Source organism: Sander vitreus, chromosome 4, assembly GCF_031162955.1.
Source record: "Sander vitreus isolate 19-12246 chromosome 4, sanVit1, whole genome shotgun sequence".
Lineage (NCBI taxonomy): Eukaryota > Metazoa > Chordata > Actinopteri > Perciformes > Percidae > Sander > Sander vitreus.
Window position 1 is genome coordinate 32,014,241 of NC_135858.1, and position 72,089 is coordinate 32,086,329.

The 72,089-nt window shown below is 40.4% G+C and overlaps 3 protein-coding genes across 9 annotated transcripts in view; 2 read left to right on the top strand and 1 right to left on the bottom strand.

The window, feature by feature from the left end:
- Positions 1-8,408: 8,408 nt before the first annotated feature.
- Positions 8,409-39,242, top strand: serinc3 (serine incorporator 3). Of its 3 annotated transcripts, none has more exons than XM_078249356.1 (10): positions 8,409-8,741; positions 20,419-20,610; positions 23,459-23,652; positions 30,247-30,326; positions 30,418-30,555; positions 30,813-30,982; positions 33,956-34,046; positions 34,597-34,798; positions 35,841-36,068; positions 37,693-39,242. In XM_078249356.1, exons 1-10 carry the CDS (start codon positions 8,703-8,705, stop codon positions 37,826-37,828), a joined length of 1,470 nt encoding a protein of 489 aa, XP_078105482.1. In that variant the 5' UTR covers positions 8,409-8,702; the 3' UTR covers positions 37,829-39,242. The 3 variants fall into 3 exon arrangements, with proteins under 3 accessions (XP_078105482.1, XP_078105483.1, XP_078105484.1); XM_078249357.1 differs by having other exon boundaries at positions 35,841-36,062; XM_078249358.1 differs by having other exon boundaries at positions 8,410-8,741; positions 20,419-20,580.
- Positions 39,243-39,333: 91 nt separating this feature from the next.
- Positions 39,334-55,818, bottom strand: tp53rk (TP53 regulating kinase). 2 transcript variants are annotated; one of them, XM_078249354.1, is made up of 7 exons: positions 55,566-55,818; positions 49,462-49,800; positions 48,006-48,338; positions 47,801-47,920; positions 46,182-46,517; positions 42,367-42,684; positions 39,334-41,644 (listed from the first exon to the last, which is right to left on the bottom strand). In XM_078249354.1, the coding sequence occupies exons 1-7, from the start codon at positions 55,786-55,788 to the stop codon at positions 41,304-41,306; spliced, it is 2,010 nt and encodes a 669-aa protein (XP_078105480.1). In that variant the 5' UTR covers positions 55,789-55,818; the 3' UTR covers positions 39,334-41,303. The 2 variants fall into 2 exon arrangements, with proteins under 2 accessions (XP_078105480.1, XP_078105481.1); XM_078249355.1 differs by lacking the exons at positions 39,334-41,644; positions 42,367-42,684; positions 46,182-46,517; ... (1 more) ...; positions 48,006-48,338; positions 49,462-49,800 and adding an exon at positions 53,682-54,899.
- Positions 55,819-63,022: 7,204 nt separating this feature from the next.
- Positions 63,023-72,089, top strand: part of slc2a10 (solute carrier family 2 member 10) — a 10,931-nt gene continuing 1,864 nt past the window's right edge. The window contains exons 1-7 of one of the 4 annotated variants that reach the window (XR_013501916.1): positions 63,023-63,169; positions 65,979-66,054; positions 67,344-68,642; positions 68,901-69,023; positions 70,788-70,923; positions 71,018-71,167; positions 71,251-71,522. Coding sequence is in view for 2 of the 4 variants with exons in the window: in XM_078249360.1 (XP_078105486.1) it covers positions 66,051-66,054; positions 67,344-68,642; positions 68,901-69,023; positions 70,788-70,923; positions 71,018-71,114 (1,659 nt within the window). In the remaining 2 variants the exon portion in view is untranslated. Of the gene's footprint in view, positions 63,170-65,978; positions 66,055-67,343; positions 68,643-68,900; positions 69,024-70,787; positions 70,924-71,017; positions 71,523-72,089 lie in introns of those variants that run through there. The other 3 variants (XR_013501917.1, XM_078249360.1, XM_078249361.1) reach the window with 3 other exon arrangements.

Sequence of the window (72,089 nt, forward strand, 5' to 3'; positions counted from 1 at the left end):
CAGTCAAGCTAACTCAACCATGCTAGCTTACTTGAAGCAACAAGCTAGCAAATGTTAGGCCTACCTCACAATTGTCAGTACAGTAATGTTACCTCATCAGGGCAGTGTAAATTACATCAGTAGAATTAACATTAATAAAATACTCAATTAACCCAATACACATTACCCAATATGTTATTAGTCCACAATATCCCTAATAATAATGCCTTGATGATTTCCTAAAGTGAACAACAGGGTTAGCCTAATACAGCTAGTTAACAAGCTAATGCCAGATAATACCAATAAAATCATCTACTAAACAATAAACAACATAATACAGCAGGATAGTTAGTATTTAACTTATACAACAATAGTTAAGCCTACCTACTTGCCTTTGTTTTACTTGAACTTCCTGTGATCCTATTTAGTTTAATGACAACTCCTGTTTATGGTTAAATTGTTAATCTGCATAGTAACGGTTTATCTTCCACGGTTACGGAATGACAGCAGCAGCCTGCAGGTTCTGTCAGAGTCAAGTTTTACAGAGAGTGGACTAGTAATCCAAACTTCCAAACAACATGGTATAAACGCACTGTACTAATCACTGTCAACACTCTGAAACTCATGCATTGGTCTATTAGAAAGTGAATTTCATTTAAGAACACATTTTAGTTTTTAGAAATTAAATGTGCAATGTCTGATGAGTTGCACTTCATTAGCTGGTTTAGCAGAAGCCTCATAGCTTCAGCCTATTGCTTGGCAGTCATCATGTCACTCATGGCAACTAAGCATTGCACAACTATAACATGACACAGATGCATTGGAGAGGAACAAGAAGGTCAAAAGTTGCTCCGGCACACTGTTTTAAATGCAAAGAAAAATGTAATAGCTGGCAAAGTTTCAGTACTAGACCTTCATCAGACAAATGGTATTACGTACTCAGAAGCCATCTTTCATAGGATCACCCACAGTCAACTCCTAGTACTAGTCTAATACTGAAATGTTGCCAGCTATTACAGTAAATGTATCTTTGCAAGTTAGAGAGTGTGCAGGAGTTTTTTTGCAACTTTTAACAAAGCCAACCTTAAATATCAATCTCCACAAAAGAAAGCAGAGCAGAGCACGTTGGCTAATGGACATCTAACAGATGCCTCTCATTTAGGAAATGACAGGCCTATCAGACAGCGTGCAATTAGAGTTGTGCAAATGAGCTGAACCCTGAGTGGAGCCTGGCAGTGCCTTGGTCTGTTAGTTTAAACCTATTTTGGGTTCTAGTACATCGTGTCAGATCTGTGTGTGTGTGTGTGTGTGTGTGTGTGTGTGTGTGTGTGTGTGTGTGTGTGTGTGTGTGTGTGTGTGTGTGTGTGTGTCATTCATAGTTTTCATAAGTGTTGTGTTGGAGGGAATGCTGTTGTTGGCTTTTTAAGCAGTGTCAGGTGTATTCTTTTCACTGGAAAGTGTACCTGGCTGCTATATCTCCAACTAATGAACCAATGTTTGGGTTTTCTTTATTCAACTTCTAATACAAATGGCCAGCAGTCTGTACAGCCAGTGTAGAACAAAGTTTCCTTCTTCGATTGCCATGTCCAGCACTGATGTCTTGGCCACAGCTGCTCTATAGCTATTATATTGAATCATAAAATAATAAATGTCACTGGTAATGGGTGGTATGCACCTATGATTCCTTGAAGCATCCACCTGTGGCCTCTGTTTATTTGTGATTTATCATCAGTGACTGTAACTGAAAACCGAAAGAAAAATTGGTACACTTATATTTAGTTTGAATACATGGTTTTATTTTTTAGAGTTTTAGACCAAAACTTAAATTTTCAATTTCAAGCTTTAGTTTTTCAACTATATATATTTTTTTCAAATTAACAAAACATTTGGCCCTGATTTAGCTCCATACTTCCCGAGAGCTGTGTCCGGAGCTTAGCGCCACCCAAGATGATTGTGATTGGTTTAAAGAAATACAACCCGGAGCGTTCATTCTCCTATCCAGGAATGTTGTGTGGACTAGCCAGACCTTCCTTTGCAGCGCTGTTGAGATAGGTCTGGCAAGAGAAATGGCCTAACCTTGGAAATTTCCTTTAAATGATAAAAAGCTGTTTTTGTGACACCCCGCACATGAGCCTTAAAATTTAAATCAGTCAAAAATCACTCCTAGCTTTTTTTGCTTCTTGGCTTGGGTTGAGTCCTACCACATTTAGTTTTGAGGTCAATTTCTCTCTTTGAACCAATCATTAGCACCTCTGTTTTGTCCTGGTTGAGCTGTAAAAATTTCCATGACATCCAGGCCATATTTCTTGGCCTGGACCTGGCAGAAACTTTAACAGTGATTTGTTTCCACCTAGTGGTTATATCAGATTTACTACAGACAGACTGGTGAGAAACTTATCTTCTTTCACTTGATGTACGCCATGAGCGTCTACTTGAGCATGCTGTGCGCCCCATGTACAATGGATGAGTCCTTACTGCTGCAGCCGCATGGTTGATTCCAACCTGCAGCCATTTGCTGCATGTCATTCGCTCTCCTCCTTCCTGTCTTCAGCTGTCCTGTCAAATAAAGGCCTAAAAATCCCATAAAAAATTAAATAAATGCTATTCCTATCAGCCTCAGCTGTACTCTGTGTTTAGTGCTGATTCATTATACAACATTGGGCCCTTCTGTGTGGCATTTGCATGTTCTCCATGTTAGTGTGTTTTTTTTCTCCAGATTCTCCGGCTTCCTTCTATAGTCCAAAGACATGCAGGTTGGGTTAATTGTTGATTTTAAATTGCCCATAGGTGTGAATGGTTGTCAATGTGTCAGCCTTGATTGACTGGTGACCTGGTGGTGTACCCCACCTCTCGCCCAATGTCAGCTGGCATCGGCTCCAGCCCCCTGTGACCCTGTTAAGGATAAGCCGTTATGGATGGATGTTATGGATGACATGCACGTTTATGTCCCAGTGAAGAACTTTCATCAGTTATCATCTTGTCTGTCAGAAATAAACTGTCAGATGTCCACTTTCTCCAGCTAAATGACAAAAAATCTGAAATCATTATTCTTGGCCCTCCAAGTTCTTCAAAAATATATTGCCTTCCTGTTATATTTGACAGTGAACTTTTATTCAAACAAGCAGCAGCTCTGCTCTTAACAAACACTAGAAGAAAAGATCATATATCAGCCCTGTTTTAGCCTCTCTACACTGGATACTGGGACGTTTTATAATTAAATCACATTAAGTTTAACATCATAAGTGAATTCCATTTCCCCTCAAAGTTGACCTCACTCATTTCTCCACATCTGTCCACCAAAGACAGACCACCAGTGCTTTCATCTGGCTCTGCAAATAGTTGTTGCAGTGATTTATCTTGAAGTATGTAAACGGAAATGACTCATTCAGCCTAAAATACACTAAAGCATCTGCTGATACAATAACAACGGTTCATGGGGCGAGACGGTATCCATGAGCTGACTCTTTCTCACCACAGCTCACTTCATATCAGATATTCCTTATGCTGGGTTTTTCCACACACTCCGCAAACCTGGAGAACCAGGCAGAATGGATTTGGGCTGGTATGAGCCACTATAATTTGAATTGAAACTGTAACTGACTGTAAAAAAAAAAAACCTGAAACAAGAAATATAAGCAGGCTCTTAGCTTGCTACAGTTGATCCTGAAGACGGTCATGGGAAAGAACATGCAGTACTGTAAACTCCAACTGTGTATATTTAATAGGGTATTTTTTAAGTTCTTTTTAAACAAACTATTTCACATACAATTTTAGGTTCATTATGATGAAGTTGTTTCTTTGGTGCAATTCTTTTTAATGTAATATTTCAGCATTAGGGTTAAGTTTTGCTTCTAAGATATTACGATAGCTAAAACATAGATTAGATTATAGATTCTGCCATTATTTTTTGTCTGTTTCAATACATATATTTATTAACTGCCCAATGTGAATGTTGTCAGGTAAAAGGATAGATTACCAACTGGGCAAAGCGTGCACCTGCCCCAAGTACCCAGGTTCAATTTGTGTCAGTTGATTGCATATGATTTTGTTAAATGCACATTTATTTCTGCATTTTCACAGGACAATCATTTCAAACTTTTTTTAGATTCTAGTGGAGTGGAGAACATTCCCTAAGATACCAAATATATCAGGTAAAACATCTAAAATACCACAACATTTCACTCAGTGTAAACTTTACACAGCTTTGATCAAATACAGGATATATGTATATAAGATACCAGTCTCATATTATGAGATGCTATCAAACAGGATGGCATATGATGACTTTCGCAGCCTTCAAGCTGAAAATCCTATGTTTGCTGACCTCTGGTGGTTTAACTTCTCACCTTGTTTTAGTGACGTACAGGTAAACTCCAGTACACTGTAACACATGCATGTGCAGAGAGGCCTGCCCCTTTTGCCTACAAGTCCAAAGTGCCCTCTTTTTGTTAAGATTTTTTTTTCCTTTTCCTTTGATTTTGGCAATGGCCCGTCCATGGCCCTTCAAGAAAAACATTTATTAATTAATAATAATGTGTTAGAAATAAAATGACCTGCTGGACCTTCAGCCATTTTACGTCACATGATGACCAGACTTTTACATTTATCGCTTGACGTGTCCGCTTCCTGCCAGGCATTACATTAGGTCAGTCACAGTGATCCACTTCTTAGCAGTCATGGCAAGCTTTAACTCTCCCTCTTCCAGGTGGAATGGATGAAGGGATGAGGTTAGGAGGGAAGAGGGGATGAAGGGATGAGATAGGCGAGAAATCGAAGGACCAAAGGGGAAGGGAGGGTGGGTTGAGAATGCGAAGCCAAACAGCACTGAGTGGGTTGGCTTGGAATATAAAGGCTGGTCAGTGATTAGAGGTGTTGTTGAGGCGTGGCCCTGCTCCAAAACCTAAGTATACTATACTGTGTCTATATACAGTCCTAACGTCGGGTCTCATGTGCACCTTTTTAACTTTGAGCACCTGCCCCTTCAGAGGTGGAAGAAGTAGTCAGTTTATCACTTAAGTAAAAGTACTAATACCACACTATAAAAATACTCTGTTACAAGTAAAATTCCTGCATTGAAAATGTTACTTATTAAAAGTATGTTAGTATCATCAGGAAAATGTACTTAAAGTATTAAAAGTAGAAGTAGTCAATGCGGGAAAATCCTCACATTTTATAAACTGGAAACAATCAAAACAGTTAATAAATAATCCCGTTATTGCTATTCAACCAAGTTAAATTTCTTTCATACCCATACTGTCAAGATGAAGACAAAATATCTCTATTTATTAAAACAAAGGCACTTCGTGGTGTCAAAACAGTAATAAGGCTTCGGTAATACAACTGGAACACAGGTACACGCTCCACAAGCGAAAAAACAAAAACAAGAATAAAGTCCAAAATCCAAGGCAGAACAAAATAAGCACAGTTAACGCGCGATATAGGCACAAAGCTACGACAATGGTACCGAATATGCATACTACAAGCTCAAAAACGGAGCCACAAAACACAAGGGTATAAAACACATCACTGAATTATATTAAATCAAATCAAAGTGAAGCAAGCCAGTCTGCGGCTGCCCTGGTGCTGCTAGCTTACAAGATTAGCTCCCTTGTCGTCTGTTGCTAGCAGGGTCACTGTGGCAGTGACAGGTGTAGAGGGTGCTGCTGCAGTTTTCTGTATCCGGTCTTTTAGGCTTTTTAGCCTGTGGTTGATTTATAAAGAAATCCAAAATGCGCTTTTGTGCCATGGTTAGCTAACTTCTGTACTGTTGACCAGCTGGGAAAGTTTCCACAACTATCTTCACTCATGAATGAGCACACAGCACACCTCGCTCTTGGCAAAATCAGCAGATTCATTCTAATCAAATTATGTGTTTATCTCTTACTTACCAAATTTTAAAATGTATTACATTTAATTTGTAATGAAAGGAATTATATTTATATTAATAATGAATTTATTAAAAGTAAATGTTTTTTTATTTATTTTTCATTATGGTTGTAGTAGTTTGTCCTTTCACTAGGGGGTGCTGCAGCACCCTCCGCACCCCTAGTTCCCGTGGCCATGGATGAGGGTGGTGCACGATCACGGAAGGCTTGTATCATGTGGACGCACCGACAGTTTTGTTGTCATTACTTAGAATTCCTTATGGGGGCGACAGAAACTACGCACTATAGCTTTAATTTATAATAAAACATCATACTACATATGTTTTGTGTGAAAATCTTTATTTGTAATGTAACTAGTGACTAAAGCTGTCAGATTAATGTAGTGGAGTAAAAAGTACAATATTTCTCTCTGAAATGTAGCGGAGTAGAAGTAGAAAGTGGCATGAAAGGAAAAGACTCAAGTACACTTAGGTCAATATTTGTAGTTAAGTACAGGACTTGAGTAAATGTACTTAGTTACACTTAACCACTGCTGCTCTGACATCATCTGACGGTCACAGGTGCAACAAACACATCCAACCACACTCATCAGTGATGACACCCAGAGGACACTGCTTTGCTTTTTGCTTTTTTTGAACTTTTGAAAAAAGTAGGAAACCCTTTAATGCCTAACGCATGTATGTTTTAGTTGACAAAATATACCATTACATGGGCAACACTTTACTTTAAGTCCCTGTATTTAACATTCATAAGCGTTATATATAAACATGTATTAAATAGTTAAGTAAAAGACACTTTAATGTTCTACTGGTTTGTCAACTATAACACCTCACCCATAAGTGGAGGCTGCTGAATAAACAAATAATGAATGACAATAGTTACAATAATATTAAACATCATCTTCATGAGTGTTAGGAAACAATCCGATCACGATTGTTTTGTGGTTCATATGAAAACAGGAAAACAATTAATGATACAAATGTAATTAAAACAGATGAGAGAGGCTTTGTTCAGAGTTGTTATAGAATGGAGTGTAGCATATTCACAACAATGTGTGACAATATAATTGTTGAAATAATCTGTTCATTAATATTATTATTATTATTATTATTATTATTATTATTATTATTATAATAAGGGAAGAGGGCACGGAGGGATCTGTAAGTGAGTAGGATTTTGTATGACATACAGGACTTCACTGGGAGCCAGTGAAGGTGGATGAGGGTGGGGGTGATGTGCTGCCAGGGCTTGATGTGGGTGCGAAACCCTGGCAACTGAGTTCTGCACACACTAAAGCCTTACCAGGGCTTTGCTGGCACACCAGAGACTCCACTGCAATAATCCAGACAGGAGATGATGAAGGCATGGATGCCGCTCTCTGCCACAGAGTCTGTAAATGTAACTAGAAAATGCATTTCCTGCAGAAAATTGCTAAAGCTAAACTGGATGAATAGCTTAAATCAGTAAGAAGAAGTTAAAGTAGTGATAATAGTTGAAAATGTTAAAAAAAAATGTTAAAAAGCTTAATATTTAAAAAAGTATAAATAGTAGAAAAAAGGTTGAAGAAGTCCCATCATTAGCTGAAAGAGCTGAACATTTTAAAAGTTGAATGGTTTTAATAGCTGAAAGTATGCAGACGTTACAGAGAGCCAAAAAACGTACGGAATAAGAAAAATAAAAAAAATGACCAAAAAGAATAACAATAGTTGGAATGCTGCTGAATCAGCATTCCCACTAATGACTGGAGTCTGGAGATGTTTTGTTAACGCAAATTACTGAATGTTACACATATGGGCTACTTTGAAGTCAAGCTTTACATATGCAAACAAGAATCATAAACAACCCGTAAAAATAGGAATCAATAAAAAAAACAGCTTTACATCATATCCTACATAAAGTATAGAGCTGAAATAATTGATTGATAAACATCTACAATGCCTTACAACACATTTAATGTACATTTCATACACCCCTTTTTGTTCATGTTTGTCTACCTGCACAGTACTGTATTATTTATGTTATTGTAGTTTTATTTGAATAATAGGCTAGTTTTGGAGAAAAAAACAATTGGTTGATAAAATTGATTAGGTGAGTGATATAAAGTTAAAAAATAAATATTCATTTATTGAGTAAAGTCAGGTAACGTAAGGATGTTTTGCTTTTCTTAGTTTTATAATATTGTAAAATTTTAGATTTGGGACTATAGGATGGACAAAACAAAGATCTGTGAATTTGTGATTTATTTTTTCTATTTCCTGACATTATACAGACATTATACAGACTAAAAAATTACCGGTAATCAAAAATATAATCGATTGACATTTATTAATAATTAAAATAATTCAGCCTTATTACTATGTATGTACATACACTTTTTAATCTTAATGTTGAATAGCCTATTATGATTAAAAATTGAAAATATTTTTTTCATTATAAAGATTTATATTGATTATTAAGTCATACCCATAGACTGTAAAAGGTCCACATGGTGCACTGGTCGGGTTAGTGCACCGTTCACAACAGGTCAACGTCGTGACGTAACACAGCATTGGACTCACTGAGCGGAAAGAAATCATAACTGTAGCTTCTGAACCGTCTCTGCTGTAGCCAACCACACAAGCCAACCACATTGAGCACTTCTTCAGGATTCACATTGCACACTGAGCTCTTCTAACTAACTATACTGTCTATGGTTATAACAGTCTATGTTTTTTCCTGCCCCCCCACCCCCGCAGTTGCCTTTCGTTCCCGGGTTTGTGTTTAAATCTCCAGCCTGGAGGGACAGAGCAGAAGTAAAGGGAGGAAGAACACGGATTCACGGACTGAAACTGTGAAGACATGGGGGCTGTTCTGGGGGCCTTTTCCTTCGCAAGCTGGGTAAGTTCTGACATTGTCAATATGAATTATGTTATAAACCACACGGTTTTACATTAACGGGAAATGTAAGATGGCGTCATGCACAGTAATAAGCAACAGGTACTAGGTATTAATACAGTAATGTTAGCTTATGCCGCTCTCCTGTAACTTACGCCAAACTCAAATATCGCGACGGTTTGCTGATAAAACAGTACGAACAGAAAGCCGAACTGTATTCAAATATTTTAAATTGCGCTCGTAATGGTTGGAATTTTATTAAAGAATATGCATATGTCATAATACTTAAATGTTATAAGAATAAGAGACACAATCAGCATGCCATATCCTCTCGAAATGTAGGCTGTGTGTCATCAAGCACATACTTAAAGTGCGTTTATATTTCCATAAAGCCAAATGAAAAGTAATACTAGATCGAATCACAGTACGCTGTGTTCCAGAAACACCTGCTAAAGTTTTTTTTTAAAGCGTCTATTGTAAAGTTTTCTAACGTGAGGGACAGTAGACGAATTCGAAGCCCACAGCAAAGGGTTAAACATAACACACTTGATTATCTGCTTACACGTGATTAACTGGATTAACTGTGCTTTGTTGCCTTGTTGTACAACCACAACAAGCGCCACATTCATAAATATGGTCAACATATACAGTATGTTTGCAGACGAAGATAACAGCATGCATTTACGTAAGTTTAACAACGCCATGATTAATACAACAATGTAAAAAAGAAGGACATAACATCACAAGTCGTCCAATAATCAAATATTCCAGGTATTGGATTTATGGCGTATCAAAATCAAGAAAAGAAACAAATCCTCACATTTGCTTAAGCTGTGACCAAAACATATTTGGGATTTTTACTTGATAAATAAATGAAAAATACAAATGCCTGTTCTTTTCAGTAGAGGACTGTGAAAGCTCATGCTAAATGAAGACCATGTGGATTGTGCTCTCATAAACAAATTTCCCATGCCGATTTATTTTGGTGTAGGTCAGGAGGGAGCGTGCCTGGTTGGTCATGTGCTGCTGTGTGTTATCTGGCACACATGGCCTTGCCTGGGGTTTGGACTAAGCTGACCTTGTCTGGCTGGCAGAAGTATTAACTTGTTGACAGTCTTCCAGTCCTCCCTCACTCAGTATTTGGTGTAAGACAGAGAGAGAGAGAGAGAGAGAGAGAGAGAGAGAGAGCGAGAGAGCGAGAGAGAGAGAGAGAGAGACATCTAAAGCACTGTAGATACTGGTTTATTGTAAATGAAGGCACATGCTGTTTGAGCAGGGTCAATGAGCTTATATTGTTTCTGTGTCTTGTATATCTTCATGCCCATGTATATCTCGTGTAAAGCACTTAGAACTGCCTTGTTGTTGTTGCTGTTGTTGCTGTTGTTGTTGTTGTTGTTGTTAGGTGCTACAACTAAACTTTCTTTGCCATGAACACAGCCACTGTAGTTTATTTCAAGTCTATCAAGTCAAGTATTTTAGTCTGCTGCTTAAAATAGTCCCAAATAGAGATGGTCCGATACCATTTTTTGCTTCCCGATACCGATTCCGATACCGAGTGTGCGATCCGATACCAGTGTGTCATATATTTTATTATGTTTTAACAACTGTATACTACTATCTTTGTATGGATGTGATATTATTTCTATCTTTGTTGTCGGTCTGGTTCAGGTTAAACTCTTTGTGAAACATGATCAAACACAAACAATGAATGCCACAGAACTTCTTCTTTTATTCTCTAGTTTGACAGTCCGTTATAACGGAAAAATAACATAAATAAACTACTTAACATAGATTTTCTTTAGGGCTTTATTACGTGGTATCGGATCGGTGCATTAACTCCAGTACTTCCCGATACCAGCATTTTAGACAGTATCGGAGCCGATACCGATACTGGTATCGATATCGGAACATCTCTAGTCCCAAACAAATGCACCATTTCCTCCTGTTTGAGTGATGTTTTGGCCAGCTGTTGAAGGAAATTAGATTAGCCTTTTTTAATGAAACTTTGTGTGTTCTAAAACCAATTGGCTTGGTGCTGAGAGCCACAGACAGGGTCAGAAAGTACTGAGCAATGGACTAACACATTGTTGGTTTTTGGTCTTTTTTATTGGATTTGTTTACAATTAGAAAAATACTGAAAAATACATGAATGAAGCCTGATCCTTTAAACTGTCTGACCTGTTTCACAATAATCTCCCAAAATTACTTTCTGACTAAATCTGTTGAGAAGTGAAGCATGCAGTTACAGAATTATGCTTCATTATATTTTGTCCATCTTTTGATAGTGGAAATGAGACACATTGAACATTGTGTGATTGGTCCAGTCCACATCTGTCTAGGTTGAATTTAGGTGTATCTTTCCAAAAAAAAGTTCACAGGTGTCACAACCCTCATGGATTCCTGTACATGTAAATGGGTTTGACTGATTATACGGATACATTTGCAGGGCGTTGCCATGGCACCTTAGTTTATCACGGACGTTAAGTAGACTGCTTCCTGTAGACATTGGAGGCCTTTGCAAAGGCCCGTTTCAGAAAGCAGGTTTAGTGAAAACTCTGAGTTTGTTAACCCTGAGATGAGGGAAACTCTGGGTTTTCTGTTTCAGAAAGGGAGGCTAAGCCTGTGAACCTAACCCGGTCGGGAGCAGGTTTTCGTCAATAAACCTAGAGTTTCTCTCAGTCTCCTCCCTCTGACACAGTGCTCTTTCATTTCCTCATTCATTTATTCAGTCTGTATCAGGTGCATTTTAGCGCAGTTTGTTATCTGCATGAATAAAAAAACAGGGTTGGTTTATTACTGTAACTGTGTCTATAAAACGAGAGAGAGAGAGACTATAAAACGTTTTTTTTTTTCTCAAAACATGGCATTTCCTTTTGTTGATGATCCCATTGATGAAGAAGCTGTATTACTTCTCAGGGAGTTAAACATACATTGGGAGATGATATTGAGGCCTCGACGATGCATTTTCATTTCCAGATACCAGCCTACCTATTTGAGTGGTATCGTTTTTCTTCCCAGTCTATCAGTTATGTAGCTTACATAACCTTATCCGTCCTCATATCACTAACGTCACCCATCGTACATCTTACATCCCAGCAGATTCTTTGTGTCACATTACAATTTTTTGCAAACAGCAGTTTTCTTTACAACACTGGTGATGCGGAGCATATTAGTAAAGCTGCTGTATAGCAAAACGCCGTCAGAATAATGTGACTCGCTCTGAAACGTTTTTTAAACGTTTTTGTAGTGTTCCCTGGACACAAACCAGTAAGAGCCTTTAAAAAGATGTTCCACAGTATTGCAGGTGAATGATGTAAACCCTTTGAAATAAAAGATTATGAATTATAATTCTGTTAATGACATGGTGCTGCAGCCTCAGAATAGGATTAGTAGGCCTAGGACGTTTTCGCCCGCAGGATTGCACCTAAATGAAATAGATTATAGGTTCAATACCATTTCACCAATAATATTATACTTATGATTAAATATGAAATTAATAAACTATATTGGAACTGACGCATTTACTCTTGCAGCAATTTTCTCCCACGCAAATTCTCTCTCTTTTGTAGCAGCCGCTGTGTTGCTTTTTTAACGAAATATACTATATGTTCAAACTTGCTGTATGTGCACATTTCCGCCGACCAGTTTGTTTATGGTTGTTGCCATGGTGAATCGTAGTATCATTGCTCCATTCATGCTGCTTTTTTATAGTGGTGGTGCATGCGCGTAACTCTGAGTGAACCTACTCAGAGTTGATTGAACCAACTCAAATCAACTGTTCTGGAACCGAAAACTCAGAGTTTCCCATCTCAGGGTAAATCAACTCAGAGGGTTAGACTCAGAGTTTGTTAAACCTTCTCCCTGAAACGGGCCCCAGGTTGCCAATACTGTGGACAATGATCTTGTTTTGATAACTGAGCCTAAATTATAAGTATTTGAATAAAAGTTTTCACAGTGACAAAACAACCATGACTGTAATCAGCATCTCAGTGTCTGTCTCCAGACTCAATTAGACAACACAACCTCCGCCTTAGCTTGAAGATTTTGACGTAATTTTATAAGCAAATATATAAAATAATTATTTTAAATATTTGCCATTATCTTTTGTTCTGTCAATCAGAAACATACCATCAATATTTTCCCTGCCATATTGCATGTTTTGTCCTACCAACAATCCAAAACCCAAAGCCTTTTCATTTACTATCATAAAAGGCAAAGAAAACAAAGCAAATATTAACATCTGAGAATCTGGAATCTGTAAATTTTTATTAAATCTTGTCCAGTGTTTCCTCTAGAATTTTTTTTCCAGCAGGGGGGGGTTGAACGTCAAAAAGTACAGGCTTATCTGCTAATGTTAGCTACCGACTGTTACCTTGAAACCATCCAGCAACTAGACGGTATCGTAGGGTGATTTAACATCACCGCTCATTTTACACACAGTTTAACAACAAAACAAAACGCTGAGTGACCATTACTAGGTACGTTTATCATGTTGGTTTTGGGTGGTATGCACCCCCACTAAACTGGAAAACGGTTTTAAAACAGTAACGTTAATATAGCGCAGTGGTTCTCAACCTTTTTTGTGCCAGTGCCCCCCTATCCATTATCCAGGTCTCTAACCGCCCCCCATCAAATAAGATGTAGGCTAATTGCTCCGAATATTAATGATTACACCCTAATATTAGGCCTATTATTGTTGTTACTATTGTTATCAAAAATAATCAAAAAATCATATCATTGACAACAACATATTTATTAGTTTCCCAGGTATCAAAAAAGCCATGTGAATAGAAATTATATTTACAGGTGTTTAAAAAATGCAAACATTTGACATTCAATTTAAATAGCAGCAGCCAATCAGAATGACTAGATATGTAACATTCAACTTTAATTAAGTATTACAAACACTAACAGTAGCCAATCAGAAACAGCTAGCAATTTAACATTCAAATCTATTTTTCATTCAAATCTAAATCTGTAATCGAATTGTTCCAACGGAAAACAAGATGGCACTTAAAAGCAGAAGGATTTACTTCCAAATGGAAATAAGTTTACAACCTTTGAAAGTTAGTGAGAGTCCTTTGTTGATGCTTAGAAGAGTATGGGTTTGCTGTCGCCTGTCTTGCGAGTAAATAGCAGAAAAAAACATTTGGAGAAACGCAACCCCACATCACGCTGCGTTTTGTGGAGGTGTGAGAGTCCCGTACAGTAAACAGTTACATCACTGTCTCTATCGCTTCCACAAGAAAGTTTTAAAACACCAAACACAAACCCTGAACTGCTTTGTGAACAGTTTGTGAAACAGCTAAATGTTTGCCAAACAACAAAGCACAGTCGATGTCTCTCACTCGTCTCTTTTCTTTCTCTCTTTCTCCGTGAAATGAAGCTGCCTTCAGGTGCAGTAGGAAACGTTGTGTTCTATAAACAATCTGACGAAAAACTGTTACTGTGAAATATAAAGTCTACTTGTGCTACAATGGGGGGTTAAAGAACACAACAGAACGTCGCACCACCCTGCGGCAATTGTTTAAAGTTTTTAAACGGTTTAAAGTAGCTTTCGAACAAACGCCCCCCCAAGGGCACGTCAATGCACCCCTTTCCAAATAATTGCTTCCAGCGCCCCCCGTCATCTTCTGAACGCCCCCTGGGGGGGTGGTACCGCCCCCGTTGAGAAACACTGATATAGCGTGTCGGAGGAATACAGCGTCTCCTGCAGCGTGGAGTCAAAGGCAGAGGGACCATCACTGCAGTGTTCGCTAATGTTAGCTTCTTGTCTCATCTGGGGTCTGATAAACAGTAAATTCATCAAACTCAGTGTCCACAATGCTTTTTTCCAATAAACTGTAGCTGTCATATTTCACGGGACCCGCATAAGTGCGGATTTCATGTCGCGGCTTTCGTCGCTGTTTGTCACTTTGCCTAAGATTGAGTGACAAATAGTACTCACCCTGTTGTTTATTTGGTTGCCATGACTTCGCGAGTGATGACGTCCTGTCACTGTTCCAGTTGCTAACCCTAATGGGGAGAGAGAGCGGATGACAGTTTGCCTGAGTTCAGTAGAGCACACGGCTCTGCAGTCGTCGTGTGTAATTACGACTTCATGACTTTTCATAAACAGCTGAAGGCGCGGCGGTGCGCGGTGTACATAGCGGAAACCCAGTTGTGCGTCTGCCCTACTTTTCCGCCGCCACTGCCTAAACTTTACCGTGGCGGGCCGCCGCGGTAATATCAACATAGAGGAAACACTGTTGTTGCAGACACACTTTCTGTTGATAGTTTATTAGAATTTGTTTCAACAAAACCCCTTTACCTGTCTATAGTTTGTTAATCATTACCTTCTTTTTTCAACCCTTGAGAAAAAAAGCCCCGTTGTCGTCATCCAACGTCCACGGTTTTGCATCCAAACACACTTTATAAATATCAATATGAAAACATTGTATACAAAGTGTTTATATCAAAACATACATGTATATAATGGTCCTATTTCATTATTATTGTTGTTATTAACTGTCTCACATCCTTTTGCTGCGATTGCGTTACGCATTACAATAATTGATTGGATGATGATTGGACACAAAGTAAAATATGGGATCTGAATTCTTTAAGTATGGTGGAGTTCTTTTAAAATCTTATAATAGTTTGGTCTTTTTATTGCATATTTCTACGGAAGCATATTGCATTCAGAAAAAAGGCCCTGTGTTTTGAACAAGACAGAAATTCAGAAAAACTAAAAAAACAGCCCGTCTTGTGTGAAGCTTTTTTCAGGCTAGCCTACTTGAGTGTTTGATGTCTGGAAGCAAACAGTCCCACCTGTTTAGTTTAATCCGGTTTTATTTTGGTTTGGGTTTGAGGCACTGGGAAATACTAATGTCTTTAAGTACTATAGATTGCATTGTTATCAGTGTGTTGACTTTGCGCAGGCACCTCAGGACTTTGTGGTTGTTCAGGCGGAAAGCCCAAAATAAAAAGCTATACCTTATTACTAGTCTATATCCACAACGTTCCACTTCCAGGATTACTCCGATGCTGCCGGAAATTCCGGATGTCCGTTACCTTCCGCTTTCTTTGTGTTGGCACTCTAAAACTGTCCAATCTGAGTTTTCTGTTGCACAACTAAAACAACTTTTGAACGTACACATTCCACCAAAACAAGTTCCTTCCCGAGGCTATTTTGCAGAGGCACCGTGGCTCCGTCCGGCGATTAGCACCGCCCAAGACGATTGTGATTGGTTTAAAGAAATGCCAATAAACCAGAACATGTTTTTCTCCCATCCCGGAGTGCTGTGTGGACTAGCCAGACCCTCCTCCGCAGCGTGGAGGAAGGTCTACTTGAACTCTAAAACAGATCAGTAGCAGCAACTCTATGTTTCTCGTAGGATTTTGAGTTCTCTCGTTAATTCACAGGTATTTGTTTGTCTGAATTAACGAGATAGTAAACTTGTAAAAACAGGGCTTTTTTTCTTCAAGTGAATGCATTCTGTATTTGTCAATTCACACTCTAATAAAGATTTACAGGTAGGCTGTCAGTATTCAGTAATTGAGTAGCCTATTTAATGCCAGTATAACAGAAAACTGACAGGAGATCATCTTGTCCATAAATACAGAGAGTGCATGTCCTCCTACCCATCCCCCAGTCTAATCATCATTTCGTTCTGTAGCCATGACTCCTACAGTTGACATGCATGGGAAGTCTTAACTGTTCTTTTCCCAACAAGATATTCACCTGTTGGCCCTGTTAATGAAAGATTCTTTTGTTTCCATGGTCAAGCTCTGCACACTAACCATGTACTGCTGGCAAATTAGTTCAAGAGCTGACTCGGAGAAAGACTAAATAGCAGACTCATTCAAGCCTTTACACAGACCAAAAGTCAGATGATACTGCCTTAGCAGATGACTTTCAGATGATGGTTTAACAGTTTCTTTTCTCTCATGTTCATCTGATTTACCATACTTACAAGCAGAGAAAAGCCACTAGCCTCCACCCCCTGCTAATTAAAAGAATGATATGATATGCTCCTATAACTCTCACCTCTCCTTACATTGTCTCACAGGAAGTGTAAAAAAGCCCATATTGGTTTATTGTAAAATAAGGACCCCACCAAAACCGACTTTACAACTAGAAAAGGCTACATTTTCTAAAGAAAATATACACATGCCAGGGCTCCAGACTAACTTTTTGCCTTGGTCACACTGGTGCGCCTAACTTTTTTATTTAGGTGCACCAGCACAAACTTTAGGTGCACCCAAATTTTTCCTCGCATCGCCATTAACGCCACAATTTCAAGGTCACCTTTATATCACGCTCCATATACATTCATATGTATATTATGTCAATTATTTTAAACAAGAATAAGGAGTTGGTACATTTTTCTTTTTTTATTTCTTTATTTATTTATAAGCACAATTATACTGTACTCAAAGTCTTATAGCGGGTCCCCCCTTGCTGTCAAATGCCCTTCAGATGGCCAACACCTGTAATTTGGCCTTCTTTCCCTTTGGCCTTGGCTAAACCAGCTTGCCACACTCCCTAGCATCGAAATTCTCCACACTGATTCTTATCAGATCTTCCACTAGTCCAGGACTAAAAATCATATCTCTGTATTTTTTGGCTGAATGGCGATACACAATATATATCTCTATCTCTAATATATATTTTTTACAAAGTGGGCTAAATGTTCAGTTTTAAGTCAAAGCCACTTTTCACAAGCTCTTTTATTAAAACAGATGTGATTAAAATAAAATGCAAAGACAGGGTTTCCTTCCCAATTTGAAAATATACAGCTGCAACACATATTTCACAATTATCTGAAATAAATAGCCTGGGATATATTTAAAAAAAGTATATCTCTGAGAAAGCTCCTTCACTTGTTTTCAACAACAATAACTACAGTAGCTCATATAGGAAGAGAGGGGGAGTACGATGGACTGAAGCCTATGCTAGCTACTCACTGTATGTACACACGGCCGCCGACTTGAGCTGCAAAGAAGCTCTGGCCGCCCTGTCAAGGACGCTTGTCAAAAAGTATGGACAAGCTCTGACGTAGTAGCATTCTATGTTCGATCATGAAAAAAGCACAAGCAGCCACTGCACGGCCAATACATTGACACTAGAAACCTTTTATAAATTACATATATAATGACAGAATTTGTATTGGTTGTTGGTCGCAGCGGTGTCTGTTAGCAATTAACTCGTTCGCTGAACCGCAGCAGAATGCAGGCAGAGCAGGCAACCGCCAGCTGTTGATCCGTGCAGGACTTCACCGTGAGCGAACTGTTTAGAGACGATGTGACCGGCAGGTAACTGGTCCCTATAAGCAAATATCATAAATGATAGAGAACCCAGCAACGGCGATGATGAGCTTTTCCTCCTTTTTCTTGGAACTAATGTTTTGGTAGGAACGAAAGTTTACATCGCATGTTTCTCTGGAATCAGCCAGCGCGAAGGACGTCTATATTCCGATTGGTTGCCACTGAACCGCGTCATAGCTCATTACCATAAATTACCATACTTTCAACTTTCTGATTAACGCTCTGGTCGCTCAAAACGCGACGCCGACAGATTTGACGCTCCTTGCAGCTGAGAGAAGCCAGCTTCCATTGAAAATGAATGACTTCTGGTATCTTTAGAAGCTGAAGTTGGCGGCGGTGTGTACCTACAGTCACAGAGTGACGGTTGACTCATTATGAATGGGTCCAGCACGGGTCGAATGCGCTTTGGCGGGTCAGCGGCGTTACACACGTCTTGCGTATGAAATGTCTTTATCGTCCCTGGCTGCGCTGCATTTTTATGAACTATGATAATGTGGCCATGGGTCACATCTCTCGCCCAGGTCCAGCAGGATCCATCTCACACGCTATTACTCAACGAACTGAAGTTAGTTCCATTCAATAACTTCTAATGTGTTTTTCGCCGTGGCGGCCGCAATAACAGAGAGTTACCAGCGGAAACACTGGTACCAATACAGGTTTCCCTCTCATACTTAATATACAGCTGTGTTAATAACAATTAAAACTGTAGACAAATGTCAGCAGTTTGGACCGGCGGCGCTGTGTCCCTCCATGTTGCAGGGGAGCGTGTGTGAGTGAATGGGGGCGGGGCTGCGCGGAGGAGCGATCCAAACACAGGCACGGCTTTACAGAAGGAATGGGTCATGTAATGCAACATTAAACCATATCGATATTAGAGATGGTCCGATACCATTTTTTGCTTCCCGATACCGATTCCGATACCTGAACTTGCGTATCGGCCGATACCGAGTACCGATCCGATACCAGTGTGTCATATATTTTATTATGTTTTAACAACTGTATACTACTATCTCTGTATGGATGTGATATTATTTCTGTCTTTGTTGTCAGTCTGGCTCAGGTTAAACTCTTTCTGAAACATGAACAATGAACGCCCCAGAACCGTCTTTTATTCTGCAGTTTGACAATCAGTTATAACGGAAAAACAACATAAATAAACTACTTTAACGTAGATTTTCTTTAGGGCTTTATTACGTGGTATCGGATCACTGTATAAACTCCAGTACTTCCCGATACCGATACCAGCGTTTTAGGCAGTATCGGAGCCGATACCGGTATCAGATACTGGTATCGGTATCGGAACATCTCTAATCGATATAATCGACATCGCTTCGTTTGTGGAGAGGCAGCGGATGCAAGGACGTTAGGTGCACCGGTGCGACCTAGGAAAAATCTTAGTCGCACCCTTACAAATTTTGGTCGCACTCTAGAGCCCTGCATGCTCACTCCTCAAATTTTGCAGATGAAACATTATTTAATTCCAACAGTGGTTGAATTAGCAGGAGCTGATTTCAGTTTTGTGTAGGTGAAGAATTGAGCTTGAAGTGTCCATTAAGGTGGATGTCCTGCAAAAAATTATTAATTGTAACAGTTCAAGTGTATAAAATGGGAGACGATGTCAGTTGAAGCGTCGGCTGAAGTGAAAGAAATTGGAGTAAATTTGGTATGAGCAGTGGAAGTTGTGGAAGTTAGACGAGCTTAAGACGTTTTTTGTTCAAATGTGAAGACCCTTTCAGACCATGAAAGAGGTTAAAGGGCGGCGGTTTAGTCTACGTAATACGCAGGTTTACCCACTAAGAAAGCTCCAGGATTTCCATATACCCACTTGAAAATGCGCAATGACATGTAACAACATACTTTCCATAATATTTTTAATATATTTTGAATTGTCATCTGTGTTTTCCTTTCCTTTTCATTTCCACCGTAAATTGGTGCATTAAAGTGTATCAGAATGCAGGAAATGAAGTCTTTGACGCTCAAAATTTCCCTGGGGGAGAATACCCAGACGCCCCACTTTGATATGGCCATTCTGGTCCATAAAATATTTATATAGTACAGTATACCCGCTAAAATACATTAGACTACACCAGTGTTAAATGGTTAGTAAAAGTGTAACCATTGAAATGAATTGAAATGTCAGTTGATGTGTAAGTGGTGATAGTAGTTCCGTTGTTTTTTTGAAGAGTAAAAGATGAAAACAGTTGAAGATCACTTAATTATATCATTATTGTATGTCACATGTATGGATGCGTCCTCGTTCTGCACATTTAGTTTTAGGTTTTTGCATAATAGGCAACATGTTACATGTTTTTAGATGTTCCTCATTGAGGTAGATGCTGAAATGCCTCACGTGTATTGTGCCTGTCCCCAGGTGCCGTGCCTGTGCAGCAGTGCAACCTGTCTGATGTGCAGCTGCTGCCCGGGCACCAGGAACTCCACGGTGACCAGGATCATCTACGCCTTCATCTTGCTGATGGGGACCATCGTCGCCTGCATCATGCTTTCGCCGGGTGTGGATCAGCAGCTAAAAAGGGTACGAGTGGACCATGGGAATGAAGTAAATGTATGCATATAACGGACATTTCTATACACAGTAACGCTCTATTTCTGTGTCAAACACAGAATAGGAAGTAATGTGTGTGTGTTGGGTTTTAACCCTATATAAGTAGCTGGATAATTTGTCTACTATTAGAGAGCACTTAGCACTAACCAGGTGTAAACTGCTTGAGTTAAAGCTGCATGAGTGATGGAGTCGGGATCGGCAACATCTGTCTATCAAGATCTCCATGATTGTTGGATTTTATTTTTTGTCTCATTATTTATTGCTGCTCTGCATGTTTACATGTTTCAATAAAATGGCTAGAATCAGTGTTGCTTGGCTGTGTTGTGTTGCTTGCATGGCTACATGTACTGAACGTGGATACTGTTGTACTGAACAGTATACATCTGTATATATATCTGTACATGTACTGAACTGTGGCTGTTGATGTGTATATCTACTAAGTCTTGCTGCTTCCCGTTGCTCTGCATGGCTTCTTGAGAAAGCTCATTTTGTAGCTGTTGCTGTCTTTATGGCATCTTGTTGTCTTCTATCTGTAAATTTGAATCGCTAATATATTGCCGCTTCCTGTTGCTCTGGTCTCAAAACATCTTGTCAAAGGACTACAGTTAAAAATTACGCTGGCTAACACTGGAACATTTACAGAACTGTTGATTAAAGTGTGTTGCTCTTATAAATAAATAAATGAAATGAAATATTGAGGCATCGCCAATCGATTTTGAGTTTAAAACCCCTTCTAACTCCACTAGGACCAGCAAAGTAGGTCTTCCTGGCGTTCGACTGCCACCTTAAGGGCATTCTTTATTGAGCGGACCTCCCTTTGAACTTGAAGATGATCTGGTAATCTGCAAACTGTGATATCAGTTGTGGCTCCAGAGCCTCAAAGGCTTCTTCAAGTCTCCGCTTTGCCCCACGGAAGTTAATGCCACAATCTCTTCTCCGTTAGATCTTTTCCGGCACTAAATCTGATCTGCGTAAGGGGAGCAGGAACGCATCCGTATCCAGAAAGTTGAAGAGTTTGATGTGGATGGTGCGAGTACCAAGCCTGGCTACCACTCGCTGCTGCTGCTGCTGCTCCTCTTGCTCTCTCTCGGGAGGGCAGGAGGAAAGGGCGAACTATTAATTATTTGGTCAATAAAATTCCAGAAAATAGTGAAAAAGATCATCCCAAATTGCAGAGCCCATGGTGACGTCTTCAGATGTCTTGCTTCGTCCAAAACCCAAAGATATTTATCATACTATCAAAGAAGATTAAGAAAAATATTTATTTAAAAAAAATTGAGGCTTGAATCGCTGCAGCCATTTTCGGACAGCATTTACATTAAGTTTTGTTCTGGTCTGTATCATGTTTACTGAAGCCAAAGTGGGCCCGCCTACCATCATGGCAACTTTTTTCTGTCCCAGCATCTGCACTTGTGCCCGAATTTGCAAACTCTCCAACAATTTTTTTTAGAGTTAGATTTAGCACACATAGTTAATTATTTTGCGAGGTGAAATAACGATTGGACAAACTCAGGCACATGCTGACTGGTAAGATGTGTTTTAGTGTTATAATTTCAGGTGCATTATCAGGATTTCCGCGGCTGTCCGTTACCTTCCGCTTTCTTTGTGTTGGCACTCTAAAACTGTCTGAGTTTTGTGTTGCACGACTAAAACAACTTTTGAATGTACACATGTTCCACCAAAACAAGTTTCTTCCTGAGTCTATTTTGCAGAGGCACCGTGGCTCCGTCCGGCGATTAGCACCGCCCAAGACGATTGTGATTGGTTTAAAGAAATGCCAATAAACCAGAACATGTTTTTCTCAGGTGCATTATCAGGGTTTCCGCGGAGTCTTAAAAGGTCTTACAAAGTATAACATTTAAAAATCTAAATTTTAGGCCTTGCCCTTTTTTAATTTACTCCGTGGTGTTGTAGTTCTTTGTTTCGCTACTTCAAATATAATTTGGCTGTATTACGACTACAAATGAGACCAACATGCAACTTATATTGCAGCCAATTAGCTTTTGTGTTATTGCCGCGAGTCTCTAAAACATATTTTATTCTTCAGCTATGGGGAAGTGCAAGTTTAGCAATAGGGCTTAGTTGATGTTGTGATATAGGTCTTAAATTGCATACATAATGGTCTTAAAAAGGTTTTAAAAAGTCTCAGATTTGACTTGGTGAAACCTGCAGAAACTCTGATTATGGACTTGATTAAAGTCAGTTAAGAGGTTCACAATGTTGTTGTTTTGAATATTTGTTCAATTGGCCCGCACTACTCAACATCATATAGAGCAGTGGTTCCCAACCTTTTTTCCTTGGCGCCCCCCCCCCCCCCCCCCCACACACACACTTATGTCTAAGAAAAGCTGAGCCCCCCCTCCGAAACCGAAGTTGAGGTAACTCTCGAGATAGAGCCTTACTTTCTTTTTTGATACAGAGGAGTTATCAGCACTTTTACGTTTCTCCGCTATGTTTCATTCATAAAATAGTGATGCCGTGACGGCAGGAAAAACGAGGATGATAGCAGCTAGCAGCTGACCTGAGGGTCACAGGTTAAGAGGTCCCAGAGGTTTGGCCTACTAAGTAGCCTGCCTACAATTTTAAGCGAGAACAAAAATATATAGTTTTTATACAGACTTTTGTATACATTATATATTCTAGTTTATTATCATAATTTGTTTAACATGTGAAAATAATTTTTTTTTTACCTCAACCTCAAACCAGATAAAGACTTGCGCACCCCCTGTGATCTTTGCCGCCCCCCTGAGGGGTCCCCGGACCCCAGGTTGGGAACCACTGATATAGAGTGAAGCTCCTGCTCATTTGACCATTTTGTTAAAATGTGACTTCTTGTGATTTTCTGTAGATTCCAGGTTTCTGTGAAGACGGGGCTGGCTCCTCTATCCCTGGTCTGCAAGCTGATGTCAACTGTGAAATGTTTGTGGGCTACAAAGCAGTGTACCGCATCTGCTTTGGCATGAGTATGTGGTTCCTGGGCTTTGCCATTCTTATGATTAACATCAAGAACAGCAGAGACCCCCGTGCTGCCATCCACAATGGGTAAACAATGCAATAACAACACATGATTTTTATTCCCAACACATCCCAGTAGGGCTAGGTATCGATCAAACGTTTTCGATACCGGTACCGATACCAATACTGTGACTTCGATACCGGTTCCTTAACGATACTTTTTTCAATACCAATTTAATAAAATAAAAATAAATTACACATTACGGCGCAAATCCTTTAACTGTATTTATTTTTCATCTCCTACTGCATGAGCCCCATCTCTGTGCGTAGAGTTTTTCCTGCCTGTCTCTGCGATGTGTAACGTTAGACAACCAATCACAAACATTATTAGATCTTCGTAGAAGCATGCTGTATGCTTATTGGCTCGCTGACGCTGCTTTACTCCTTAGGTATTGAAATTGGGTATTGAATGACTAAGCATTTTTCGATACTCGATACTTTAGAGGCCATAAGGTCGGTGCCTTAAAAGTGTTGAATTCGGTACCCAGCCCTACATCACAGTAGATGTTTGTCTTTCTAACCTTCATTTATCTGGGGGTTAAGCCTGCTTCTTTTTAAAAACTGCCAACCTCAAAATTCACACTGGAGATGTGGAAGGTGCTGAAACAGAGCAGGCCGACATCAAATGCATTTTGGCATGTTGGCTGTTGATCGAGGCTACATCTGCATTACTACGTTTTGTAAAAAAGAACTTTGTCTTTCTCTGTCCTCTCGAACGAAGTTATACGTGTCGATCAGCAGGTGGCCTGTACACACCTTTCTTTCTTTCTGTTTTTCATAACAGATCTACAGCACATTACTCATCTATTGATTCGATTTTTGATTCTTTGATCAATCAGTGTATCAAGTTAAAGGAAAATGTAACATCATAAAACATCACCTTACCTGAGCCCAAATAGATGTAAAGTTTCTCACTTGGTATGACCAGCAGCAAAAAAGAATACTCATGTATTTAACACTTTTATCAATGAATGATGATCCCCTGAGTCAGCTTTCACATGCTCCAACTTTCATTATGAGGCATTGCAACAATGACGACAATATAAACCCTCTTTAACATACAATTCAGATTTGGCTAGACTACAATCAATGTTGGTGACGAACATTTGTACTTTTCAGCAGTAGTTGTAATGTGTAGTTATGTGTAACATTGCACATAGTGAAATGATTTCATCAGCTCTACATAGTAAGGGATTACAGATTTTGAATTGATTTCAAAGAGCTTAGCTGTCAAAACATTGTATCAGGTAGGGCTGCAACTAACGATTATTGTCATAGTCGATTAATCTGTTGATTATTTTCACGATTATTCGATTAGTTGTTTAAAAGAGCCCAAGATGACGTCCTCAAATGTCTTGTTTTGTCCACAACTCAAAGATATTCAGTTTACTGTCACAGAGGAGAGAAGAAACTAGAAATCAAAGAATTGTCTTAAAAAATTACTCAAACCGACTAATCGATTATCAAAATAGTTGGCGATTAATTTAAGAGTTGACAACTAATTGATTAATAGATTAATCTTTGCAGCTCTAGTATCAGGGAAGAAAACATCAGATTGGTGCATCCCTCCTAACAGCTAGAACACACCGGACGCGTAAGTGTTGCGTAGCATAAATACGTGCCTGATCGTACACCTGGCCATTCATACAGGACGCGTATTTCTACGCGCCGGTCACGCTCTCTCTCTCTTTCTCTCTCTTTCTATCTCCGATAGAAAGAGACAGGATGAGTTGGGAAAACTGTGTTAATTGTAGCCTATATATATGTGTGTGTGTGTGTGTGTGTGTGTGTGTGTGTGTGTGTGTGTGTGTGTGTGTGTGTGTGTGTGTGCGTGCATGTCTGTCTCTCTCTCTCTCTCTGTCTGTTTGTCAATCTTTCTCTCTGTGTGCTGACTCGCTGTGAGAAGTCAAAACAGCCAAAATCACTATAAACCTGGCTGTTTTATTTTGAAAGTGTTTGCACTGTGGTCTTCCTGTATGTGATTTAGCGCTCCAAAGATTAATCGATTAATTAAATTCAATTCAATTCAATTCAGTTCAATTTTATTTATAATATCAAATCATAACAAGAGTTATCTTGAGACACTTTATAGATAGAGTAGGTCTAGACCACACTCTATAATTTATAAAGTCCCAACAATTCTAGTAATTCCCCCAAGAGCAAGCATAGTGCGACAGTGGCGAGGAAAAACTCCCTTTTAGGAAGAAACCTCAGCCAGACCCAGGCTCTTGGTAGGCGGTGTTTGATGGTGCCGGTTGGGTATGTGATGAACAGTGGCAATAATAGTCACAATAAAGATAATGGAACAGTGACTAGAAAATGGTAGTCGTAGTAGTTGACGTCATAGCAGGGCACTGCAGGGTGTTACAGTATGTAGAGTGGCACAGCAGGGCATGGCTGGAAATAGCAGGTTCAGCAGGACGCAGCAGGGCACCGTAGAGCGTAGCAGGGTGTAGTAAGCAGGACCACGGCGACAGCTGCAACCAAGATCTTGGTGCCATCCTAATCCAACGAAATATGCTGGGAAAAAGAAACATAAGGACTCCGGGGAGTTACAGGAATTACAGTAGTCCAGCCTGGAAGTAAGGAATGCATGGACTAGTTTTTCAGCATCATTTTGAGACAGGATGTTACTAATTTTGGCAATGTTACGAAGATGAAAAAAAAGGCTGTTCTTGAGGTTTGTTTTAGATGGGCGTTAAAGGATATATCCTGATCAAAAATAACTCCTAGATTTCTGATAGTAGTGCTGAAGGCCAGGGCAATACCATCCAGGGTAGCTACAGTCAGGTCCATAAATATTGGGACATCGACACAATTCTAATCTTTTTGGCTCTATACACCACCACAATGGAGTTGAAATGAAACGAACAAGATGTGCTTTAACTGCAGACTTTCAGCTTTAATTTGAGGGTATTTACATCCAAATCAGGTGAACGGTGTAGGAATTACAACAGTTTGTATATGTGCCTCCCACTTTTTAAGGGACCAAAAGTAATGGGACAGATTAACAATCATAAATCAAACTTTCACGTTTTAATACTTGGTTGCAAATCCTTTGCATTCAATTCCAGCCTGAAGTCTGGAACGCATAGACATCACCAGACGCTGGGTTTCATCCCTGGTGATGCTCTGCCAGGCCTCTACTGCAACTGTCTTCAGTTCCTGCTTGTTCTTGGGGCATTTTCCCTTCAGTTTTGTCTTCAGCAAGTGAAATGCATGCTCAATCGGATTCAGGTCAGGTGATTGACTTGGCCATTGCATAACATTCCACTTCTTTCCCTTAAAAAACTCTTTGGTTGCTTTCGCAGTATGCTTCGGGTCATTGTCCATCTGCACTGTGAAGCGCCGTCCAATGAGTTCTGAAGCATTTGGCTGAATATGAGCAGATAATATTGCCCGAAACACTTCAGAATTCATCCTGCTGCTTTTGTCAGCAGTCACATCATCAATAAATACAAGAGAACCAGTTCCATTGGCAGCCATACATGCCCACGCCATGACACTACCACCACCATACTTCACTGATGAGGTGGTATGCTTTGGATCATGAGCAGTTCCTTTCCTTCTCCATACTCTTCTCTTCCCATCACTCTAGTACAAGTTGATCTTTGTCTCATCTGTCCATAGGATGTTGTTCCAGAAATGTGAAGGCTTTTTTAGATGTTGTTTGGCAAACTCTAATCTGGCCTTCCTGTTTTTTGAGGCTCACCAATGGTTTACATCTTGTAGTGAACCCTCTGTATTCACTCTGGTGAAGTCTTCTCTTGATTGTTGACTTTGACACACATACACCTACCTCCTGGAGAGTGTTCTTGATCTGGCCAACTGTTGTGAAGGGTGTTTTCTTCACCAGGGAAAGTATTCTTCGGTCATCCACCACAGTTGTTTTTCCGTGGTCTTCCGGGTCTTTGGTGTTGCTGAGCTCACCGGTGCGTTCTTTCTTTTTAAGAATGTTCCAAACAGTTGATTTGGCCACACCTAATGTTTTTTGCTATCTCTCTGATGGGTTTGTTTAGATTTTTTCAGCCTAATGATGGCTTGCTTCACTGATAGTGACAGCTCTTTGGATCTCATATTGAGAGTTGACAGCAACAGATTCCAAATGCAAATAGCACACTTGAAATGAACTCTGGACCTTTTATCTGCTCCTTGTAAATGGGATAATGAGGGAATAACACACACCTGGCCATGGAACAGCTGAGCAGCCAATTGTCCCATTACTTTTGGTCCCTTAAAAAGTGGGAGGCACATATACAAACTGTTGTAATTCCTACACCGTTCACCTGATTTGGATGTAAATACCCTTAAATTAAAGCTGATAGTCTGCAGTTAAAGCACATCTTGTTCGTTCCATTTCAACTCCATTGTGGTGGTGTATAGAGCCAAAAAGATTAGAATTGTGTCGATGTCCCAATATTTATGGACCTGACTGTATATCTTTAGATAATGAGGCTCAGAGGTGTTTAGGGCCCAGCACAATAACTGTTTGAGTTTAACATCAGAAAATTATAGGTCATCCAGGATTTTATATCTTTAATGCATGCTTGAAGTTTAGGTAACTGACTGGTTTCGTCTGGCTTGATTGACAAGTATAACTGGGTATCATCCACATAACAGTGAAAGTTAATTGAGTGTTTCCTAATAATATTGCCTAGAGGAAGCATATATAAGGAGAATAGAATTGGTCCAAGCACTGAGCCTTGTGGAACGCCATGGCTAACTTAAGCGTACTTGGAGGATTTATTGTTAATATTAACAAATTGAGATCGATCAGAGAAATAGGACTTAAACCAGCTTAGTGCGATTCCTTTAATGCCAACTAAATGTTCCAATCTCTGTAACGGTCTCTGTATGGTCAATAGTGTCGAATGCAGCACTAAGATCTAATAAGACAAGTATGGAGTCAAGACCTTTGTCGGCAGCAGTTAGAAGGTCGTTAGTAATTTTCACCAGTGCCGTCTCTGTGCTATGATGCTTTCTAAATCCTGACTGAAAGTCCTCAAACAAACTATTGCTATGTAGAAAATGACATAACTGATTAGCGACTACCTTCTCAAGGATTTTGGAGAGAAAGGGAAGGTTAGATATAGGTCTATAGTTTGCTAAGACTTCAGGATCGAGGGTGGTTTTTTTTCAGAAGAGGTTTTATCACAGCTACTTTAAATGACTGCGGTACATAACATGTTAATAAAGACATATTGATCATATCTAGTAATGAAGTGTTAACCATGGGTAACACTTCTTTAAGTAGCCTCGTTGGGATGGGGTCTAAGAGACAGGTACATGGCTTAGCTGAAGAGACTTTTACCATTAATTGTTGAAGGGCTATAGAAAAAAAGCAGTCTAAGTATATGTCAGGTCTTGTCGTTCTTTCTAGTAGTCCTGTGTTTAGAGGTGAACCGTTTGAAGTTGAGGGCAAAAGGTGATGGATTTTATCTCTAATCGTTTTAATTTTATCATTAAAGAAGCTAATGAAGTCGTCGCTACTCAGAGCTATAGGAATAGGTGGCTCAATAGAGCTGTGACTCTGTCAATTAATCGATTAGTTGTCAAATCTTAAATTAATCGCCAACTATTTTGATAATCGATTAGTCGGTTTGAGTAATTTATTTAAGACAAAAATAAAAATTCTTTGATTCCAGCTTCTTAAATGTGAAATTCTAGTTTCTTCTCTCCTCTGTGACAGTAAACTGAATATCTTTGAGTTGTGGACAAAACAAGACATTTGAGGACATCATCTTGGGCTTTGGGAAACACTGATCACATTTTGAACCATTTTTTGACATTTTGTAGACGAAACAACTAAGCAAATAATCAAGAAAATAACCAACAGATAAATTGACTATGACAATAATCGTTAGTTGCAGTCTAATGTGATTACCTGCCTGGCTTGACACATATGCTCGCATATCGCGCAAGAAATACAGGAGACGGCGAAACTATCGCTGCAGCGCGCAGGCCTACGCAGATGCTATGTGCCCGGTGTTGCCGGACAGATTAGCGCTTACGCATGCGGTGTGTTCCAGCTGTAACACATTATAGGAGCAGTTTCTCATGTAGAATATTGGTGTGTTGGTTATACAAGCAGAGCTTACATACAGTGTGAGGTTTTCTTAAACTGACAAACTTTTTAAATAATGTTTTCCAATTCAAAGTGAAAATAACAATCTTAATATCTGTAGAAAACATGTCATTATTCCCTCACCGACATCTTGAACAATTCAACTCTCACAATAAAGGCCAACTGTTAAACACATTTATGGATAAATCATATTAACGAACTGTGTATGTTGCGTTTAAGTTTTTAACGATTCCGATTCTGCTTATGGATTATGATTCTTAACGATACTTGATTCCGATTCTTTGAGAGGCGGGGTGAAAAACAGATTCAATCAGCCAGTTGCCCGAAAAACAACAGGAATCCCTGTATGTCAGTCTAGGACACAGTTACCACATCCTTCCTCTGCTGATCACTGAGCAGATCAAATTGTTTGTTCACATGCTTTGGACATTGTTTGACTTCGAGGCTCACCGGATACATATGTTCTTGATGCAACTCTAAAATGTATGTTTATGTACATTCTACTGAATAATCAGCCATTAACAATTTGTTTTCAGATTTTGGTTTTTCAAGTTTGCTGCCTTGGTGGCAGTTACAGTCGGTGCCTTTTACATTCCAGATGGGCCATTTACCTACAGTAAGAACTTAATATCAGATCATAACATCTAATATACACAGAATAATATCTGATATGAGTAATCGAATGAACTGTGTGTCTGTTGTTGCAGCTTGGTTTGTCGTGGGCTCTGGTGGAGCTTTCTGTTTCATTCTGATCCAGCTGGTGCTGCTGGTGGACTTTGCCCACTCCTGGAATGAGTCCTGGGTGGACAAGATGGAGACCGGCAACTCCAGGGGCTGGTATGCAGGTCAGTGTCTCAAGCTGTGGCACGATTACACGCTGAATGCAAAAACATCACAACATGCAGAATGGGGTGTTGATGGACTCACACTTCCACAATGCAATACACAATAAAAAACTGCTCACAGCTGGGGGGGAAAACATTTCACATCTGTGGGAGCAGGAACTGAACACAACATGTACAGATTTCCTATATACTTCTTTATGAATGTGTAAAAAAAAAAATCAGATCACCTTTTTATCTTTTTTTTTTTTTTTTTTTAGCTTTGCTGGTGGTCACTATCCTCAATTACATCCTGTCATTTATTGCTGTCGTGCTGTGCTTCCTCTTCTACACCAAGCCTGATGGATGCTCTATCAACAAGTTCTTCATCAGCTTCAACATGTTGTTCTGCATCGTGGCCTCTGTTGTCTCTGTGCTGCATAAAGTACAGGTACTTCAGTTTCAACCATTCAGTCAGGCAAAAATGTGCCTTAAAGTGCTTTGAATTTCAAAGTAATGCCAACCTCTGATGGAGTAGCTTTCAGGACCAGCTCCCTAATTTAATAAAAGGATGATGGAAATTATTTCCTTTCATTTGTTTTAAAATCAACATGCAATTTTTTGTAAATTATTTTTAGCAGAATACTGAAAGCAGCAGAAAAGCATAACAGAGTGCACTTTAATATCTGTTTATTTATCGCAAGTAATATAACATTATCGCAATTTCAACAACGTTATCGCATATCGCATATTTTCCTCATATCGTTACTCAAGTACTGTACTTAAGTACAAATGTTGAGGTACTTGTACTTTACTTGAGTCTTTTCTTTTAATGCCACTTTCTACTTCTACTCTGCTACATTTCAGAGAGAAATATTGTACTTTTTACTCCACTACATTCATCTGACTGCTTTAGTTACTAGTTACTTTACACATTAAGATTTTTGCACACAAAACACATGTAGTTTATAAAATCTGATGTTTTATTATAAATTAAACTAGCCAAAAATATAACGGCCTACAAGTCCAGCTGAAATGATTAGCCCATTAAACACACAACTGTTTGGATCCTTTACATTTTCTGAAATGGGAGGATTTTACTGCATTGTTTACTTTAACTTTTAATACTTTAAGTACATTTTCCTGATGATACTTACATACTTTTACTTAAGTAACATTTTCAATGAGGGACTTACTTGTAACAGAGAATTTTTACAGTGTGGTATTAGTACTTTTACATAGGTAAAGGATCTGAATACTTTTTCCACCGCTGTTCATGACTTCCTTACACCTTTGCTCTTGTGCTTTTTGAGAATAAAAAAGACTACAAACTTCAGCGTTGCTCTCATACGCTGTTTGTGATCGCTCTGATCAATATTTCTATATTGTGTGCATTAGAAACATGACATCCGACCTTCAAGTGAGGGACTATTATATAAGGGAAATAAAGAGGAAGAGTAGAGTGATCTCGGCCCTTTATAACGCTTTATTGATGAGTTTCTTATAGTTGTTTGTTATGATTTCTATTTGTATTTAATTTTCTTGTATTTTAATTTGTTGTACTGTATTACATTTTATTGTAAAGCACTTTGTGATTTTTTTATCTGTGAAATGTGCTATATAAATAAACTTTACTTACTTACTTACTAGAGGGAACTCAACAACGTACATAAAAGAAAAGTGGGAGAGAGAACTGGGTATTGAGTTGACGGAGGAAAATGGGTTGAGTATAAAAGAAAGCCGAACGATACCACAAATTAGGAGATTTATAATCAGATCACGATGTTGCATCACAAATACGGGAGGAAGCTCACATGTCACTTTGTTGATTTCATTTTTATTACCAAGTTGTTTACTTTAGTATATTATTGTTTGTTAATATTGTTAATTGTTTCATTTAATTATTATAATATATCCATATATTCATGGCATTATTGTTTTGCAACATGCTGGCTGTGTAAAAAGCTTTTTCTTAAGGGTCTTCATCTCAATTGTAATAATAATAATTTATACTTTATTAATCCCACAAGTTTGCAATGTTTTCACTCTGTTGTTATTACACACACTACACACAGGCCTGAATTACACACACATGCTCAGTACCTATTAGAGATGTTCCGATACTGATACCAGTATCGGTATCGGCTCCGATACTGCCTAAAACGCTGGTATTGGTATCGGGAAGTACTGGAGTTTATGCACCGATCCGATACCATGTAATAAATCCCTAAAGAAAAAATACGTTAAAGTAGTTTATTTATGTTCTTTTTCCGTTATAACTGACTGTCAAACTGCAGAATAAAAGAAGGTTCTGTGGCATTCATGTTTCACAAAGAGTTTAACCTGAGCCAGACCGACAACAAAGATAGAAATCATATCACATCCATACAGAGATAGTAGTATACAGTTGTTAAAACATAATAAAATATATGACACACTGGTATCGGATCGGTGCTCGGTATCGGCCGATACGCAAGTTCAGGTATCGGAATCGGTATCGGGAAGCAAAAAATGGTATTGGACCATCTCTAGTACCTATACATGCACTAATGGAGAGATGTCAGAGTGAGGGGGCTGCTTATGGAAAGGCGCCCCGAGCTGTTGGGGGTTCGCTCAAGAGTATCTTGGCAGTGCCCAGGAGGTGAACTGGCAACATTTTTGTTACAAAAAATGAAAAGAAACATGACCTCACATCACAGGGCGCCTGTAGCTCAGGTTGTCTACCAATCAGAAGGTTGGTGGTTCAATCCCTGCCCCTTCAGTCTACATGTCGAAGTGTCTATGGGCAAGGATGAATGTGTGTGAATGATTATCTGTTGAGCATGTGGCACCTTGTATGGCAGCTTCGGCCACCGTGTATGAATGGGTGTGTGTGAATGGTAAATGGTGCTTGTACTGTGTAAAAAAAATCAGATTGAGTAGTTGCTAAGTGCGGTGAAAATTAATTGAACAGAAATACTGTAAAATGTGACTGTAGCTTAAAACCACGTGCATAATGACTTGAGCTCTGTGTGAAAAAAAACGCACCCATCACATTTATTTGAATTGAGCCAGTCCAGCAGCACAGTGGGGGGGCCATCGCAGACACACAATCCTGTCTGTGAGTGTTTTGGCATCTGATATGCATTTAAATGCTTACGTACTGTTCATTGTCTCACAGATATCTGAAACAACATGGCCACACCAACACAGTCCCCTGTTCTGCAGGGCTGTTTTCAGTCCCAGCGTAGGATCAAGGGTGTCGGTTGTTGTACTGATTGTAAAGTCCTTTGAGGCAAATTTGTGACTTGACAGATTACACCACAATTCCTTGGAATCAGCATCACAGAGAACCTGATCAGTGAATGGAGTTTGCTCAGTATTCATGGAGTATTTCATGTTTTAAATTTAGATTTCTGACTATTTTATCTTTGTGTTTCTCCAGGAGTCTCAGGCACGTTCAGGTCTTCTTCAGTCCTCCGTCATCACCCTGTACACCATGTACTTGACCTGGTCTGCCATGAGCAATGAGCCTGGTGAGAATGTTTGCTGGTTGCCGGAAATATTTCTGTAAACAATGATGCACTTATGAATTAACAGACGTAACAGCCATTCAGCTCCAAACAAGAAACATGACAATGTTCCAGTCTTTGTCATTGTTGTTGTTTAGCATTGTTGCAGTCATTTTAAAGAAATTACATCCTTTTTATGTCATGTGATTATGAGACATTTGCTTTTGTTAGTTACGGTTTTAGTTGTTCTGTTCAAAATGCATGCTGTGTGTTGTACTGCTGTAGTTAATTGATTCCTCCACATAATGTGTACAAGTATCCACGAACAAAGCATTACTATTGATCTGAAAAGGTTTAAGTATCATTATCAAGCTACTTTCATGGATTGCATGTCTTGTGCTTCCATGTCTTTTTTTTCCCAAGAACGTAGCTTATTTAAGGCAATTGAAAGCCAGGAACATGTCTGCAAATGAGGTCTCGTATTTTTTATCAAAATCAATCTCTGTCGCCATTTCTACTTACACACTGAGCTGTAAATTCAAACATTGTGCTTGTTTTTTTCTCCTCCCCTCAGACGAAGAATGTAACCCCAGCCTACTGAGTATCTTTCAGCAGATTGCAGCCCCCACACTGGCCCCTCTGGAGGTGGAGAACCAGACAGCTGTGGTGATCATCGGCCCAGAGGAACCTGTCTTGACAGCCCCGTACCTGCAGTGGTGGGACGCCCAGAGCATCGTGGGGCTCGCTATATTTGTCCTGTGCATCCTCTACTCAAGGTAGGATCACTGGCTGAGATAGGAAACAATCTGACCACTACTTCATTCACAAACTTCCTACAAGGTCTAGAAATGTTCACATGAAAATAATGTGGCTGCGTTGGTTCTGGTTGTCGTTGTGCAATGCGCAGGCAGTGATAGGCGGAATCAGAAAATGTTAACTGATTATTGATTGGCCCCCCATATCTAACAGGCTTGTTGTTGCTCAGACAGTCAGTGTGACTCAGACTCAAACTTGTTTCAACTGACATGATTTCATTAGAATGGGATGTCTATGGGAAACTGTGGCAACATGTTTTTGTCACAGCTCTGCACTGTTTCTGGAGGCCCGATTACGTCACACGCAAACCCTCTTCTTTGTCATAAACAAATGCATGAAATTAAAAACAATTAAAATGATGTGACAAACACTCATTGTCAAATCAGTGCATTTCTAATTTTCAAGTTTCAAAGTTTAGTTTCATCTCAAGGTCTATTTAGTCTTTATCTGCCAGCTGCTGTTTCCAAGGCCAAGAATCATTTTTGGAAACTTAAAGCTATAGTGCGTAGTAGTTAGTGTCGCCCCCATGGGTAATTCTAAGTAATGACAGCCTTATATGATCGCGCACGCGGCCCCACCCCTCCTCCACACAAACTCATTTGGCAATGGCTTGAATGTAACAGACGTTTATTAATATCAAAAAGTAACGCACTGAAGCTTTAACTTTTAAGTCAACAAAGTGAACAGGAGTGTAAGTGCTCAGAAAAAACATGTTTAAACTAAAATCTAATGTTCCATGTCAAAGCCCATTTGAGGAAGATCATTTGATATAAAAAGTTCCAGAACGACTACGAGACGGACCGCGAGGTGAAATTATTTTATCAGCCACAGAAATTCAGGTTATTAGAACGATTCTGGTAACTAAATACCTATCAGTATGAGTAATGTAGGTGCCTTTTCATGTGATGTTGTGGCTTGCACTTCAGGGCCATTGTAAAACAGATTGTATTTCGTATTTCTAAATGGAGATGCAGTATCCATTTATCAGTGTTGTGCCCTCAGCATTCGTTCGTCCAGCACTAGCCAGGTGAACAAGCTGACCATGGCGTCCAAAGACTCGGCCATCCTGGCGGAGGGTGGCAGCAGCCTGGACCTGTCAGAAGAGTCCACAGGACCCAGGCGGGTGGAGGACAATGAGCGGGACATGGTCCAATACAGCTACTCCTTCTTCCACTTCATGCTCTTCCTGGCCTCACTCTACATTATGATGACCCTCACCAACTGGTACAGGTCAGGCTGTGTAATAGGCTGTGTAATATGCAGGATAATGTAGAGAATGCCGGTCATTATTGAGAGTTGAACCCTGTATCACCCTGTTGGAGTTTTAGTTTGCAATAATGACCGTCTCGAAAATCATAATAGGTCTCCTTTAAGAAAATATATAAAATAACACAAGACACAAATCAAACATGTTAACCTCTGTGACTCAAATGTAACGCTAACACGTGAGGCATGAACTGAGGCAGGCATATCATAGTCAATTATCAAAATAGTTCAGATTTTTCAGATTTTCAAAAATTCAGATTTGCTGAAACATTTATTATATCCTGACAGTAGCGCATGAGACAGATAATCTGTGAAAAAAGCATGTTCCTCTTCCTCCTGCTGGTGCTCCTAATGGCATTTGCAAATTTCTGCCAGATTAAGATTAACAAACAATCAGAGCCGAGGAGTCTCTAACTAGGCAAGAGACTCCTCTCTGACTCATATTCCTGACCAAATATGAGGCAAGATTCTGTTACTGTACTGCCTATTTCTTGCCTCAAATGTTTTCAGAAACACATTTTAGTGTTTAGCTGTAAAATGAGAAAGTTTGTGGCAAAGTTAAAGGAGAATTCCGGTCAATTTCAGCACGTAGCTCTGTTGTTTGGAAATTTGGAGTGCTGTCAGTAGCAAGAAAAACTAAAACAATCGGTGCTGCCTACACCGTGTTATCCTCCTGCTAGCGTTAGCACCCAATAGGCTTAAACAGGGCAAGTTTTAAACGTGTTTTAAGCCTCTAAAGATGCTCGAAATGTCATTACAAGTGCCTACCCATGTGCAATGATACGTTCCAAGCGAATCTGACTGCAGTAGATGTGACAGAAAGGCACAAGAATTTTGTTAATCCAGCCAGTGCACATACCTTTATACCGTTTGTTTCCTGTTTTCCGGTCAAGTCCACACTAGTCGATTGTTGAACTCATACAATCCAATATTCCAGTCAAATTTGCTGTGTTCCCTCGGAAGGAATCACTGCACATGGGTAGGCACTTGTAATGACATTTCGAGCATGTTTAGAGGCTAAAAACACGTTTAAAACTTGCCCTGTTTAAGCCTGTTGGGTGCTAACGCTAGCAGGGGGATAACTTGGTGTAGACAGCACCGATTGTTTTAGTTTTTCTTGCTACTGACAGCACTCCAAATTTGCAAATAACAGAGCTACGTGTTGAAATCGACCGGAATTCTCCTTTAAGCCAAAACTAGTCTCGCATTGCCAGACCTTTCCTCACAGCACTGCGGAGGCAGGTCTGGCTAGTCCACACAGCGTTCTGGGACGGGAGAAAAATCGGCTCTGGTTTATTGGCATTTCTTTAAAGCAATAACAATCGTCACTAAGAGCCAGACAGAGCCACAGTGTCGCTGCAAAATAACCTCGGGAAGGAACTTGTTCTGGTGGAACGTGTATGTTCAAAAGTTGTTTTAGTCATGCAACAGAAAACTCAGATTGGACAGATAGTCTAGCTAGCTGTCTGGATTTACCCTGCAGAGATCTGAGGAGCAGTTAACCATAGTCTTCATAAATCCACCACAAGTTTTAAATGCCAACACAAAGAATGTTGAAGGACCTTTTGTTGTGTTCTCTTCTTAACAGCCCTGATGCAGACTACACCATAACTAGCAAGTGGCCAGCAGTGTGGGTGAAGATTAGCTCCAGCTGGGTGTGTTTGGCCCTGTACACCTGGACTCTGGTGGCCCCCATGATCCTGACCAACCGGGACTTCAGCTGATCAGCAACTCCGTCTCTGGCTCCACTCGGTCCTCTACAAACCTTTCTTTACAGAAACTCTGACCATATTGCCTACATCTTACTTTCACAATGTATACTTTTAACTGGAGCGTAGTTTCATTATTTAATAAAGTTAACAATTGGTCGGATTCAGAGGTGCCATAACAGCTGCTTCAGGGATTAACTGCAGTGATTTCATAGATGCGAGGACAATTACACGTTCCACTGAAGCACAAAAACACATAACGTTGTTGAAATCGCGATAACGATACAGATATTAAAGTGCACTCCGTTATACTTTTCTGCTGCTTTCAGTATTCTGCTAAAATACCAAAAATTGCATGTTGAGTTTTAAAGAAATGAAAGGAAATCATTTCCATCATTCTTTTATTAAACAAATTGAACATTGAATTAAACGTAAAAGGCATAAAAAACAAATCTCTATCACGATATGTCGCAGCCTTTCACGATGTGTTTACCCGCAGTAAATGCATCGCGATGACGATAAAAAAACAATATATTGTGCAGCCCTAGTCCACAATAAAACCAGTGTCACATTTTGATATTATGTGCTCTTAATCTAAAATAATTTCTGCTGTAAGAACAACAAATCAAGTCAGTCAGATTTCATCAAATACTAACATTGTTTACACTGCTTATGCAATATGAATGTATTACAGTATAAATGAGGGCTGATTTGTGAACTGCACACAGTAGTAAACTCATATAGTTTGCTGCTATGCATTCCAATGCCTTATATGTCTCTCAAATGTTTCTGATATGTGAATATATTGAATATATTAAGAGTAATATGAAGTACATGAATGTAGTAAACTATGATTAGTAAACATTCCTGCAATATGACTCAAAGTCAAGTTTCTGCCAAATATGTATGGTCCAAGATATTCAATGTGAAGGTGTCTTTGAGATGTGATCATTTCAGGTTAATATAAATCCACAAAGTGACACAACGGCACTAAACACGCAGATACAATCAAAAGATTAGTTTAAAGCTGCCGTGGGTTATGGTTTTATTATTTTCTGTGCATCATTGTATGACTCCAAATACAAAGTATTACAGAAGGGCTTTAAAGATGATTATGATTTTACTTGTATAGAATGTCTTTTTTTTTTTTATCCAAAAAATAAGTTGTGTTTTGTAAGACATGTCAGTGATTGGTAATTGTTACCAAATTGTTAAATATGTTTAAGAATGAAACCTGATTCATATGACACAAAATGACCAAATGCCTTGTAAGCCAAAGTGATGGACTGTAGTTAGTATGTGATATGTGTGAGTTATCAGTGCTTCTGCAATTTCTCTTCACACTGATTTATGTTTGCTATGGCTCAATGTTCATAACAGAGGTACAATGCAAAACTCAACATGAATAAATGAGCTGGTCTGTCTTGCATCATGTTTATCAGAGTATCATTGTTCAGGTTCAGTTTACTTCATTTAGATCCGTGGGATTTGGTTTGCAGTACACGAGGCATCGATCTTGGCACACATTTTACAAAGAACACAGACAATAGACAGACATGATAAAAGTACTTAAGGCTCCAATAACCACTAACACTTAATAGAAAAAACTACATATGTCCAACAATGAAATGTAATCATTGTGTTTAGATCATGTTTAGATATGAATATGTTACTTTTCTAACTCATTGTACCATGATATATGACTTACAGAAAGCACCCAAAACACTTAAAAAATATGCAACCCAACTGGATACTACTGACTTACTATGTACTAGATTGTACTACATTTATCTGACAGAGAAATGTTACTGGTTACTTTGCAGATTCAGATTTTAATCACAAAATATCACAATTAAAATAGTATGCATTATTATTCATTAAACTATCTAGCATTATATCAACATTATACTTACAGATGTGAAGTAAATGTAAGTACGTTGTGCTGATAATTCCTCTCTTTTCACTTGAAGTATGAAGAATGTCCTGCATTCAAATATTTGAATGCAGGACTTGTACTGTGCTGTATTAATGAAGCAGTCGTAGGCCTGCATTCAATCCTCACACACATGCTCACTCATTATTCAATAGCTGAATCTCACTTCTCTTATTTGATAGCTCCTCGGTTGGAACTCGTTATTCCTGCCCCGAGGAGCAAGGATGGAGGAGGGATTTCTGAGGAGCTATGAGCGAGGATACAGAGAGCAGCCTTCCCTGAAGCCGTGCAGCTGAAAGCTGTTGCTAACTCCACCCACACAGCCGACTAATTCGCGTGAAGCTTTAAGGCTCTGACACAACAACCCAACGGCCGACCTTCGGCAGAAAAGGCCAACTGCCTCCCCGAGTTGGTCAAAAAAGTGCCTCGGAACACACCGAAGCGACGCCGACTTGAGCGTACGTTCTGCGCGTAACAGCAGGCAGCGATAATCTATATTGTCGCCCAAAAAATTAAAACCGGCAGCTGATTGGACAAACGTGTCACGTAGGTCTGGCTTCTCCAGAATTTCAAAGCCAGACCTTCGTGGCAGCTCGTTCGGAATACGATCTCATATTTTACGAAAATAGTTCACCGAAACGTGTTTCTAAAAAAACATTTTAAGCGAGAAATAGGCCATGCAGTTGCTGAATCTGTCTTCATTTCAGATTGACAAAGGTCAGTTTAAAAGATTTTCATCAGATTTTGAGAGATTCTAGTCACGCTCATCCCGCTCATCATTTCCGGGTTAGCACTCGTCAGCACTCGTCAGATTGACATTATGGCATGTAGCTACATGTAAATAGTTTTTCCTCGCTGCTGTCGCACCAAGTTCAGCCTCTTGGGGGGAATTGTTGAGTCTATTATAGAGTGTGGTCTAGACCTACTCTATCTGTAAAGTGTCCTGAGATAACTCCTGTTGTGATATGACACTATAAATTTAATGAATTGAATGTCAATGTCAATGTTGAATGGTGCTGCATGATAAGGGATAAGGGAATGTTTTGTCTCAGGACTGTCCCCTTTTGGAGGTTGGTGGGCCAGCAACACTTTAGCATACTTCCCAGAGAGAGAGGCTGAACTAGGCTGTAGTATCTGATGCTTCCCAAAGAGAGAGGGAGGCTGAACTAGGCTGTAGAATCTGATACTTCCCAGAGAGAGAGAGAGAGAGAGAGGCTGAACTAGGCTTTAGTATCTGATACTTCCAAGAGAGAGAGAGAGAGAGAGAGAGAGAGAGAGGCTGAACTAGGCTGTAGTATCTGATACTTCCCAGAGAGAGAGAGAGGCTGAACTAGGCTTTAGTATCTGATACTTCCCAGAGACAGAGAGAGGCTGAACTAGGCTTTAGTATCTGCTACTTAACTTAACAATGCCCATCATATCAGAGGCAGACAGTGATGACTGGACCAGATTTATTTTTTTAAGTCCCAAACTCTGTTTCATCTCTCTGTACTAATCTGCATCCGAACCTTCACAAATCAAACCAGATTAGATTGAAATACAAGTTTAGTGAGGACATCAGCAGCCGTCAGATATCAGATGCAGGTTGTGGCTTGCACACAGGGTGAAGAGCCTCTCCTCAGGCTCCCTCTGGGCGCTGTGGACCACCTGGCACCTGAACATGGAGCCCTGGTCATCCTTGTTGGGGGTGAGTTTGAGAAAACTGAACATGGAGTAGAGGCCATTGATGTTTAGGCTCGGGGGAGTGTTGAAGCAGGAAACCATTTCTCCATCTTTAGTCCAAGTCACTGACACGTCCTCAGGACAGAAGTCTTTGACGCACAGGTGCAGTGTACATTCTTCGTTCAACAGAGGACACAGCGGTTCACAGTCAATGAACATCACATTAGGAGGAGTTCCTGTTCAAACAGACATGGGATACATTCCATAAAACATGTTAAAGGTTGTTACTGTATGTGCAGCATTTTGACCTGAATAAATTGTCACATTTACCCTTGTGTTTATTGTCCTCGGGGCGGGAGGGAGAAGAATAAATGAGTAGAAGGATTTTAAACAAAACATTCTTGTTAGCACCTCTAAATCTGAGGCCATGCTTCTCAGCAGGAAACCGATGGAGTGCCTGCTCCGGGTGAGGAATGAGTCCACGTAACTTTTTTCTGGCCTTTCAACCACATCTCAGCATCTTCCTCAGAACATGGAGTTGTTCAGGAAATAGGCATTAGTTGTCAACAAGTGTTATTGTGTGACCAGAGTTTCACATGATGACAACTGTCTGTCATGAAACCATGAGATGGGGTTGAAAGCTCCCAGAAAAGGTAGTTATATAATATGTAGGCTATGTTTTAAGAATGTTCCATGTTCACATTCTTTCACCTTGAGGTTGGTATTTGTTTTATTTTATATTTTTATTGAAGTTATATTTTAAACCTTTTACCTTACCTTCTGCACAATGTCTTAAATTAAAGCTATTGTGCGTAGTTTCTGCCGCCCCCATGAGGAATTCATGCGCGTCCACATGATACAAGCCTTCACCCCCAAACCCCCCCTCCCTCTCTGCAGTCACAGATTTACTGAAAAGGATTATCTAAATGTACTTTCAGGAAACATTTGGTGCTGCTACCTTTAGTGTTGATATGGTACAGGACATCTTTGTAACCTGGAGCAGGGAAGCTGGAGTGGTAAACACGGCAGGTGTAGACGGCACTCTCGTCCTCTCTGGCCATGACCAGCTCAATCTTACTCCAAACGCTGAAGAGGCGGTTGTGGTCGGAAAAAGGTCCAAAGTGTGTCACGGTGCACACCTGCTCCCCGTCATTCCTGGACCACTCCAGGTCAACGTCCTGGGGGTAGAAGTTCTCCACCCTACAGCAGAGAACCAGCAGCCTTTCCACCTTGGGGATCTGAGGGATGCTGGAGATCTGGAGGAAAGACGGCTCCACTGGAGGTGTGTGAGTGTGTGTGGTGAGAGGAGAGGGCAGTACATGTTATATAACAATACAGAGCACTCTCACTGCTCTCAGCAGCATCATTTCCCACATCGCATTTTGCTGACACTAACATGTTAGCCATGTCAACTTCATAAGATGAAGTGTCAATGTTGTGATTGCAGCTTAACAAAATGTCAGGGGGGGTCGCAATCTGGCCAGCAGCTGACAAATATCCGCACCAAATTATTGAAGAGTCGGACAGACTGATCAACCTCAAGTGATCTTGTTTCAGAAAACACCATACAATGCCAATGACAAGACTGTCCTCCCCAGAACAAACGTCAACACAAGTTGTTTTTTCAAGCAACAATTACGACCTATATTTACGTTTATAGTGGCGGCGCTCTCTAGTGGCCGTAGTAGTTATGACGGAAACAAAGCAGGATGTAAGGTGCCGAAGTATAATAGCGCCAAATTTCCATGTAAGGAGGTAAGCTGGGGTGGTGGATGGGTCAAGCAAACATTGGACTTTCACCCAGGGGACCGGGGTTTATGTCCTGGGGCCTGTTTCACAAAAGCAGAATATATAAATCCAGGATAACTTATAAAGCGAGGCTTGACCTAGTCTAATCTGTGCATCCTGGCTTGGTGCGTTTCACGAAGGCCAAGCCAGGCTGAAGTAATTCAGATAGATGAGCTTCCACGGCTTTCCTCAAAAGACCACAAGGTCGATCACAGATTTACTGATGCCAAAATGGAGAATACGCATTGTACATACTTTATACAGAGTGAGCAGCAGCTTCTTGTGGAAGTATGATGACGTGAAACACATTATTTGTATAAAAAGAAAAGAAACACGGCCGCTGTAATGAAACAGCGAGAGAAAGCGTAGCAGACGATCACGGACCGACTGAATGCGTAAGTAGCCTAAATATATACATTAACTGACCACTGCTCTGAATTGAAACCGTCATAATCATTCCATTCAAGGATTAGGCTACTAATCATTTGCACAAATTAATAGTTGTACTCTTTGCCTTAAAAGTAAGCAGAAGATAATGGTACTCAGGAAATTAACCATAAAGATCAATTTTCTACAACGCTAGAATATGATGCGTAAATATCTCTTTCACTCTGTTTCTCCCTCTCTCTCATGGGCTAAAATATAAATTTCCTAAGTCATATTAATTTCCACTGCTCGCTTTTAATGCAAAGTATACAACTGTTCGTTTTTGCAAATGGCAGTGACTCATTGAATGGTTTCAGTTAAGAGCAGTAGTTTATAAATGTATATTTTTAGACTATCATTCAGTCTGTCCGCTATTATCTGCCTCGCGTTTTTTTAATTTTTTATAGAGGACGATTTTCTTTCTCTACATATTATATGCATATATATATATATATATATATATATATATGGACATAGAAAATAAAGACACTGAAGAAATTGGACTCTAAAATCTAGAAACTATAAAGATAATTAAGTGATAAATTCCATGCACACTGTAAACATGAATGGAACAGAGTATATTCATCAGTTATTTCCCACCCCAGCAAAATATAAGGTCAAAAACCATTGAGGTGTCCTCTCCCTGTTGTTGTTATATCTAGCCTACAACATTAGATAGTTACTGGTCCAGTGAACTAAGACTATAATTTGGGAGGATTGTACAATTAAGATATGTTCTTTAAATTGTACAATCCTCCCAAATTATAGTCCCAGTGTACTGGACAACACAAATTGTGTGCTAAGAATGGTAAATACAATGCACATGGAAGCGGAAAAAAAAAACATGATCCTTATTGTTAAAGAATTTAAAAAAAAATGTAATCAACTAAAATAATTCAAGGTGCATTGGTCAACTATAGAAATGTACAGCATTGTATGTATTGCCCTTAGTAACAGACTTCATTTAAAACACATTTGGAATTTTATCAGCCTTTTCTAATTATCTCAACAACTGCCATAAAATATTCATCAACTTCTAACAACAATATGAACAGCAGTCTTCATACAGCAATATAACAGTAACAATGACTGTCACATGAATAATTATTTTAAAAAAAATAATGGTCACAACTTTAAATAATAACAGTACTTCTTGGTTTTGTGAAACAGGCCCCTGTTTGAAAATGAAAGTAAACAGTAGGGCTGTAGCGATACACTAATCTCACGATACGATACACGATATTCAGCTCACGATACGATATAAATCACGATATTTAGCCAACGATACGATTCGATATAATTTGATACACTTACATTATTTTCTGAAAGATTTAAAGGGGACAGTGATTTTGGTGACTTCTTGTGAGTGTTCCATTTACTTGGATTTAATTAATTGAACTGAAAACATCAATTACACAATATATGTCTCTGACTGGACAGAGAGTCTACAGCTTGCAAATGCTGGACAAAATGAATCAAAGATGTGTTGAGAAAATTAGTTCCATTTATTGAAAGCTTACAAGCCTTTGAAAAGTAAATAAAGTGCAGTATTGCAATTAACAATGGAGAGTTAAAAAGTGCAGCAAGTGGCCTGTTCTGAACAGTTTCTTTGACAGCTTTTTTAGCTTGACACTGAACATATGAGGTAGCCAGTCTAGCCACCAGGTAAGTAAACATAGTACCATGGCTTCTCCTCAGAACACACCGAAGAAACGCCGACTTGAGCATACGCTCTGCGCGTGCGCGAAACGTAATACGTCTCCATAGCAGCTCTGTATTGTTTCCATTAACAGTCTGATTGTTTCCCAGAAAATGAAAACCGGCAGCTGATTGGACAGCGTCACGTGGTTCTTTTTTCTCCAGAAATTCACAGCCAGACTGTCATGGCGGCTTGTTCAGAATACGATCTCATATTGTACTAAAACAGTTCACCGAAACGTGTTTCTTAAAACATTTTAAGCGAGAAATAGGCCATGCAGTTGCTGAATCTGTCTTCATTTGAGATCGACAAAGGTTAGTTTAAAAGATTTTCGTCAGATTTTGAGAGGCTCATCCGCTCGCCATTACCGGGTGAGTCCCGACTGCCCTGCAACGCTAACGGGGGTTAACACGGGGGATTTGAACGGGAGTTATGCATCGATACTCGCGGCTTAAAAAAAAAAAAAATATTGATTTATATCGCAGAATCGATAAAATTGCTCAGCCTTAATAAAGAGCAAGTTTTTTTGTTTTTTTACCTCATGCAACAAACGGAGCTACGTCACGTTCTGCGTCACGTGCGTAACCAGATGTGAAGTAGCGTCTGATTTTAACCCATCTTTTTCTTTTTCTCAATTTAGCTAAGTTTTTGTGCCTAAACATAACCAAACTGTGACTGTTTCACTACGTTAAAGACATGTTTAAAACATGCGACCGTTACGTTTTCTGCTTTAAATATGAGGACGGAAAACACTCCTGTGGGTCATATTGGAGGAACAAACGACCCATATTGCCGTATGGTTTGGAGGACTGGTTGACAGTGACATGAATATAGTTTCTCTTGGAGCTAAAGTTACTCACCTTTCACCTGGACTGTGGTCTTTCTGCTGATGCTCTTGCCCCTGCACAGCACCACACATTGGTATTTGGTCAGGTCTTCATTGACAGTCAGACACACTGTCAGGACAGATGTGTGGTGTGTGCCATCTGACTGGAGACAAGCCTGTTCACTCAGATCCTCACTGACCAACAGGGGATCAGATTCTGACTGGACCACTGAGTCTGCGCTGCTTCTTAATTTAAACCATTTCACTTTGAGCTCCTGCTGTCTTGCTCCTCGGATGGTGCATTTGAGGTCGGTCTGCACCTGAGCATATATGATGCTGGGTTGGCTGATTTCAGAAACACTTGGTGGAGCTGTGGAGAGAGATAGAGATACAAGATATTGCACAATTAAGACAATCAGTATCAATCAAGTATTTTAGTACACATAATGACAGATTCACACATTTTTCTTTTGTTTACAGTAAATAAATAACAAATACAAATCTTAAAGTAAAGTTCATAAAGTAACTTTCTTTGCATTCATTTGATTCCCAATCAAGATACACTGGTAATAATTGCTTTCCGTTGTTAATATGTACTTAAAAACAGTTCTGAAATGCAAAATAATAGAATTTTAATCCTGTGATAAAATATGCGATTAACTATAGAAATTCAGCGATTAATCGCGATTAAAAAAATTAATCGTTTGACAGCCCTAGTTATGTTATATGTTAAGTTTTGTTTCTTCCCACAGAACCAAGCAAAGGCAAGATAATGCCACCCCGGTGTGTGATTTCGTATAGCATCCTGGTATTCCCGGAGCTAAAGAGGCAGAACGTGTCAAAGGGCTGTCACACAAACGAGACAGAAAATAACTAGTGGCAACAAAGCCCGACAATGGCGTCGCCTCACGTCTCTTCAAGTCGCCTGTGTCTTGGCTAAAAAGTTGCACTTGAACACACGACAAAGACTACAGTCGATGGCCAACGTTTTTTTAATACATCCATGCGGCCAACTAGCATGAACGCCTGCGTGAGAGAAATACTCTAAGCTATGTAAAATAGACAATTCAGCATAAATGTTGCAGGGCTGACGGAAGGGTGACTGGAGAGGACTGCACCTTCTAGAACTACTAAAACTACTCAACTTAAGGTCAAGGAAAATATTCATGAAACATTATAATGATCTTATGACGGCCAATGTCAAAACAACCACTTATGACAGTTTAATGTGATGCTAACTCATAAAGCTAAATCGTTTCTTTAAGTTTGATAATTGCCTGCTATGACATATATTTGACAGGTTATGTTGTCTAGGTTAATGTCAAGTTGTCATAACACAGACATCTCAAACAATTTCAACTTTGAACCATTCATAGCCCATGTTCATGAGAGGTGTCATGTCATAGTTATGACAATGTCATGTCAGTCATCATGAAAGCCCTTCAAGTAAAGTATTACCAAAATATTTATGTATAAATTAATTTGATGAAATTGTAGCATTGCATTGAATCAGGTTAAGATCTACCTCCGACGTGCCGACAGTTATACAATAAATGTGATCCCTCAAACTCCATCACATCCACACTGAGCTGTTCACTCTCAGTTCAATGTCTCAATATGTTCAGTCGAGCTGTAATTAGATGCAAGACATACCTTTACAGAAATACCTGTAGAGAATCAACGCGCCTCCAATGACAGAGGTGACCAGCAGCAGACTGATGACACTGGTGACAGCTATCAGTGTGACAGCACTGTAAAGAGGCTGTGATGGAGCTGCAGGGGAAAGGATTTAAGAGATCCATATAGTATATGTGTAATTTAAGTATGGATAATGACTGGAAGAAAAATTAAATCCTACCCTGAACAGTCAGTGTAACAGATCTGCTGTACGGCCGGCTGTAGGTCTGGTGCTCCACCTGGCAGATTATGTGTATCTCTGCATCTTTCACTGCTGACGAGTGCAGTGTGAGGCCACTGCGAATACTGTAGGTGCCATCTGGATTGTGAATGGCCATTTCGGTGCAGACACGGGAGAGGTGGCTGGCACCTGCGTGGACAATGTGGGAGCCATTTTGGATGTACCATGTCACAGCAAGTTTCTCTGGATAGAAACCTGTAATGTCACACTGTATGGTCTTCTCCTCCCCCTCTGTCACTGCTGCCTTTTCTGGGAGAAACACTGAAGGCAGAGCTGGGGGAGTAGTCAAAAACAGTACATTTTTTTTAGTAAGGTTTTACTCTGTAAATTCTACAACACACATTCATGCACCATATAACTGCTGTAATGCTTTTTTCTGCCACAGCCCAATCAATGGCAGCACAGAAATTAGCGACAAGCTAACTTTGGTGGACATACTGTAATGGAGCAGCTAAAGGGACTGAAATGTTAGGAGTTGGTGGAGACCAAAACAGAGATAAAAGAACAGTGAATATTAAACTTGCATTCATGAGGTAAACAGAAACACAACTCCGTGTATAAATAAGCAACTGTTTGCTAATATATTTACTATATATTTATTTATATTTACTTTACTAATAAAAACTTTATACGGTAATTATATAGGCTAACAATATTGTGTTTCATGCTTGTTGTTGCCAAAAAAATGTCTCACAGCTCTCTCTCTCTGTCTCTCTCTTTCCTTCTCCTCCCCAAACCAGTCAAGGCAATTCACTGCTCCAAAGAGTCAGGTTCTGTCTGAGGTTTCTGCCTGTTACTGTAAAAGGAAAGATTTTTTACGCCACTGTCGCTCAAAATGCGTGCTCTTGTGGAAATTGTTGGGTCTCTGACTGTAAATTATAGTGTGGTCTAGACCTACTCTATCTCAAAGTAAAGTTTCCTGAGATAACTTCTGTTATGATTTGACACTAAAAATACAATTTAATTGAAATTGTACAGATGATAATGGTATCAATCTTCTCATTTACCCACAGAGCAAGAAAGCAAATAAATGTATTTCCCCCAAAAAATGATTTAATAATAAACAAAAACACTGGAACCACAACTAGAACTGCAACTGGTTTTAACAGTAAAGATTATTCTGGTGGCACACTCCAGTTTCCATAGCAGAAATCTGACATGCAACTTAAATGACTGCAAGGGGAAAAATCTAAATCATTCGGAAGAACATGTACAATCTTGTGTTAGCGAGAGTATGACTTTTGTATAACCTTTCTCAGTGATCTAACTTAAAGACAATTTGCAATTTTTTTCTAGGCTGGTTAGAGAACATTCTTATTAAACCTCTTTCTAAATCAGTAGCACATCTTGAGCTAGAGCATGTGACACATTAGAGTGGAAACAGGCAGAGGAATACCCAGCACTTCCAGTGAAGTGGTCTCTGTGTAGACCACAGGTGTGATGATTCTGCAGGTGTACAGCCCTTCATCTCTCACAGTCACGTTACAAAGCTGCAGAGAGGCATCACTTTCTAGCAACTTCATTCTATCCACCACAGAGCCATCTCTGCTCCCATGTGCTCTACCATCCTCAAAAGTGTACACAACGCTCTTCTCTGCATGTTTATCCACCATGTTCCACTCAATGGTTAGAGCGCTCAACTCCACCAGCTTGGACAGTTTATCAAACCGGCAGCTGAGAGTCACGTCTGCACCCACCAACACACTGAGCTTCCTTGTCGTATCAGCTGAGGAACCTGGAAACACAAAAGGGATTCGTGCATAAAGGTGGGGACACGTTCGCAAAAAAGAAGACAAAAAACTGTGCAAGAGACAAACACAGAGCTTTCCTTTACAATGTCATACCAGAACAATAAAAAAACAAACTTACCTCTACAGTGCAAAACAATAACTATGAATTTAATCATAATTTTAATATTTTGTAGTTGTTCCATTTGGACTCAGATGTCACATTGCCAGTTCATAATAAAGTGATTACAGTTCAAAGAGATTCTAAAGAGACTGGACTAAGGTTAATGTGGTGGTCGTGTCACCGAACATGTAGAGTAGGGCTTGGCTGGTAAACATTCACCTGACTGCTCGGTACTCATTGTTCTCTAATGCACTTCCTCCTGGACTCTGACCTGTGACTGTTACCTGAACTTTCACAGACTTGGAGTCAGCCGTAAGGTGCTCATGAGAGGGGTCACAACAACCACTTTGTTTGGCCTAAACCTGATACCGGCTTTTAGTTTTGTAAAAGTATTAATGCAGTCAAAAAATATGTACTGATTTAAAATGTCTTCACTGTATGTATTGCCAAGCCATAACACAACTCTAACAAAAATAAATGATCGCTGCTGTGTGCAATTGCTCTTGAAGGAATTGTTGGGTCTCTGTAAAATATAGTGTGGTCTAGATCTACTCTAAGTGTCCTCAGATTACGCCTGTTATGATTTGTCACTATAAATAATAATTTGTTGAAAATTTCATTTCATTTTCCAAAATGTTGAACTATTCCTTTAACACACATAGCTGAATATCTCACATGTATTTCTGCAAAATATAACTGAAATGTTGATACAATTATTGACCATCAGCTGTAAAAGCATTATGCTTTTTGCCTTTACAGTAGTCTCGCTTTGCCAGACCCTCCTCCAAAGCACGCTATAGGAGAATCTGGCTACTCCAAACAGCATTCGGGGATGGGAGGAAAACGTGCTCTGGTTTAATGGCATTTCTTCAAACCAATCAGTATCGTCATGGGCGGTGCTAAACGCCGCTGCAAAATAATCGTGTGAGAGAAAACTCAGATTGGACAGATAGTCTAGCTAGCTGTCTCAATTTACCATGCAGAGATCTGAGGAGCAGTTAACCATAGTCCTCATAAGTCCATAGAATTAAACATTTCAACACAAAGAAAGCGGAGGGAAACGGAAAATACATGCATCCAGCGGAATTTCCTGCAGCACCGGAGCAATCCCTTAAGTGGAACGCGAAGGATATAGACTATCTTTACAGTGACATCACCAATGGAGGTGTGACCACAAGTATGGAATGCTACAAAGCAGAGACGGGAACTGGAGTTTGTGACTTGAGTCACCTTTAAGTCGCACTCACAATGACTTCAGACTCATCCTTAAAAGACTTGAGACTTGACTCGGACTCGAGATTTGGGAATCATGAACAATCTTTATTTTATTTTTGTGGCTCATTAATTAATTAAATGTCTGACAAGCTGAATTCCATTCCCTCCCTTATTACCATGCGTAACATTAGGCATGTGGAGAAAGTGACCACAGATGACTGCTTTGGTTGCCCAAATAAGTCCCTTAAGACTCTCCAGCAAATCCAGAATGCTGCAGCACATGTTCTGACAATAACTAAGAAAATAGATCATATTTCTCCTGTATTAGCTTCTCTGCATTGGCTTCCTGTAAAATCCAGGATTGAATTTAAAATCCCTTCTCTTTACTAAGAGCTCTTCTAGATATGAATTATTGCCCCACTAGAGCACTACGCTCGCAAAATTCAGAGCTACTTGTGGTTCCTAGAGTCTCTAAAAGTAGGATGGGAGCCAGAGCCTTCAGCTACCAGGCTCCTCTCCTGTGGAACCAGCTCCCAGTCTGGGTTCGGGGGGCAGACACTGTCACCACATTTAAGAATAAACTGAAAACCCTCCTCTTTGATAAAGCGTATAGTTAGGGAGTGAGGAGATCCAGAAATGCTTGTTACTAACCTAGCTCTGGGGAGTTTACTCCCCGCAGTCCTTATGTTTCTTTTTCCCAGCATATTTCGTTGGATTAGGATGGCACCAAGATCTTGGTTGCAGCTGTCGCCGTGGTCCTGCTTCACTACACCCTGCTACGCTCTACGGTGCCCAGTTGCGTCCTGCTGAACCTGCTACATCCAGCCATGCCCTGCTGTGCCACGCTACATACTGTAACGTCCTGCAGTGCCATGCTATGACTACTACGACTACCATTTTCTAGTCACTGTTCCATTATCTTTATTGTGACTATTATTGCCTACCAAGAGCCTGGGTCTGGCCGAGGTTTCTTCCTAAAAGGGAGTTTTTCCTCGCCACTGTCGCACTAAATGCTTGCTCTTGGTGGAATTGCTAGAATTGTTGGGAACTTTATAAATTATAGTGTGGTCTAGACCTACTCTATCTGTAAAGTGTCTTGAGATAACTCTTGTTATGATTTGATACTATAAATAAAATTGAATTGAATTGCAGCAAGCCTGAGATCCTCCGAGGATAACGGCAAGGGAGTGGCACTGATTTGGCTCCCACAAAGGATCTGCTGAGCTGAGCAGCACCATAATGGCAATCTGTTGCATTTCCTGGGAAAACCTACAGGAGACTAAGTCTGTCCATGGTTTGTTGTCAAAGCTGCTGTAAGGTGGTTTAATCATTTTTGTAAAGCTCTACTTTTTTGTTTTGCATTCATTTTATTTAATGATTTCCACCAAGGAGGTTAGGATTTCGCCTGTCAGTAGATGCCATCAACTGCCACAGAGTGTCTCTATATGCCACAGGGTATTAGTACAGTAGATGCCCCAAGCAGCCACAGGAGTGCTACAGAGTGTAAAGAGTCATTCTGCTGCTGTATAGATGTCAGTATTCAACAATGCTATTGGCACCCAGTTTGTTTTGTTGGGATACAAAACTATGTATCTTAAAAGAAAAAAAAAACCTGTGTTTGATCCATCCATCCACCTTTATCTCCTGGCTGTTCCTCTTTACACTGCCGGTGACAGGCTTTATCCCAGCACTTTACATCCGGCAAGCAAAACAAACTAGTTTGTACATAAAATTGTGTAAACAGGATTATTATTTTTAATTTATTAAGTAGCCCATGTGTTTTTTTATACATATTTTAATTATAATAAAACAGAGGATTTGTTTCCATTATTGTAATTATTAGTAGTTTATTGAATTTTACCAGATGATAATTGGTTACGTGGGCTACAGGCAGGTTCAGGTTTATGGTTGACCATGTAACGTTACAGGCTTATTAGGTTACCTTACACTGGGTTTGAGAGGCTATGGGGATGTGTTTATTTACAGTAACATTACATCATAAGCTGTCATTAGTTGGAGTCTCTGTGTAATTATACTGTATAATACAGTATTGTTGCAGGCCTAATAATGTTAGTAATATTCTCATGTAATATTCTCCCTGAGTAACCTATATCAATGTTGGGGGGCAAAATACAGTTATTACATTTTAAGGAAAGCTTTGTGTTTTTTTCATGTTACATTGCAATAGCCAGTTTAAAATGATCATATACACAACTAAGCAATGCTGATGCATGCTAAAAGATTGTAGAGTGATGATACAGTACTTGCTATGAATTCCTTAGATAACGCTATGCAGGGTTTTAAGCAGTTCTAATCATACAACGCTCATCACAACCATAAGAGACCGGACTTGGACTTGAGACCAAAGACTTGAGACTGGACTTGGACAAAACGATGCAGCAGTTTTCTGCTTGATTCCGTGTTGAAACCTGAGGAAGGTCTCTGCTGTGCTTTATATGCAATATTAACTGTAAATAAACATGGGCCAAACTACAGTGTTCCAAAACAAAAAGCAGATACTTTGTTCAAAGTTAATACATCCAATTCCAGTTTTTTTTAAATTACGGTGCTGTTTAATGTGAATTGACAGTCAGCGACCTCCAGTGTCTTTATTCCTTAGATCGGTGATCTTAATTATGCTAATTCACAGAACAGGTCAAAAGCCAATGAGCTGCATGTCATTTATGCAGTATGAGAGGCTTAAAAAAGGAACATATCCCAGCAAGCACTGATTTGTTGATTTTTCCAGTTGCAAGATGCATAAAGAACTGAGGTTAGAACAGACTAGACTACAGATCAAGACTACATATGACCATTGTTTCAACAATACGTAGACATGTAAAATCATTTTTAGATGTATTGTTCCAGAGGGATATTTGTTTTCACATCCAGTACACAGAAACATATACATTTGCACATACCAACATACATCTTTCATGTCTTGTTCTGTAGTAAAGCGGCGCAACAGGCACTTGTGTCTCTGTAGATTCTTGGTACATGCTATCACAATATCAGCAATAATAGATGTGAGGACGCTAATGTGTCTTACTAATAAGAATGTAGTCTGACTTTGTATGTAACATTTTTGTAGAGGTGGAGACAGACAGTTCCAAAATGTGCTAACATCATTACAAAGTCACTTTTTATTATATTGTCCTTCCATAAGAAGAAACTTTTTTCTTTTTTCTGTAACTTCTTTTTTTGCACAATAACAGCTTTGTAATTAGAACATACTTTTAGAAACATAATTTCCAGAGAGGTTTGTCCCTTTACACAGCATGGACCATCATCCCACCATTGACCTCTTCCTCCCTCTCAAGCGAACCTCATCAAGCTTTTTAATGACTGCTGACGACTTGCTTGATGCCGCTGCATAGCTCTTCAGCAGCCTCTCAAACAGTGCCTCAGTATTGGGGTGGGTACTGAGGAAAGCCTTCTCTAGCACATATAGGTCCACCCCCTTATCCTCCGGCAGAGCAGAGATGTAACTCAGGCCGAAGTCGATGAGGAAGAGGTTAAACTCCCCATCCTCCAGGCCACATCTCAGCAGCATGTTGGAGGTGGTCAGGTCTCCATGGATGACGTCCTCGTCGTGCATTTTGGCCAGGATCTGGCCCACTCTGTCAGCCAGTCGCTCAAGCTCCTTACAGGAATCAGACCGCTGATTAGATGCGATGTAGTCACGTACAGTCGACGAACCCACGATCTCCTCCAAAAAAATACAGTGGGATGTGTAGTCTACAAAATAGACTACAGGGGCAGATATGCCTGAGGAAGGGGAATGAGGAGAGTCTGATTTAACAAATTGATGTTGTTGGGCTCTAAAGATACAAAGCAACTCCTTATAAGCCTGTGTTGTCTCATATTAAATGATAAGGATGGCATTATCCTTTTTTTCTCTCTTATTCTTCCTTATTGTCAAAAAATCTCAGGCAAAAACGTAAACCAACTATGTGTTAGTGCATCTTTAAGTACTAATAATGGAGGAAACATTGAGTAAATAGTTAATTTGTTTAGGACTATTTTAAGCTATTTTAATATATTAAAATATATTAATACACATTTGGTGTGAGGATTTGGGGCGGCAGGTTTCTAAAATGTGAGGAGTTGCTGCTTTCTCTGTTTCATTTCACTGATGATTTGGGTGATATTCTGATGTTAAGACAAAACAAGCCATTTGGGTCGATGTGATCTAACGTTACAATTTTCTGCGGGCTTCTCACCCGGTCAACCACTTCAGAATCTGACGGGTCACAGATTTTGTTGCACGGTTCGCGGTATACACTCTCGGGTTGAGGTTAGCTGGAGTTAAATAATATCGCTACTTTTATTTAACCGTATTTTATTGGTAAGTATGCTGCTCTGGATCAAGTCCACTCAGACCTCTAAAGTGTGAGGTCCAGACCGGGTCCAGACCAGCAGTGAGAAACTTACCGGCTCTCCGGCAGCGCAGTATGGAGCGGACCTCCTGCACCGTCCTGCGGTGGGTCAGTTTTTCGTCCAGCACTGGGTGTCTGTAGCGTTTCGGGAACCTTTCTTTCACAATAGTCGGCTTTCCTAGAAACTCTGCCCGGTACACCCGGGCTTCTGCTCCTTGTTTTACTAACTCTGCTTTACTGAGGAACTCTGGGAGCGCCATGCTCTTCTTCTGGGCCATGTTTACTTCCGTCGAATTTACTTCCGTTGTTTTTCTACTGTCCTATCCTCGTGCTTCCTCTGCTCTGTTTCTACAGGCTGCCACCTAGCGGCCACTAATGAATACACATCGACAAAAAAAGAACATGTTACCTTGGTCAGTGTATCTTTTGGTCAGTCGATTTTCATTTCATAAACAGGTATTAAAAAACAAAAAACGAATGGTTATTTGATTTTCGTTTTAAAATACAAAATTTGAAACTGAAATACAAGGTGTTTTTTTTTCCTTTTCCTGGTCAAAAGGGGATGCGAGATATTTTAAAATATGCTTGATTCATTTTCTATTTCATATAACAAAAAATAAAATCACTTGAAAATAGAAACGTTTCAGAGACTGGATGTTGTCATTTCCAATGCAACAGCGCCAGTGTAGCTGTAGTATTGCTTTCAGCACAGGCTAAAATGACTTTGGAACATCTATACTGTTAATATTAATATTTACAGTCTATGCTTTGGAACCCTACTCTGCTTGATGATGCTTGAGCGGATTTTTATTTTCTGGGACCGGATGTTGTCATTTCCAAGGTAACAACACCAGTGAACCAGTGTTGCTTTCAGCACAGGCTAAAATGACTTTGGATTCCTACTCTGATGTGATTTTAGACATGGCGAAAAAAAGGTCTGTCATGTGCAGAAATCTCTGTGCGCATATCACAGGGACGTGGGGGTGCAAGAGGATTTTCTGCAAGAAATGTGAGGAGATTTTGCGCTGAAAATGGCTCAAATACGATGTGACTATAGACTGTATGGACTCATCTGACCACGCTGAAGTTAGCTTCCGCTTCGCAGCGTCTGATTCTGTAGTTGAGGGAAACTTGTACCCCAACTTCCTGAGCGACTGATCCTCCGTTTTTTTGCACCTCTTTACATAAATATATATAAATATGGCTATGAAATGCATCCTGAAATGAATAAATGAAGCAATACATACATTAGTCAATATAGTTGACTACGACTACCATTTTCTAGTCACTGTTCCATTATCTTTATTGTGACTATTATTCTTCTCCGGGAACCATCACCTTATCGTGGTGGAGAGGTTTGTGTGTCCCCCAGGGCTGTGTTGTCTGGAGCTTTGTGCTCCTGGTAGGGTCTCCCAAGGCAAAGTGGTCTCAGGTGAGGGGCCAGACAAAGAATGGTTAAAAAATCCTATGAAAAATCGAGGAAGGGATGAAGTGACCCTGCCCGGAGGAAGCCCGGGGCCCCCGTCTGGAGCCAGGCCCAGATGGAGGGCTCGTCAGCGAGCGTCTGGTGGCCGGGTTTGCCACGGAGCCCGGTCGGGCACAGCCCGAAAAAGCTACGTGGCGGACATCCCTCCATCCCATGGGCCCACCACCTGTGGGAGGAACCGCTGGGGTCGGGTGCGCTGCCACATGGGTGGCAGTGAAGGTCAGGGGCCTCGACGGACCAGACCCGGGCAGCAGAGGCTGGCTCTGGGGACGTGGAATGTCACCTCTCTGTGGGGGAAGGAGCCGGAACTTGTGCGGGAGGTGGAGCGCTACCGGTTAGATCTGGTGGGGCTTACCTCTACGCACAGTCTTGGTTCTGGAACCATACTCCTGGATAGGGGTTGGACTCTTTTCTTCTCCGGAGTTGCCCAGGGTGTGAGGCGCCGGGCGGGTGTGGGGATACTCACAAGCCCCCGGAGGCCCCTGTCCGACAGACTTTCAACTCACACCTCCGGCGGAGCTTTTCGTGCATCCCTGTGGAGGCTGGGGGCATTGAACCCGAGTGGACAATGTTCAAAGTTTCCATTGCTGAAGCTGCGGTGAGGAGCTGTGGTCTTAGGGTCTTAGGTGCCTCAAGGGGCGGTAACCCACGAACACCGTGGTGGACACCGGTGGTCAGGGAAGCCGTCCGACTGAAGAAGGAGTCTTTCCGGGATATGTTATCCCAGATGACTCCGGAGGCAGTTGCAAGGTACCGAAGGGCCCGAAGGGCTGCAGCCTCTGCCGTGAAAGAGGCAAAGCAGCGTGTGTGGGAGAAGTTCGGAGAAGACATGGAGAAGGACTTTTCGGTCGGCACCAAGGTGCTTCTGGAAAACCGTTCGCCACCTAAGGAGGGGGAAGCGGGGAACCATCCAAGCTGTGTACAGTAAGGATGGGACGCTGTTGACCTCAACTGAGGAGGTAATAGGGCGGTGGAAGGAGCACTTTGAGGAACTCCTAAATCCGACTAATACGCCCTCTATGGTAGAGGCAGAGCTGGAGGATGAGGGGGGATTGGCATCAATTTCCCTGGTGGAGGTTGCTGAGGTAGTTAAACAACTCCACAGTGGCAAAGCCCCAGGAATTGATGAGATCCGTCCAGAAATGCTTAAAGCTCTGGGTGTGGAGGGGTTGTCTTGGTTGACACGCCTCTTCAACATTGCGTGGAAGTCTGGGACGGTGCCTAAGGAGTGGCAGACCGGGGTGGTGGTTCCCCTTTTTAAAAATGCGGGTTCCGTCCTGGTCGTGGAACAACGGACCAGATCTTTACTCTCGCAAGGATCCTGGAGGGAGCCTGGGAGTATGCCCAACCAGTCTACATGTGTTTTGTGGATCTGGAGAAGGCGTATGACCGGGTGCCCCGGGAGATACTGTGGGAGGTGCTGCGGGAGTACGGGGTGAGGGGGTCCCTTCTCAGGGCCATCCAATCTCTGTACGACCAAAGCGAGAGCTGTGTCCGGGTTTTCGGCAGTAAGTCGGACTCGTTTCAGGTGAGAGTTGGCCTCCGCCAGGGCTGCGCTTTGTCACCAATCCTGTTTGTAGTATTTATGGACAGGATATCGAGGCGTAGTCGGGGTGGAGAGGGGTTGCAGTTCGGTGGGCTGGGGATCTCATCGCTGCTTTTTGCAGATGATGTGGTCCTGATGGCATCATCGGCCTGTGACCCTCAGCACTCACTGGATCGGTTCGCAGCCGAGTGTGAAGCGGCTGGGATGAGGATCAGCACCTCTAAATCGGAGGCCATGGTTCTCAGCAGGAAACCGATGGAGTGCCTTCTCCAGGTAGGGAATGAGTCCTTACCCCAAGTGAAGGAGTTCAAGTACCTTGGGGTCTTGTTCGCGAGTGAGGGGGACAATGGAGCGGGAGATTGGTCGGAGAATCGGCACAGCAGGTGCGGTATTACATTCAATTTATCGCACCGTTGTGACGAAAAGAGAGCTGAGCCAGAAGGCAAAGCTCTCAATCTACCGGTCAGTTTTTGTTCCTACCCTCACCTATGGTCATGAAGGCTGGGTCATGACCGAAAGAACAAGATCCAGGGTACAAGCGGCCGAAATGGGTTTCCTCAGGAGGGTAGCTGGCGTCTCTCTTAGAGATAGGGTGAGAAGCTCAGTTATCCGTGAGGAGCTCGGAGTAGAGCCGCTGCTCCTTTGCGTCGAAAGGAGCCAGTTGAGGTGGTTCGGGCATCTGGTAAGGATGCCCCCTGGGCGCCTCCCTAGGGAGGTGTTCCAGGCACGTCCAGCTGGGAGGAGGCCTCGGGGGAGACCCAGGACTAGGTGGAGGGATTATATCTCTAACCTGGCCTGGGAACGCCTCGGGATCCCCCAGTCGGAGCTGGTTAATGTGGCCCGGGAAAGGGAAGTTTGGGGTCCCCTGCTGGAGCTGCTACCCCCGCGACCCGACCCCGGATAAGCGGATGAAGATGGATGGATGGATGGATGGATGGTGACTATTATTGCCACTGTTCATCACATCCCCAACCGGCACCGTCAGACACCGCCTACCAAGAGCCTGGGTCTGGCCGAGGTTTCTTCCTAAAAGGGAGTTTTTCCTCGCCACTGTCGCACTAAATGCTTGTTCTTGGGGGAATTACTAGAATTGTTGGGCCTTTATAAATTATAGAGTGTGGTCTAGACCTACTCTATCTGTAAAGTGTCTCGAGATAACTCTTGTTATGATTTGATACTATGAATACAATTTAATTGAATTGAATAGTTCAATAGCCTAAATACATGTTTTACTTTTAGGCTATTTATTTCAGGGGACTTTATTTTATATGTAACGTTAACATTTATTTCCCTATTTGCACATATTTAAATTAAGTTTGGTTATCTTACAGACTCAGACTAAAAGCAACTAGCTAGCGTCCCTAGCATAGTGCATCAAACCATATCACTATCTGCCAAAGGAAATATAACCTTAATACAGCCATGAATAAAACACAAGCTCGGCAGATTCGTCTGATACCCAGCTAATGTTAGTAGTGCGGGTCACACTAGCTTCGCACACGGATCAGAATCAGTCAGCACTGGGGACCCGGGTCACAACCAATGGTCACTGTCCCGATGTGAGTCGAGTGCAGATGTGAGTTGCGCATGCGTCACTTTACGACAGTGACCAGATTTCACGCAGATCTGTTTTGCTGTTAGCCAAAGAATAATGAGATCGGTACATTACATAGCAGTCATTTATTATTTAGCGTAAGGCATCACATTTTCACGGCATGATCCCTGATGTCAGTTGTAGATTAGAGGCTGAAGTAGCCTACAAGAACCTCACAACGGACTGATGGCTAGCTGCTAGCTAGCTGCTACCAGGGGTGGACTGGGACTAAAAATCGTCCCTGTCATTTTGGCCCAGACCGGCCCACCACATAAGATCACAAATACCACCCGTCCTTGCGCTCCCCTGAATATGTATACCAACTCCTACTCCTTAAAACTACTAACGCCATGTAATGAGTAAGCAAGAATCAGTGAGAGTTGACAAATTAAATACTTCAAAAAAGTGCCATTTATAGATACAATAAAACGGTTTACTCCTCATGAATTATAAAACAAGATATATATATATATATATATATATATATATATATATATATTTTTATTATATATATCATTTCACAACTGAAGAGGCCCTGTGCTTTAATTTGAGAGGTCTATCACGAGTTTTTGTCTGCCAATGCAGATAGAAAAGCTACAATTCTCGTTGCAATGTTTATCTAGGCTACTTTAAGGACACAAATGCACGAGCTTAAGGTTTGATGAACCTTAAGGTGGTGTTTTGCTTATTATTAAGATGTAGGCTACTTTGATGAATGAAAGGTAGGCTAATATAGCCTAATAATAATAAAACGGTGAGAACATCATCTCAGATACCCGTGCACTTAGCCAAACTAATGCAATCATACAGTATGCATGCCTACTTCTTTTATTGTTGTAGTGTTATCATCAACAGTTTGGGGCAAAGTGTTTTAAGGGGAGTTCTGCTTACCGCAGGTTCTAGCCTCACTCCCACTCTCTGTCCCTCTCCTCCTGAGTCTCCTCCTCACTCTGCATGCCACTGCCGCCGACACTGACACCACCACCACTATCATCAGCCACGGGAGCTGATGAAGGTCCTGCTACTGCCGAAAACATGTCTGTCAATTTGACACATTTGGCAGCGTCTGCCTGAAGGGCCGGTTTCTTTTCTCACGCAGCTTCTCTGCACCTTTGTTTCATTTTCGCGTTTAGACTCGTCTTGCTTCCTATCTGTTTGTGTACTTCCCAGTTCTCCTGTCACTGACTGTGTGTTTATCTTTCGCGCCGCGCACCGTTACGAACTAGTCTATTTCATTGTGAAAGTAGGGGGTGTATGGAAAAACCTAGCCTATGTGATATTTTTGACTAAGTGTCGGTGGTCGGCCCAAAAAGCACGTCGGCCCACCGGGAAAGTGCCCGGTACGCCAGATGGCCAGTCCGCCCTTGGCTGCTACCAAAGCCGGTTATTAGAAATTCTTTGCTGCTACTGAAAGCAACACTGGTTCACTGGCGCTGTTGCCTTGGAAATGACAACATCCGGTCTCAGAATATATTAAAAAACAGGCCTTTTTTCATTTCTAGAAAAGAAAATCAAAATCAAAGCATATTTTAAATTTCTCTCATTCCCTTTTGACCATGAAAAGGAAAAAAACGCTTTCTATTTCAATTTTCAAATTTTGTACAACTATTCTTTTTTGTTTTTTAATACCTGTTTATGAAAGGAAAATAGAATGACCAAAAGATACACTGACCCTTAACCATCTCTACATCTACATACATATATGTATATAAACTCTCGCTCCCTTCTATTATTTAAATGATAATGTAAACTTGAAAATAAAAATGTACTTCCACAATTGCATTATAGGCTAATTTGAGTAAAAATGAAAATCCAACAAAAAATTTCAATTAGCAGGCTCTGTTTTAAAGCTAGAGTAAAGAAAACTAGACGACCTAAGGAATCCAACCAACAACCATGTCATGCTAGTCTGGATAGAAGGATAATCGCCGGTGATGTGTGCTGCCGTTGTCTAACTCCGTTCTCTCGGGAACATGCAACAACAAACTTCTAGCTAGCAAGCTACACGCTGTAAATGGCAAGTTTTGAAGAAGAAAATTTGGATTGTGCAACAAGGCAGGCCTGCTTGGTTCTTTCAGGCAATGATTGTAACGATTTACAAAGAACATGTTTACGGCATTCTTTGGTGGCATAGTGGCATAGTCTATGAGGTGTTGTGTCAGATACACTTAAATCCTTAAGTTAAGTGCGATGAGACCAATTTATGGTCCTGCGGTAAATCAAGGCCATGGTCATAGGTAAGTGGATATATGGACCCTACGTTGTAGCCTGACGTGGACCTCTCAAAAAATGTAACTACACATCTTGGTCACGCAGATGCAACAACTGGGATTGATCCACATCCACTTGCCCGTAGCTTGGTAGCGTTGCATTTCCCCCTACTCAGTTCCTAGTTCTCCTTCTCCATAAACAACATGAAATCAAGGAGAGGGTTAACTTTTCCTGCTACAGATTTCCCACCATGGTCAGAAAGCACAGGAGAGACCTCCAGATACTCGCTCTGAAACTAATCACCATCACTTGCTCTACCACACTCTCCCCACACATACACACATGCCGGCCCTGCTATTATAGTAAATATCTGACTGCTTGAATTTGTTGATGAAAACCATGTGTATAATAATATTGAGGAAGTGATGCAGCATAATGCATCATGATGCCAATATGTAGGCCTACATATTTCTTGGCATTCTTTTAATAAATGGCTCGAAAAATAGTGCAAATAGCTGCTGTTTGGGAAAAAATCTCCCACACTAGGTTTGGATTAAACCCTGAATCTGAACATCTGGCTCCAAAGTCCAAAATTAAAACTACTGACTGGTCCTTTAACCTGTGAGCGGTATGTTGAGCCTCTTCGGGACATTCCTTCCCAATATGCTGGGAAAGTTGGACAGTTGTCGACCTCTGGTGTCAAAACTTCGCCAAGAAGTTTTTCCTCTTACGACTTGACACGGCTGCCACGTAGCTCAGACTTCCAGGGAAGGGCCAGAAGTCTTCAGGAGCATCTCTTTATTATCCCCTCCGCTGTTTACGGTGAGTCCATTTCCCTTCCCGGATGTCTCATAGCCGAACTAGTCCACAGCGGATTAAAGTGTCTTCAGAGTTCATTAACAGTGTTACAAACACAGCGAGGCAGCAGACTGTCGCATCTAGCCTACTGTCTGTCCCGTTAAACAACAACGGACAAATAGTGCGAGTCGATGAATAGTGGCTCTATTGTCCACAACTGAAACTGTTAGCAGGTCAGGGACTGTAGACAGCGAGGCTTGGAGAGAACATGGTCACTGGTCAGATCGGTTTTCTTTGAAACTGAAGGAGAAAGTTGTGAGATAGACCCAGTGGTGGAATATAACCATACAATTACTCAAGTACTGTACAATTTTGAGCATTTCCATTTCATGCACTTTTTACTTCTACTCTACAACAGTTTGGAGGGAATATTGTACTTCTTACTCCACTACACTTATCTGAAAACAGTTAGCCTAGTTAAGAATTTCCATACAAAACATATAAAAGATCATAAAATATGATGCATTGCTCCAGTACATTTTGCTTGAGTAAAGGATCTGAATATTTCCTCCACCACTGGATAAACCAGTTTACACTCTTCACTTCCTTTATGTATGAGCACTGTACTGATTTAGTTCCTGCAGTTATATAACGCATATTGTATACTTGTTTTAAGTGCTAAATAAACTGTAATGATTGATGGATTTTACAGACAACCATTCTAATAATAGATTCAAGTCATTTAGAAAGCACACGTCAAACAGATGGTTCACATGTTCTATGCCACTTTAAACTGAATATTGTTGATTCTCAATCAATTCTTTGACTTGTTGGTTGGACAACACAAGCAATTTGAAGAGCCCACATGGGCTCTGAGTAATTCAATCAGGAGAGACTTAGTTGCAAATATACAAAAGGTTTATTTGTTACATATGCACAATATGAAATGTACAGAGTCTTTGGAGATAGATATTTAAATCATTTATAAGGGGTAGAGAAGCCATGAGTAGGCATATCTCCCGATAGAGTCTCTGACACTGGTGGTGGTGAAGGACCGTTGAAAGGAGCTGACGGAAGCGGTCCACTGGAGGAGGACCAAGGGTGCCATGGATGACGATGACTGGAGGTGAACGGGGAGGAGGAGGGTTGCATGCTTTGCCTGAAATGACAACTGACAGCAGCAGAGAGAAGAACAGATTTAGGCAGGGATGTCATGCTGTGATTGGCTCGTGGAATTCATGGCCAATTCTGGTTTGTTTAACTAAAAAGAGAACGCCCTGAATCAGCTGATCAGCATGGTAAATGGACTGCATTTTTACAGCGCACTTCTACCTTACTGGACAAAGTGCTTTACAATTAGCCTCTCATTCACCCATTCACACACTTGCAAGGCACAACTTGGGGGCACAACTTGAGGTTCAGTGTTTTGCTCAAGGAAACTTTGGCACACTTAAAAGCAGATTTGGTTTTAAAAAAAGTTCAAAAGAGAAAACTTTTTGTATGTTTGTAACAGAAGGCCTGTGTTACAAACTTGATATGGAGGTTGAAACACATGGAATGGACATTTATCATCTAACGAATGATGCTATTTAGCTGAATTTTGGGAAATGTAGGATCCAGAATTTTTTTAGCTTGACCATACTAAGGACTGAAAGTCGGGATATCCCAGACTACTGCTTTAATTTTGACAAAGCTTTTTTTAATCTTGCGAGTTACCTAACTTGATGGAAGATGAATCACTGGTTTGTTGACAGAGGAAGTTAACAGCAGGTATAATAAGAGCTTTAAACATTATCAAAATCAACTCCAAGAAACTAAAAAGTCACTATAGGGATAAAATATTGTAAAGTTTCTCTGTTCAAGTTGAAATTGTCAGAATTTTGAACTATGATGCTACATATAACCCTAACAGGGACCTTCACAATTACAATTGATGGGAGGTTTTGTGTGCCTGTCCAAATATCAGTTCTGAACCAAAAATTATAAATGAGGACTGACCTCTGAAATATCCCTCTCCCAGTTAGGGCTGTCCTCCATTAAGGAAATTCTTGGTCCACTAACACTCATACGATTTTGGGCATTTCCGCCTTTAATGGATAGGACAGCTAGATATGAAAGGGGGAAGACATGCAGGAAATCGTCACAGGTTGGACTCAAACCCCTGGACCTTCTGCGTCGAGGAATATACCTCCTGTATATATGTGCACCTGCTCTACCAACTGAGCTAACCCGGCCACACACTCATACGATTTTGTCGACTAATCAATTAGTTGATTTAATCGACAGATCTGTAAAACTGAGTTTCCCCACAAGAATAATGCAAAGCACCACTTTAAATATTGGGTTTACCAGAGATAATAATATAAGTTCCTTATAGGAAATAAGTCATTCAGTATGAAAAAAACATAAAAATGACTAATCAACTAAAGAAATCTTAGTCGTCTAAGACCAAAACGGGGGGCAGCCCTACTCCCAGTTCATTTCTGTAGAGGTGGTGCTTGTAATCACACTGGTGTAGATTCCTCCACCTAATCCCAACTGCTCTGTCATTATCAGCTGATATTTGGTGTTAATATAGGACTAAACAAGCTAACATGCGTCACAGCTATTTATTTTGTTGAGCCCATCTCAAGTGGACTCCCTAATGAAATCATGGCAATCATCAAAAGGGTTGTCATGGTGACAGGGCTGCAGCAGGCTCTTGTGGGCTCCCTTATCTTGTCTATTAGCAGTACACAAGACTGGCAGTGGATGCCAGACCAGGACAGCACTGCAGGAACTGGAGATCGTCCGAACCATTATTATTTTCTTATGTTTTGCTTATATTTCACAGAGGATGTCTTCCAAGAAATGAATCCAGTCCTTCACAGCCTGACTGAAATGTGAATGTAACAGGACAGAAGCAATGAGTAAGTTAAATGTAAATGTGTGATTCTCCATTGTAAAGCAGTTAAACCGTGTTTAGTTTTACTCTGATGTAAAGGAAAGCAAGGGAAGGAACAAATGCATTACATTGTTTCCCTGTAGGGCTGACCAGTGTGTCCTGTTTAAAGTCAATGCAGATACCATTACTTTAGTGTCACAGCTGCATAAACCTCTGAAACTACATTTAGACCATCAAGAGTCTTTAAAAAATCATAAAACTTTTCAAATCAATCAATCAATCAAATGTGCAAAGAAACTTAATTCTGTCAGGTTTACACATTGTGTTTGCAGTCAGTGAGGAACTGTTCAAAGCTTAATTTTTCCTCATAGGAATTGATGGCATGGTTAATCTTTTGTCAGTATTGAGATTCAGAAGCTTTCATGTGGACTACCGTCTGCCTCATTCGCATTTCTGTCAATAGATATGGCACATGAAAGACTCAGGTTAATGTGAGAAACAGCTGCGGAACAGTTGGAGTGATGAATGTGAATCATTCATTTGGAATTAACTAGAATATGATACATTCTGTAAACTAATGTAAAAGAACATTTTGAGATTGGATGTACTTTGCACAACAGAGCTTTGATTAAATTCATAAAAACACAGGAAACCTCTAGACTGCGACGACTTTACCTTATATTGTATATTATGTATTGCGTAAAGCTAATTTATATCTACCTGTAAAAACATAGTCTACATTTAGACTATAGACTGTAGAAAACATGGTTTTAGCTTAGTGGTACCCAAACATTGTTTAACTACAGCACCCCTTCATAGGATTTGTTTAGCTGAGACACACCAGAGTGAAGCAGCACCCATTTTGGAAACCACTGCTCAAGCATTTATGACATCATCCATTGCTTCCTGTAGGCATATTTTTAGGATATGACTTATAGACTTGCTGCTATCTGGAGAGGTTAATAGAGCATGAAATTCCTGTAAATACAGCAAACAATCTCTAATATATACCTCGCTTTACGCCAGAATCAAACTAATCACTTTTTAAATATGAAGTCAAATCTGCTGTCTTGAAGAAAGAAAGGACTTTGTATTTCTTTTTGTTTGAATGGATGTTAATAGAGCTGCTGATTTTTTGGAGTCAGCATCTATTGGCCATTAGTGGTACGATCTGATGAAAACCCCATGAAGGTGAAACATTAATATAAAATTCACAAGTTCACCACAGAGATTATTTTGCTGTGTAAATGTATATCTTTTGTTAAGAGTGCTCTTCTAAAATAGTAAGCCACTGAATGTTTTCCTTCCTCCCAGGTAGTTCCATCCTCCTGTTGGCCAGTGTGGTGTCCAGTCTGGGCGGCCTCGTCTTTGGTTATGAGTTGGGCATCATCTCAGGTGCTTTGCTGCAGCTCAAAGCAGAGTTCAGACTCACATGTGTCCAGCAGGAGGCTCTGGTCAGCTCTTTGTTGATAGGAGCTCTGCTGGCCTCCATCGTGGGCGGCTGCTTGATCGACCATCGGGGCCGCAGGAACTCCATCCTCCTCAGCAATGTCTTGATCCTAATCGGCAGCCTGGTCCTGCTCATCGACTCCTTCTCTGCACTGGTGGTGGGCAGGATGACACTGGGCTTCGCCATGTGTATATCCTCCATGTCCTGCTGCATCTTTGTGTCTGAGATGGTTACCCCGGACCGAAGGGGCTTTCTGGTAACACTGTATGAAGCTGGAATCACTGTGGGCATCCTGGCAGCTTATGCTATGAACTACATCCTGTCTAACTCCAAAAGAGGGTGGAAGTGGATGTTTGGATTAGCCATAGTACCGACTGTGATTCAGCTGGTCTCTATCTGGTTTCTTCCATCCAGCTCGAAGGAATCTTTAAGCCAAAAATATTGCTTTCAAACTGAAAGAGACCAAATAAGTACTGTCGGAAACCAAGAAGCAGATGACTCAGAAGTCAGCTCCAGCATGGAAAGAAGGAAGGTTCAGTTCAACAGCATGTACCTTATCCAGCGTAAAGACAACATGAGGACTCGGACTGTCATTGGCCTCGGACTGGTGCTCTTTCAGCAGTTCACAGGCCAGCCCAATGTTCTCCTCTACGCCTCCACTATCTTCCACTCGGTGGGGTTTCAGAGCAATGCCTCGGCAGTGCTGGCGTCTGTTGGCTTGGGGTTAGTCAAAGTGATCGCTACTCTGACCTCCATGGTGTTTTCAGACAGGGTGGGCAGGAGGCCTCTGCTCATCAGTGGGTGCTCTGTTATGGCGCTGTGTCTGATAACCATTGGACTCCTCAGTAGGCATTCATTGATGAATGCTAAGAGGGCTTGTAATTCTGAGGACCTTAACGTTAACAGAACAGATGTACCTCATTTAAATGTTGGTAATTGTTCAGTTTTTGACATGCCTGAGAGCCAAAGACTCCTTAATACCAACACACAGGATCAAGCTGTAGTACTTGATCAAGTCAGACAGAAACCACCGGACACTCCTCTGGCATCTCCTCCTGGCGCCCATGGCACAGTTGTGAACTGGATCATTCTTGTGTGTATGATGGCTGTCGTCAGTGCATACTCCGTTGGATTTGGACCAAGTTTGTATATTCACTCAAAATGTTTTTTTTTTTAAGTTTAGATACAACCATTTTTATTCCGAATTGTGCATTTAAAGCTACACAAGGCAAGATTGATAGAAATACCCATACTATAAACTAATACATGTACTATTATGTGTAATAGACACTTTAATAAGCATTTTGGAGCTGCATGCAAAGATGCCTACTGCAGCTTTATTGCCTTTAAAATAACCCTATCCAACTTTGAGCGGGTTATTAGAGCTGGTAAATAAAGCCATTTCTTTTGTCTTTGACCAGTGACCTGGCTTCTCCTGAGTGAAATATTTCCACCTGCTGTCAGAGGAAGGGCATTCGCATTCACCAGCTGCTTCAACTGGGCTGCCAACCTGTTGGTCACATTCACATTCTTGAATTGTATTGGTGAGTTCCCATACATCATTTACCCAGCGCACATTTTCACTAGTAACAGTAGGAAAAGTGCAGATGTAACTAATAAAATGAATGATGTTCCATTAATATGATAATATCACCTTTTAAGAAGATATGGTGAACTTGTTGGCAAAATGCAAACTGTAAAGGATGTATTTAAGTAGAATGCAAATGAGTTGTGAGATGGGATATGTTAGATGGAAACAGTAATTGGAATAATGTTAATTTGTCAGTCCATTTTAAAATTCAGTTATTAAGTAATTATTAGGAAATATATATATATATATATATATATATATATTGACTGATATATTGTTGACTCACTGGCATGGCACACAGAGACACTTCAATGAAGTGGAACTGTTCATTTAATTAGTTACAGCTGAGCTTTTTTCTGGTATGGTATAAGTTAAAATGTCAGGAAAAACTGAAAACAGGAGAGACATGTCAGTGTGTACACACCTACACAGGAAGACGTCTTATCAAATGAAGGGAAAACATCTGTGTGGGTGGACCACCAGAGGTACAAATACTTTGTTACCTTACTTAAGTAGAAATTATTTGGTCTCTATACTTTACTGGAGTAATTATTTTACAGCTGACTTTTTACTTCTACTCCTTACATTTTCACGCAATTATCTGTACTTTCTGCTCCTTACATTTTAAAAATAGCCTCGTTACTCCTATTTCAGTTCGGCTTGTTTTCATTCCGGCTTGTCATTGTTCAAAAAAACACCCCAAAAAAACCCAAAAACCTATCCAGATAAATCACGCCATCCGGATAGAGTGAATTTGATTGTGGTTGGATGAGAAGTATAAACATATATCATTCCGACACCCTATTGGTTTGTAAGCGATCCATTGCACCTGCACATGACACAAATCACGTCACACTCCAGCAAGGAAACAGCAGACGTATGTAGCCTAGTACGAAGATGTCCGTGGCACAGACTCAAGAGAACTCAAGCAAAATATCCCAACCAAGCACCAGTGAGGAGGTTGGTAGCCAGGAAGACCAGCCAACCCTTCTACATCCCTAGCCGTACCTGGAATAATTTTTTGAAATGGTTGGATGCAAAAACTACTCCTTTCGAATGCGCTGCAAGCTCTGCGCACCCAAGTACCACAAGCTAATTGTTTCCAAAGCATATTGATATTATTTTTTCCCTTACATGACTTTTATACTTTTAGTTTTGAAACCAGTACTTTTACACTTTTACTTGAGTAAAAAACTTGAGTTGATACTTCAACAGAAGTCTTTTTAAACCCTAGTATCTATACTTCTACCTGAGTAATGAATGTGAATACTTTTGACACCTCTGTGGACCACTGTGTACCACTTTAAAGGAAGGTTTGGTAATGCTGAAAAACTAGCAAGATGTGAAAGTAGCATCTCCTCTGGGCTCCGTAACTCCATAAGTTATTTATTGCTATCGGTGTGTAAAGACCATTTCAAACTATATTTAAAAAAGGTTATATTGGAAATAGTTACCAACCCTGCCTTCAAGATAAAAAAGAAATGGTAATGCTGCTTCAAAGTAAATTTAAGAGCAAACATGACTTATTGTGTGATCTTATAAAAATATGATACTTGCCATAAAATCACTTTGTATAGCTGTATTCATTGATAAATTAATATCTGTTCTGACTACAAACTCCGATGAAACGATGGTCATATTTCCTGGCACGTTTTTCCTGACTTAGTTTACGTGAAATAATGACCTGCAGAGAGTGGACTATGTTTTTAATCAACAGATGTGATCGGTCTGTCTGGGATGTTTCTTTTGTATGGGATGGCTGCTGTGGCAGCTGTGGCCTTCTTCTTCTTCATGCTACCAGAGACCAAAGGGAAGACTCTGGAGCAGATAGACAAGGAGCTGCGTTCAAACAAGTAGGATCTATATTTATCTGATTAAAAACAGATAATAATGTCAGGTGGCATGCTGAGACTCTGATGTGTGTGTGTTCTTGGCCTTGTTTTGCAGGTTTAATCATAGCGAGGAGTGCTGTTGCATCATCAGCTGGAGAAACACTTCCCCACAGTACCAAAGAGTGCACTGTCAAGTTAGCCCCTCAGGGTGATTAATACTGACAGGCACTGACGTAAAAAAAAACATGATGGTTTTAAACTCATAGTAAGTTTTTTCTCCATTGCACTTGATATTGGAATACATGTGTGGTATCTTTGTGTTTTGTGATCATGTTTTTTGTTTTGCAGTCATACCAGCTATCAAGTTCAAGGCTCTTTTTGGCATTGAAACATGTTTACAACATAGATAGACCTCGTTTAACTTCACTGCAGTGTCACAAAGCTGAAAGCTATTGTAAATGACATGTTGGATGTGTTCATTTACATTTTTTGCTTACTACCAATTCAGTTTACACTATTACCTGTGAATTTGTCTGATCATTTGACCACTCTAGTTTGGGTCTCCTTCAGCAATAAAATTAATAAAAAAAGTAAAACTACAAAGAGTTTTGAATGATCTCTGAACCTTGAGCCCTTGACAGTATTGCTTGTTCTTAGCATGGCCATAGTGAGCTGTTAGGGGACGCCAGGGAAAACATTTGCTGTTGCTTCCAAGTTCCCATGAAGTACTGTGCACACAGAACTATAGACTATAGTTAGAGTATTATTATTATTTTTTTTTAAAAGATTATTTTTTGGGGGCTTTTCCACCTTTAATGGACAGGACAGGTGAGAAAGGGGAGAGAGGGGTGGGGAAGACATGCAGGAAATTGTCACAGGTTGGAGTTGAACCCTGGACCTCTGCGTTGAGGCATAAACCTCTAAATATATGTGCGCCTGCTCTACCCACTGATCCAACCCGGCCACAGTTAGAATATTTTTTTATATTTTGCAGAGAGCACCAGAAAACAACCAGTTCTCCTTTACAGCAACATAACATAGGATGGAATAGAATAAGTATCAGATATCAAAGTATAAAAACAGTATAGTATGGGTATCATATAGTAAAATACAGTACATGTAGTAGGCTAATAATAATTTTCAGTCAATTAATCTGTTATTTTCTCAATTAATATATTAGTTGTTTG

Excerpts from the sequence above, each read along its gene's own strand:
- serinc3 (XM_078249356.1), top strand. The coding sequence starts at position 8,703 with ATGGGGGCTGTTCTGGGGGCCTTTTCCTTCGCAAGCTGG. Across the intron at positions 23,653-30,246 it reads CGTGCTGCCATCCACAATGG|ATTTTGGTTTTTCAAGTTTG; the intron begins GTAAACAATGCA and ends ATTTGTTTTCAG. Across the intron at positions 30,556-30,812 it reads CTCCAGGGGCTGGTATGCAG|CTTTGCTGGTGGTCACTATC; the intron begins GTCAGTGTCTCA and ends TTTTTTTTTTAG.
- tp53rk (XM_078249354.1), bottom strand. The coding sequence starts at position 55,788 with ATGGCCCAGAAGAAGAGCATGGCGCTCCCAGAGTTCCTCAGTAAAGCA. Across the intron at positions 48,339-49,461 it reads CACTTCACTGGAAGTGCTGG|CTCTGCCTTCAGTGTTTCTC; the intron begins GTATTCCTCTGC and ends CTACTCCCCCAG. Across the intron at positions 41,645-42,366 it reads GTACCATATCAACACTAAAG|GAACTCCTCCTAATGTGATG; the intron begins GTAGCAGCACCA and ends CTGTTTGAACAG.